This window comes from Buteo buteo, chromosome 4 (assembly GCF_964188355.1).
Source record: "Buteo buteo chromosome 4, bButBut1.hap1.1, whole genome shotgun sequence".
Lineage (NCBI taxonomy): Eukaryota > Metazoa > Chordata > Aves > Accipitriformes > Accipitridae > Buteo > Buteo buteo.
In genome coordinates, this window is record NC_134174.1 from 48,861,791 (window position 1) to 48,933,879 (window position 72,089).

Consider the following 72,089-nt stretch of genomic DNA (forward strand, 5'->3'; position numbering starts at 1 on the left):
TGCCTACAGTTTGCAGCGTCTGTGGCACCCGGGCACGCAGGTTGGCAATGTGCTGAGCTACAGCCAGGGCTTCACTGGCCTGGAGGGTGATGTGTGGCTCCACCCCAGACACACTCCATACTTTGCCAGTGACTGGGCTAAGCACCACTTGGCTGGGGATGGAGGCATATAAGGAACTGTTACCAACACGATAAATGCCCACTGAGAGGGAACCACCTACTGTGGGCTCACCAATAACTGTGGCCCGGTGTAGATCCTTCATGGAGCGAGTAAAAGCTTCAGCTGCTGAGCCACTCATATGGCTTGTTAGGATGTAGATGTCCTTGAGGGGGCCGTATCTCTTGCCGGTGACTTGGGGGAGAGTCCACACCTCTGTGCTGCGGGAGGTACTACGATCAAATACAGTGTAGAGGTGTTGCCGAGGCTCAGGGTCAAAGAAGTAGGAACAAAGTATTGGGATGGCAGTGGAGTAGCCACCTGTGTTATACCTCATGTCAATAATCATGGCATCCGTGTCCACCAGCTTGTTCCATACCATCTGCAACAGCTGGGGCCCAATGGCCTTCACTGTTTCTGCCTCAGCCATCATATCAAAGCGAAGGTAGCCCAGGTTGCCTGGCAATATCTCAATTTTGAACAGTGCCTCAATGATGTAGCTCAGCTCCTCAGGACTGGGAATCATGTTGGGAAGCTGTTCTTCTGGTATTGGTTCCACATGGCTGTGGAAGACATGAAGCCGATGGTCCCCCGAGGCCTCCTGCAAGTCACTGGTAAGCTGGGAAGCCAATGTCTCAAAGTCTACAGCTGATCGATAGCCTCCTTGGGCCCGTTTGGTGCTGAGCATAGCACTGGCCTTAACAGCCACTTCCGGGATGGCATAGTGAGCCTCTAGGAGTTGCCCAGTACCCTCCAAAAGTACTCCCATGTTCTTGTGGAAAGCTAGCACCTCTTCAGCCTTCTCCAGTGCATCCTCAGCTAACACTATGGCATCAGGCACAACTCCTCCGCCCATCCAGCTTTCCCCATGGTTGTCAATGAAGTTGATAACAGGAACTGTGATAGTTAGGCCACGGGTTATTCCCTGCTCAGGCTGCAGCAGAGGAAAGGTACGGGTGTGTGAGAGGCTTCCCGCTGTGATCTCACCAATCAGTGTGGCACGGCCCAGGGACTGCATGAGGTAAGCAAACTCCTCAGCAGCTGTAGCAGTGTGGTGGCTGGTGAGCAGGTAGATGCCACGCTGAGCCCCATAGGGCTGGCCCAGCAGTTCTGCCTGGCTGTTGTGCTCCTGTGTATGGTTGGTGCGCCTGTCATAGGTTGTGAAGAGATGGACAGGGCCGGCAGCAGGATCTTGGAAATAGGAGAGTAGCACAGGCACGGCAGAGGAGGAAGGGCCTCCAGGGTTGTAACGTAGGTCCATGATCAAATTCTCTGTATTTTGGAGGGGCTCCCACACTTTGTGGACAATGTAAGGTCCCAGCTTAGCAAGCACAGAGGCATCTGCAAACTCATCAAAGCGCATGTAGCCAACATTGCCTGGCAACACTAACACCTTGAAGACAGTATCCACCAAGGCATGCAGCAGTTGTTCATTGTCAGGTAAGTTGGCTGCCACTGCAATTGGCTTCTCGGCAGGGGGGGCAGCAGCTTCACCTGGCATCATGACTCGGACCAACAGGCGGGGGTCTTCAGATAAGGTCTGCATCTCAGTGTTGAGCTTGGTGGCTAGGTCCTCTGCTGACTGCACAGAAGAGAAGTCAGAGGCAACGAGGTGCCGCAGCAGCACTGGCACCCGCTCCACTAAGCTGTAATAGTCCTTTAATATGTTTGTGAGGTGGCTTAGGGTGTCAGGCACTGCTCTGCGCACTGCCAGGATGTCCAGGGATTTCTGCAAGGCTTGCTCTGCCTCAGTAGCCACACATGGCATCACCCCACTCACCTCCCAGCTCTGTCCACCCCCACTCAAGGGGCTCACAGATCGTGACACGGGAACCATCATATAGAAATTGGTGGGGCCAATACGCAGCTTCTGGATGTCCAGTGAGCCCCCGGCTGTCTTCTCCCCGACAGTGATAGCCCTGTTCATGTGCTTGAGGATGTAAGCCACATCTTCAGCCACTCCTGTGGTGTGGCGGCTGATCAAAACAATGACATCCTTGTTCTTGCTGTACCTCTCTCCCAACACCTTTGGCAGTGTCCATATCTCTGTAGTGGTGTTGGAGGGCCGATTGTATACAGTCTCAACATGCAGCATCTTGTCTGCTTCATGCAAGTATGAGATGATGAAGGGGAGGCCAGAAATCTGTCCCCCAGTGCTGTGACGAAGATCTATCACCAGGGCAGATGTCTCTATCAGTGTCTTCCACACCTTGTCCACTAGAAAAGCTCCAACTTTCTGCACAACTTCCTGTCCTATGATATAATCAATCCTCAGGTAGCCAACATTGCCCTCCAGCTTGTCATAGGTGACTGCATGCTCAACAAGACTCAGGAGTTGTTCACGAGTAGGGGAAGCCTCAGCTTCTTTTTTGGGAGCTGCATGTGGTGATGGCTCATAGGAGATCACCAGTCTTGGGTCATTCAGAGCACCCTGCACTCCAGCTGTCAAGACACTGGCCAGCATTTTTGGATCTGAGATGTCCAGGATCTCCCCGCTCTTGATTGCTTGTTCAATGGCTTCTTGCATTCCCACTAGGTTTTCAGGATAGCAGTAGTTATCCAGAAGGACTTTAGCCATGTCCAGCACCAGCGTTGGCTGAAAGATTTCCTCAGCAGATATGCTGCACATGATCAGTGCTGAAAACAGGAAGAAATGTGTCCTGGTCATTTTGTCTCTGTATGGAATAGAAAAGAAGGAAAGAAGTCACAACCTCTTCTTTATCAGGTTGAATGTACGTCTCTGATGAGTCTCTGTTTGTGAATCACACTGAAATCCCTGTGTTGAATCCAGGTGCACTGAACAGATAAAAATCTTTTATCTGCATTAAACCTTTAATCTCATTAAAATGGAGTGCATCATCTGAAATGCACCAATAGATGAAGTTCAGCTCCTTACTACTTCATAGCCCTCTTATGAAACAGTAATAAACTTCAATCATCAAGGAATATCTTTATGGCAGTTAATTGTTTCCAAAAGGTAATGCATTGCCTATTATAAACTGGTTCTGGCTTATCCTGACAGTGGATTGCTTAAATGCAAAACTTCGATTTTATCTACAATCAGAACAGCAGTCATCCAGTCTTTTACCCTTATTTATGAAAAGCTCATACCAAGAGATTCTTCAGTGACTCAGTTGTATCAATATTTAATATTTTTTCAAAAGTTGTTGACGATACATTGTCTTTGGTGTTTTTCAGTCTGAGCTGCAAAGGACTGTTCTTACATTCTATGACTAAGGGCTCCAAAAAAGGAACTGCAGACATTTAGAACAGCTCATAAAATCCAAGGTAATGACAGCCTGTTAATTTCTGTGCTGAGAATTGCCAGCATTTTAAACAGGACTTTGAAATACATTTGCCTCAACATAATACAGCTAAATCTGAGGTGACTTTAATCTTCATAATTTGCACTCAATTAGGATTTACTTGTAATACCATTGAGTAACATATGGTCATGTCTGATGACAGCTCCCAGCCAATAGACTTTAGGCTCAACATACCAAAATAGAACATGGGGGGTTGTTTTCTTCTGCTCACAATGTATTTGAGACCCTATTGTATTAAGAGTTTGAAAGAGGATCAGAATATGTGGGATGCAGCTGCAGGCTGTACCCATGTGAGTTGTCAACATTCAGAGCTCCAGTATGACATGCCAAAGACATACAAGAACAGATTCTTGGCTTTAAGTCTGAAATGAGTTGCTACCCCAGCCATTCTGCTTGCTGGAGGTAGCTGCAAGAATAGACTAGGGAATCTGGGAATAGTGTGGTTTTGTATTGCTTTCAAAATGTCACTTGTTGCTACATATGAATATATGTGGAGGGAAGAGTCTAGAGATGGTCTACCCTGGCTGGGTGTACTCTGTTGGTGTCATGTTTAAATGTCATGAGTGAAGCCTGCCACTCACATGAGCAAAGTTTAGTGCAGTCCTCTTTCTGGGTCATTTAGTTGTAGTAATAAAGAAGTTTTGTAAAGTTCCTTCCTTTAACATGTCCATATAGGAATAGCCTCATCTATATATGCAAGTACTATTTCACCCCATGGTTGATTTCTATCTGTGTGTTTGTAAATGTACAAATGTAAAATCGTCAAAGGGAACAGTTAAATTGTTCTAAGAGTTCATTAGAGAAAGGACTGGTCTATGGCAAAAGCTGAAAAACTTGATGTTATAATCACAGGTATTTCTGGCAACCAGGCCCTGCTATCATCGGTAAAAACCCCTAGTTTAAAAAATGTTGCCACTTGCCTTGTCAAAGGAGAAGCCTAGAATATAGTTGAAATTGTTGATGACACTGTATAAATAAGTAACTAAGCTCCAAGTGTGCCACAGCAAAATTCTGTGTGCCTCATTGGTAGAGAAGCAGTAGGATTCAGATCTGTTGTGTCTTCTTAATTTCAGGGGGCTGTTCTATATTGTGACAATGTCACATTGGGCAATATCACCAGTTTGAATTGCTTGTCTTGCTTTCTTCCTGCAAAGAACAATCCAGCACTCTAGGGCAAAGGTAGCTGGAACAAAAACTCTCCAGCATAACCACACTTTGTCCAGAAATTGACTTTTGAGCTACAGGATTTATTGCCAGAGCTGTATTAATTCCTTGTGTGGACAATACAGTGGACAGGACTCTGGGCAAATCGATTTCTATTGCTTTTCTAACCCACGGCTCTTCTGTCTGTCTAGCTTGGAAAGTTTTTGGGGCAAGGGATCTCTTTTGCTACATTAATGTCTACCACATACCTGACCTTTACTTCCAACCTCTGATAGCGTCTCTAAATGCCGTTAGCACAGGAATAATTGCACAGCCTGTAGTATACGTTAAGATGATAAATTCAATAGACAAGATATTGTATTTCATAAATCCCCAACTTAATTCTTAAGCACCATGTGCTCTGTGCACTGACTAAGGCAGGGGACATCTGAAATAAAAATATTATGAGCTGTGATTGTGTAATTAATGCATACAACCAAAAGGGGGATGATGCACAGATAATCTTAATTCTGACATTTCCCACTTTGGAGTGTTTAACATTTTAATGTTACTTGCAATTTTTGTGTGTTCTAACACCTTTCAATTAACTTGAAAGCAAATATACAGACTAACTAATTTTGTTATGATGGAAACAAAGCATAATGATAAAGAAAACACATGTATGATCTAAACCAATGAAGTAAAAATGTGTAAACATGGAAGGGTTAAATATTTTGCCTGCTGGGCTAGGGGGTTGGGTTGCTTGATGGGTCTCCTTTTTTGTTTCTTATTTATTTCTTCCTTTTACTCTTGCTGGGTGCTGGAGGAGAGCATGCCCAGGAGCCAAGGAGCAGGATTACAAAATGGATCCATTGTGACAGGAATTGGGAAAAAAATTACAATAATCCATGTCCCTAAGAATATGTCAGGATGGATCTCTATTTCTGTCTGTCTGTACAGTAGCTTTAAGCATGCAGCTTTCTATCCCAGAAAAAAAGAATGACATTGCATGTTTATGGAGTACATGGAGAACTTTCTTTTTTAATCCTTCAGTACATAGTACATAATGGACACTTATATTTATATGAAACTATTTACCAAGTATGGAATAATGGCGGAAATAAGGTTAAATTATTCACCACAAAAATTAGAGAAATTCCTATTTTCTGGATTTCTTGAAAGTAGTTTTATTCTGCTGTTTAAATCAGCAAAAATCTTAAAAAAACCTTATTTTTTTAGAAAGGCCTTCTTTTTCACTGTACTCTACCACTTTCTGCTTTTAGAATAGAAATTAATATAACTTGAAATGACAAAGCATTACGCAAATTACCTCTGTTTCAACTTGCTGTGCAAAGGATGCTATAGGGTGTTACAGATGTTATATATGAGGTGTTAGTCACCTCATTTTACTCTGAATGTAACAGACAGATGAATTGCCATGAAGATCATACTCAGAAAGGAGACAGTAACTGACCATTTTTAATCAGGGTATATGCCAGATAATTATCTTCCAAATCTAAATGAATTCTATATATCCACTGCTAAACTCATTATGTGATAATTTTTTTCCTAGCATTTAAGGAAGTGTTTCCATAGATTCACAATATGCTTCTCCGGTGAGGCCTTATCTAGGGTTAAAAATCATGAAAGGGCCCTTTCCTGCCTGTGACTGTTATAAAATTGTAAGATTAGAAAAAGACTTTTTCTCCGCTTTTCTAACATTTATTGTGCATTGTATCATGTTCTAAATATTTTCATATCAGAAGGCCTAGAAATTGTAGCTGAGGTTTTTATGAAACTAGGGTTTTGAGAAATATATACAGGGTTGTGATTAGTTTTACCCAGTAAAAGCCAAGATATGGCAACAATCCACAGCTCAATTTATTCCTCAAGTTTAGATACATATTCTTCCTCATGCACTCTACCACTAGCACACAGAAACAAAACTAGCTTCACAATGTAAATGTAAAATCAATTCTTTTCCCAACACACATGACTTAAAAGGCTAGGACAGTGGAAAAAATTATTTTTCCACACTGAATCTGTTCAGTGATCTATTTCTCTTGCCCTGAATTCAATATGATATGTATCACTGCTACCTTGGTAATTCTTTATAGATGGTGTTAGAAGGTAAGAATCCTTTCTTGTGTGGTGTGGATTCTTCAAGCTCTGGAAAATGACTATGTACTTACACATTTCTTGATACATATAGCTTAAATTTTTATCAAATGTTGTTTAATATAAGTCTGTTCACTGAGCTCTGAATACCTAGATCCAAAATGTAACTCTAATATCAATTCTAATTTCTAATATAACCCAAGCCAAATTCCTATTGTGATTTTAGTTTTGAGCTGAACTCAATAGCTCAGGCCTAGGTCTAGTTTTTATAACTCATAAAACTTTATGATCCTTTAAAATCTGTCCACAAGTATTTCATTTTCTGACTTCCTGTGGGTATGAACTTCCCACATACATTGAGAAGAGGTATTTTCTTTTATCTGTCCCAGACTAGTCTGCATGCACGGTGCGCATCACTCAGATCACATGCTAAAAAGCTTCCACAGAGTGAGATTAAATGGTTTGCTATATATTTTTTGCTTTATATATTTTGCTCCAATACTCCCTGGTTCTCATCTGTGGCTGATCTCACCATTCCCTCATCAGGCCTATATAGACCATTTGGTCACTGATAAACCACAGTGTCATGAGACTCACCTGAAAGTGTCAGCAAGAGCAGTTTTTTCACTGGCAGAAATGCCCACAGGATAAAGGTTAAATTTGGAAATAAACTACTTTTGGTTTTAGTAGAGCCTTCTAACGCAGCCATATTTTAAATTATATGTATGAATTAGAATTAATGTAAAGGTGATATTGTGCTCCTAAATACTGAGAGGCAGCGTTTATTAGCTCGAGCACAGGACTATGCTAATGAAATATTTAATGCTTCCAGGACTTTGGTTAAGTATTTCTAGACAAACCTTCACTGGCTTTTATAGATGTACAAGTCTGGGTCAGTGCTACTTCATGTCTGTCTGTGACGGGCATGACTGGATTGCACAGGTATGTTCCAAGACTGTCTTTTCTGTTCTGTTCTTGTACTGTTTGGTACAAAGGAAACTTTGTCCCTGAGCAGGCTTGCTAGGCCCCTTAGTAATACAAATAATGAATAATATCACTCTTAGATTCCTTTATAATTCCCATGCCAAAAGAAGTAATGTTAGGGCTTTGTCCCTAAGTTTTTCAGTTCTCATGCTATGCAAAACTGTATAGATTAAAATTAAAGCTGTTGGAAGTTTCCATTCACCTTTTTTTAAATATTGAAAGCTTTCCATCTTATGAAAATGGAAATAGCACTTGAAGTGAGTTCTTTAATGATTACATTTGTAATAAGAAAAACTTAAATCCAAACTGTGCTGGATTTTGATTTTCTTCTGTTAATATTCCTTTTCCCTTTCCTTCCCTTCCCTCCCCTTCCCTTCCCTCCCCTTCCCTTCCTCTCTTTTTACAGTGACCAAGAATGAGAAAAGGGGGAAAAAAAAAAAAGAATGAGAAGACAGTTTATATTTTTATTGAAAGATTGCGGGAGGGTAGAAAATGTATATTCCCATTTTGAAACCTCTCTAATTTCAGCCAGGAGCAGGTGGAGAGTCATCACAGCTCACAGAGCACAGCTGTGATAAACTCACATTGACCAACTCCACTGAACAGATGAACTGCCATATTCTAGGTAAGCAGAAGATTCAGAAGAGTTTCAGGAAAATGCGCTGCAGCTATCTAACCTGAACTAATTCAGGAACATAATTTTGAATTCTGGCAAGTAATTTTTCAACAAAAAGGGGAAATTGATGTGCAGTCCTTGGAGAATTGGTATATTATGTGTTTGCATTATATTGTCTGTATCCTCTAGAGCCTACATTTCTGATAGATTTACATGTTTGTTCAGCATGGTGCACCAAACAGAGTTAGCTGATAATAAATAATGAATATTAAATACTGCATCAAGAGCCCTCCTATCCTGAGGTCATTATTTGAAACAGTGAGAACTCCAGTCATCCACAGTAGCCTTTGTTTAGTGGCCAGGCACGGTGAACAGCTGCCCCCAAACTGATCTGGTTCCTACAGACTGTGCTGCTGAGGGCCTGACACCTCTGATAACTGGTCTAACACATCCTGGCACTGTTGTCTGCCATGCTGATGTAGGATGGAAGTGCTCAGCCTGTCTTGGCAGACCAGCTGTTGGCATTTAAGCTACCTAGTTTGTTGTAAAGAAGTAGGTTTCTACCCCGCCACTGGATCAGAAGTTTTGGTTGCTGGCCGGTGCCAAGGTAGAGGCTGCTGGGATGTTCCTCACTCAGCTCTTTGGGTGTGCTGGGCCAGTGTCAAGGCTTTTGAGAGGGCTAATGGAGGGCCGGTCTGCCGGGCTCCAGCCAAACCATACGCCTCAGTGAGGGGACTGACTCAGGGCGTCCCATTTTCCAGGGCTACACTGAAGCCGTTGTCCTGTGAGGCTTTTAGCCGAATTATGACTGATGGTCCAGCAGAAGCTTTAAGGGAGGGGACAAAAAAGAAACAGGAGCAGCTCTGAGGCAGCTCAGAGGGATGGCATTTTCCTGAGGCAGCCTGGAGGCAGCAGCCAATGCAGACATGACAGTGGGGCAGCTTGGAGACACGGAGAGGGCAAAAAAGGCTGTGGGCAGCCCAGAGGCGGGAGGCATCTTCAAACTGAGAGATTTTAAGGTACCATGTGAGGGAGAGTAAGAAAATGTGTGAGACGGCTGGGGAGTAACGAACAGAGCTGACGCAGAAACACCATGCAGCCTGAAGATGGCGCCGAGGCAGCGTGGACGTCCCTCACAGCCCAGAGACGGTGCAGCGAGGGCAGCCTGGAGGCCCCTCAACAGCCCGGCAATGGCACCGAAGGACATGGAGGCAGGGCTTAGAGAAAGCACTGAAGCCTGAAGAGAGGCCGGAGATGGCTCTGAGGCGGTTTGTACGCCTCAGTCAGACCCGGGGCGGCACGAAGGAGATTTGCACCTCAGGCACTTGGAGTTAGAGCCTCCAGCCTTGCAGATGGACAGGCAGAGAGCTCTTTAGGCCCCTCACTCTCTACCTAGAGACTGTGGAGGGACCTGCCCTGGTTTTGTCTCTGCTAAACACACAGCAAATGGTATGTTGGGGAGTTAATGCGGGGAGGAAGGAGGTGGTTAGTAGTCAGGTGCAATGTCCCCTGTTCAGAGCAGCCAGAGGGGATGTGGAGCTGTTGTTACACTGCTCAAGGAAAGGGTCTTGCCTCACAGACGTTGTTCATTTACTACTTGTTGGCTTTGCCAGCTTGTTCTGTGTTCCCATCTGTACCCTTCAGCTCTTCTTTGCAGTAACAAACTTTGATTCAGTGCTGCCTATGGGGAGCTACAGCAAGGTACTGATACTTCCTGGAGCTCACAGTGTATGCCTATGTGGACCTAGGTGGTGCATGGCCATGCACCTGTGTGCATTAGCTGCATGGTAATGGCCAGGCTCTGAGGAGGCTGGAGAGAAGAATAAGCTGTGGTCCGGGAGCAGCATTAATTGTGTCTGAAATTATAAGCCTCCTTAAGTGGCAGTCTAAAACCTATTGTTCTGAGTATCAGAAATTGGTAATTCTAGCTTAATCAGGATCTTTCCAGTATAAAGGTGTCTGAACAGATACCAGCCCAACACCTCCAGATTCCCATGAGGCCATTGCCTCTTGACCTGTGGAAAAGAATAGTGAAAACTGAGACCTTTTTGACTTTTAGTGATTGCTGTTGCTGTGTTGTTAAGTGATAAATTGCATCAGCTGTTCTTCTGTATTGGGACATGGCACAGAGGAGAGGATGAGATCAGAGGATGTTGTGTCTTCCGTGTACACAGACAAGGTGGGAAGTTATGTAAAAATAGCAACAGCTGTATCTTCTGACCAGCTTCCACCAGCTTACCATGTTTATCTATTAAGACTGAAGTGCTGTAGGGTAGCCTTAAAATTGGCTGTGGAGTCAGCTGGTGATTCTGATGTTACAGGGCTGTTACACAGATAGATGATGAGCCTGAGAAGGAGGGCAGGCTCCAGCCATGTGTTTGTGTTAAACAAGTTTTAATGTTAACTGTGCATCTGCTGGACGGTGCACAATCCCCAACCTGCTCCTCAGTAGCAGCAAGCTGCTGGTCGACATCCAGAATCCAGTGATGAGAGGGGGTTTTCTCAGTGCCCAGTGGGGGCCAGCTTGAAGCAGGGAGCAAGGTGCTTTGCCTGCTCTTTGCAGCCTGTATCCTTTCTAGCACATTTTGGCCACCTGACTGATTTGTTGCATCCCAAAGCAGTTGAAATGTGAGGGAACTTGAGCAATTGTTAAAATCAAATGTTCAACATTACATAAATAAAGCTGCTAAATTTACAGTGTAAAACCTATCAATTTGACGCACACTTCAGCCATGCTGTAGGTAGTATCTGTAGTCACTATGGGGTTCTCATTTCTTCTTGACCCTGATCATCACCCTGTGGAAAGATTCATGTTTCATTTTGCTACCATACCAACCAAAATGTTAAGTCTATGGGAATGTGATCATTAAAGCTGGCTGGAAGAGCAACTGATTTTTTTGGTTGAAATACAAAAGCGACTTTTAGTCCAGTCTTGGGACGGGATCTGGAGAGCTTCTCTGGAATCCTGATTGCATAGCTAGGATGTGAGTTTTTGAGTCAAAAACCGCTTTGGGTCTTTTTTTTTTTTTTTTCTCCACGTAAGCTTGGGAAACAAAGATCAATGTTTGACTTCAGAATGTGAAAAAAAATATTCTTGAGAATTTCTCTCTGTGAGCATGTGGGCACTGGTCTTTCCTCTTCCCCACTTTTTCATTTAATTATAGACAAAGTCCTATATTCAGTGAAGTCAAAATATAACTAAGACCTTGTGTTTGGATGACTTAAGGGCACATAGCTACAATTACCTTGACACATGGGTGAGTAACTTGTCTAAGGTGATCACACCAAGTGCTTGTTTGGTGGTTTCTTTTACTTGATTAAGAGAAGTTGTGCAGAATGTCATGAGCTTGGGAGACATGAACAAAACAGTGCAGGGGGTTCTGAAAGGAAGAAGACATAATGATGACTGTAAGATAACAGAAGCCAGTGGGGAGTGGTAAAATGAGAGGACTTATGAGGGAAGCTTATGAGGTTAATGACATGCAGCTATGGATGAATGGATTTTGCATGGACCCGGATCTTGGATCTGATCCAACTGCAGCCCAGTTCCTAAAGGAAAAGCCTATAAATCAGTCCAAGGATTCTGGTGAATCGTGCTTTGTGCTCATGGTTTGTGATGTAACCAGCAGTTCTTGATGGAATTACAACTGCCCTGCTCACACTCACCTGCCACTTGCTCTGTATTAAGTTAACAACAGTAAATAAACTGTGTATTAGATTTCAAGCTGACCTATTCATGCCAAATGAATTCGTCTTGCCCACAGGCTGCCCTAATTTAAGACATATGTATCGATTTAAATCCTGTTGCTTCCATGCATTAAGCTACTGTTTAGATTTTTGCCCCATCAATATTCTTCACCATTTTGAACAAATGTGTAGTTTGTTGTGGGTTTGGATCAAAAGTGTTCTCTGATAGAATTTTTTTTTTTTGGTGTGGAAGGTGGTAGAGGAGTAGAGGTGAGGTGGACTATGGTATTGTACAGCACTTACACCTATCACTTGAAATCAAAAGAAGACACTACTTTGTTCTTGTACAGGCAAAACCTTCATTAGAATCAAAGGAAGTTTGCTTTATTTGCAGGAAAGATGAGGTCCTTGTTTAGTGAAAATGCAACTGAAGTCAGGAGAACTATTGTGTGATAGTATATTTCCCATACAGCAGTATAAGTCTTGTAGAACACAGATAGAAGTTTTCAGTTTTTCCCAGACTTCTAAGGGGTGAAAGAATTTTGTATGTAAAATAGAGTTTCTCCTAAGAAGAATTTTTAAAAAATTAGAGCCTAATGTCAGACTCCAAAGAACATATTTAGGCCTCTGAATAAGTAGCCTGGGCTTTTCACAAGTGCTGAGTTCTGCCAACCCTCACTGCTCTTAGGATACAGATTCTAAGGCTGAATGTCATTTGGCTGTATGTTCTTGCAAAGGAATACTAAGAATATGCAGTAGGTCAAAGTGGCTCCTTATCTTTGTGCAGAGATAAGGGCTGCTGTTCCTCCTAGGAAACAGTGTCTTAGAAGCGGAAGGCTGCACTTCTTATCATTCAAGTATGTGCCATAAAGGGGTAAAAATAGGGGCATTGAGGATAAGAAAGCTGAAACCAAGGCACCTGCTACCCACAGAAGGAAACTTGGGAATGAAATAAGACTGAGAGCCTCTTCTGTTTTTAATACTGCAAATCTTCACTTACAGGAGTAAATAATTTGCGTGTAAAAACCTCTGAGATTACTGATATGAGAAAAGGCTTGCAGGATTTAGACTCCTGACTTTACCATGCAGACTAAATTCCATTTACTGAGTTTTGCAGAAGTTGAAAATGTCAGAGTTGGCTGAGAGAATTAGATTTCAATACCTATTAAACATTTACAGGACATACTAAATCCCCATTGAAAATCCTTTAGCTTGTGACCTAAACAGAATCGATTAAACAGAAAAGTTGAGATAAGGTATTCAAATTTTATCACTGTTGCCAAATAATAGATAGTTCATTCAATCTCACAATATTTTAATCCAGAATTCACTTTGCTGTGATATGTAATACAGGCTATTTACAATGATTGCCATTCTTTAAATGCCAGTTTCCCTTTAAAACAAGCAGCAGCAACAACAACAACCAGCCCCACACAGTGCTCCAAACCTTGTTTGCAAGGATTTTCATTTGCATCACTAATGTACAGATTTACACAGAGCAGAAGAAGGGGATTCCTAGAGATTCTGCCTTGTATACTACCTGCAGCCACACTCTGCCACTTTCATCCCTTCATAGTTATATATCAGAGTGGGCACACCAGCATCATCCTTATAAAGAATGGAGATTGAATCCAATTTTGTTGGAACACAACAGGCCTTGGAAGCTTTCTTTGGGTTTTGGAGATGCACCAGAGTTTGGACAATAGCATGTTTTGTTGGGGTAACGTTATCTGTCAGAGGGAAGAAGCAACCTCCTTTACACTCAAAAGCCTCATAATCTTTTGGTGCAATGATCCAGGAATCCCAGCCAATCTCTTCAAAGTTCACATGGAGGGAAGTTCTCCGGCAGTGGTTGGCTCCGATGCTTCTCTTGCTTCTGGAGGAATGCTGGTGGGGCCCAGTGATGGCCTTTTCCTCTCCCTGTTCTTCCTCTTCAGACGAAGTGTTGTTCTTTCCTAATTTCTTTATCACACTTTCTTGTTCATGAACAATCATCTCTCGGAGCTCCACTTTGGTCTCTTTTGTCCCATTGCTGCGGTCATTGGAGAACACTATTAACAGGGGCAGATTTTTAGTGTCAGAGGTAACACTGATATCCAGCTTCCCACAAGTGAAACCACCCAGAGCCTTACTCTCTATAACAACCTCTAGCTTGTTTTTAGTCTTCAGTTTGTCTGCCCTGACCCATCTTTTCACAGCGCTGGACACTTCAAACATCTCCCAACCACATTCCTGGATATTATGGGAGACAAGGAAAGATTTGGTACTTTCTGGGTTTTCCCTGTGATCACCATCTAGAACATCATAAATGGCCATGTTGCCTTCCAGCCTAGAGAGAGACCCAACTTCCCTGTGACAGGAGATATAAATTCTCAGTTCAGCTCTGGTGATTTCCTCATATCGTGGAATAGAGATGTTGAAGAGCAAGATGTGTTTCTGAAATGGATTTTCTTCTGGTGAAGCTAAAGAAACAACATCTGCAATAGGAAATTAAAACACGTGGTTACAGTGCTTCTGACTGTCCAAGTAACTTGTTTTTTAAAGACTCAGGATGTATTTTGGGGGTAAAATAAGAACATGGCTACCCAGCATTAAAAAAAAAAGAAATACCATCTTCTGGCTGAGTTTCAAGGGCAGGGAGTGAAAAGAGGAAATGGAGGCCCTGGTGTTGGTAGTATTTTCACCAACATTGCATGACCAGGTGAGCGTGTGGAAGGGAGCATAAAGAGTCTACCTAGAATAAGCTGTGGATGATGTTAGTCAGTATTAAGTACATAAATAAGGCATTTGGGGAGTGTTCAGATTTAGCAATTTCCTAAAGAGATTTTTACACAAAGAATTCCTAAAACCCCCTATGAATTTCCTACTCTTATCATCATGCAATGGGGTGAACTGCCCTCCTAATACAGAGAAGTATACTACATATTTAAGCATGTCTAAGAACTAGCTGTGCTGAGGCTTTTGTTGTTGTCTTCAGATAACTTTGAAAGCAGCTTGGATTACCCGGAGTTCGGGGAAATAAAAAAGTTTTTTAAAATCTGGAATGAAGCTTCAGAGTCTGTCTAAGTTGGGACTTGGTGATAAACAGTCTTTTATGCCCAGGTCCCAGTCCATCCCAGGCTGGACTCACTGAGCTTGTGTGGGTTTTGGTTGGTTGGTATTTTTTTTTTTCTGCAAAGCTACCAGCAACTCTGCCTTGGGAGGGGCAGATAATTGTCTGGAAGATCAGATTGGTAGTGTTTAAAAGTCATCACTGGCTGATGTCTATTTGCTGGTCAATGTAGGATAATTACTCAATCATGATTGGGTTTTGGGGCAATTTTAAATGGCTAATGTTGACACTTCTTCACAGTGTTTACTCACTAAAGAAGCCAGAGAGGAGAGTGAGATACGGCAAGTATAATCTAGCTCATACTGTTAAGGCTTCTTTCCATTTCAGGACTAGGGGCACTAATTTGGGAATTTGGAGTTCTCGACAGTGCTGTTACCTGTGTATGTCTATTTTTCATATAAACAGAAGCTTCGATTCTCCCTGTCTCATTATTATCACAAGGATTGCATTTACTTCTAACTTCTTTACTGCTTCTTTTGATGGAGCTTTTAAAAGTCTATGTAATGTTACACAGACAGGGATCTTGAATTTTTTTAGTTGAGACAAGCTTGACTATCCATTTCCATATAGATCTTTCCATCTAACCCAGAATTCTGGGGGAGCACTACTGGTCCTTGCTTGGATCCAGAGACACATTTCTCAGTTGGTTGCTGTGATTTTTAAATATGCAAAGAGCCAACCTGAAAGAAGAGCTCTCTAGCATGGATGTCTCAATTATAGCCAATCAAAAGTTTGCATTCTAACATTAAAACTCAGTTCCAAATCTCTAGCTTTGAGAAACATGATTCATGTAAACGCTGTTATTCAGTGCATCATCTCAGTTGATGCATTTGAGAAGAGAATATTGTAGTGAAAATATCAAAGAAGAAAACTAAAGCTAATTGTATTTTTTTTTAAGATTGAAAGAAACTACAGAGCAAGACTACAATCCAAAGTTTTAATCTGGTTTTTTTTTTTAATAAAGAATCTGTGGAAGTTAGGCACTCAGTTCCCTCTGAATTTAAAAAGAATCTGCGTACCTACAGTCCATGTACTTCTTTAAAAATTCTAGTCCACGTATTTAGGACTTCTCCTACCTTCAGTACTGAAGCTCCTTACAATATTGGATGCAGGGATGGAGGACTTGTCTGCAGCATATCTGTTGTATAAATCAATCATGAACTGTGGTGGTTCTTCTTTGGTCTTCACTTGTGAGGGGACTCTTGACAAATTCAAACTCCTTAGTAAATCTGTCTTCATATTCTCCAGGAAAGATTTAAAGTTGAAATGGTTCTCATCTTCCACTTCCCCAGGATCATGAAAATGTGCATCAGATTTTCCCATAGCTGATAACTTGTCCCAGTCTTCCAAAGGCTTGCCTCTTGTCAAACAGGCAATGATGTTGAAAACAGACAGTGCAGCTAATACTCCAAAATAATGCATTTCTTCTCTATTTACTTTCTGGTGGAGAGACAAGAGGACAAGGGTATTTTAGCTGACTAAAAGTCTTGTTTCATTACAGACAGAGGAAAGGAGATGGAAGGCAAAAACTAGAATGCTCTTTGCAAATCACTTTCTTGTGTTCTTTTTGCAGTCTGCTTCAAACCCCAGCCTCTTGTCAGTTGTCAAGCAGATTGGTTGTACGCTTGTCCTTATCAGAGTCATTGATGCCATGCTTCAGCTTCTGTTATCTAGCAAAGCTCTTAGTTAATGAAGATTCTGTAAACATTTGACAAACACATGTGGCTGGTGGGAAGGACATTGTATATTGTAAAGAATCCACATTTCACTTTAGGGTCATCATTGCTTAATTACACTCTTCTATCATTTCCTTGCCAACACAGAGAGAGGCTTTCTTAGGGACGTAGAAGATTATACTGTTTTCATCAAGAATAGAAAATAGAGATCTAGAACAAAATTACTCTATTAGCTGTTAGTAAATAACATCTCACAAATTTTTATTTCAGTCCCTTCATCAGAAAGTCCCTGATCATTTGATGGAGACCTGTGATTCTGCAAGACATGATTTCATGACAATACAAACAACCTTAAAACTTCTTTCTGTTTATCAGGCAAGAGCTATTGTTTGTACACAGTGAAATATCTGTTTTGTCTCAAGTTTGCTTCATGTTGTTTGCAGGCTTGTCCATTTTCAGTTTGATTCCTTTGGTGTATGGGAATTTAGTCTTGTTTTTATAGTATCTTATGTAATAGATTTCTTAGATTCTTGATGGTCAATCCATTCCAAGAACAACCAGTCATTATTTCAGTGACCTCAAAATGAAGACAGAACTGGGCCTTCTAACGCCACATGGAAAGTAAAAGGTCTCTGTGAAGATGCAGAAGATTATCTATGAAGATACTGTTATCCATGAGAATAATAGGCCAAGGCAAAAATACAAGACTGATGACAGATTTTCTCATGATACAGAAGAAAAAAACCCAGTTTATTTATAGACAAAAAAATTACTTGCTGTTTATCTTAATGAATGTATTATGATTTAATCTAATGATACATAAGTGTTTTATCTGTACTATTAATGTATCATTTTTTCTAAGCACGACTCAATCCATACTGTACACGTGTCATAAAGTCCGCATAGTATTATGAGCTTTTACATTAAAAAAAGTCTCATTGCAAAGTTGTGGACAAGATTTTGTCCTTTCTGGCCATTCTTCTCCAGTTTTCTAGCAGTGCATATACAGCAGTTAAAGCGGTCCCAGACTTCTCAAATACTCATTTATGTGTCTGTTCAAGTGACAGCTGGGATCAAAGATCCTGGTTAATTACGTTCCTATGGTGTAAAGTCAGAAAGGATTATTTGGCCAAGGATCTTGGTCTCCTGCATAGCAAGACTTATGTTTTACTCAAGGCCTTTGTGTTTCCTACCTGTGTGCAGAGCCCTATTACTTGTGTTTGGCTAAAATGTAACTTTTTAAGGCCCTCCAGAATTTATCTGAAGATGTCAAAGAATCAAAGATTTCTTCAATTTTTGTAGCACTTATTCTAAAAGATTATCACTTACACATAAAAACCCATGGTGCTTCATTTATTATTTCATTGTGCCTGGCTTCACCTTCTAGACAGGAGTTCTTTTAACTTTCTGGCTGGCTTAAGGAGCCCCATGGTGCTGGCATTTTCTCTCTGTCAAAGTGCTTGTACAGTGTAATCAAGTTACTTCTCAGTTTGCTTTCTGATAAAATAAACAGATTGTGCTTTTTAGTCACTTGGTATAAGACATTTTCTCTGTTTTTGTTCCTTTTTTGTGTCTCTTTCTGAATTTGAATGTCTTTTTGAAAAGGTGAGCACTGGGGCTATATGTAGTTTTCTAGTGGCAGTCCACCAGTGCCACATGCAGAAATAAAATCTTTCCTTACGTGGTTCACTACTCCAGTGTCTATCCATTCAAAGCTTTCATTAGCTCTCTTTACATAGCATCACCCTGGATCCTCATACTGTGCCATAAATCCATCATATCCACAAAAATTATTTTAAGAGTTATGGCTTTCAAGGGTCAGTCTTTTACTCAGTAGGAACAGCCTCCATTCCTTGTGCCTACGTACCAAGTTCTGCATCTGTCTACCTTAAAATGAATTTTGATAACATAAAGTGCAGCTAGATCACGTGATCTATATGAATACCTCTCTCCTAAATACTGTCTTCTGCAAAGGCGGTTGTTATATACAGACTTCCAGTTCATATATAAAGATGTCAAATAGTGTCAGGCCAAGCGTCAGCTTTGCAGAAACTTTACAATGAACAGTTTCATTCAGTGGCAATTCTTTTTGAAAGCAGCTCTTTGAGGTTTGGCAGTGAAACAGTTGTTAATTCATGTGATACACAAATAAATTAATATTGTCCAGCGGTTTCTTTTGGTTATGCAGCCTTGTGCAAGTGAATTGAAATACTCCACAAAACCTAGGTACATTCTAGCTGTTGCTGTTACCTCTGGCAATTAAACTGTGGCCTCAAAGAATGTAATTGGATTTGGTTTAGAAAAAAATGTCCTTAACACTTTGCTGGCTAGTATCAGCTGTTTTCCTGTTTTATCTGTCTTTAATCATCCCATATTAATATATCTGCAATTCTTTTAGGATTAGTTAGTGGAATTATCTTGACCTGCTATTTTAAATGTTTGTCAGTAGTAACTTTCTCTAGAAACTTAAACATTGAGTGGAATAGTTTATAGGATGTTCATAGAAATCAAAAGATCTGTTGGAACCAAGAGAGTAAGGGTATCAGTGTCTTCCAGCAGCAGCTGACTGCATTTGTGCCATTTCAAATGCAAAGTTTCCTTTTCTAGAGGAAGATTAGACATCCAAATACCAAAGACACAGAAAGTAGTAGCTTAAACCACTAAACAGATAGTTAAATAGACTTTATTCACATTAGAGAATGGACTGGTACAGCTAAACTCCAAATGAAATAAACTTTACTAATAAAATAATTGTATTGCTTGTATAGTAAGGGTAGGTCTTGAGAGCTGTGCCACTTACAGGTATAATTTTGTTTTGCCCATCCTAAATAACATAGTTTTGCCAACAAACCTTTAAATGCAGACTAAACCTTTTGGGGTTTTATAGGTATCCTAATGAGTATAAGAGTAGCATTTTCCTTTATGTCCTATCAAGCTTATAACAGATCATAGGATGGTATCTCTTTCCTAATTGCTTGCATCAGCACATCTTGGAAAGAAAGTTTGTACCCAAAGACTAATTCAAGGTATAGAAAAGATTCCTTAAGGAAAACAAAATGCAATAGATGAGGACATAAGCACACTAGGTTAATATATCATGCTGTTCAGAGCTGGTGCTAAATGGGAGCAAGACTAGACCTACAGAAAAGGGTAGATTTTCACAGAGAACAGGAATGCCAGTGACTTAAAATACTTTGAAAAGTTTTATGCTTATGGCTATTACTTTTTAATGTTTCTTTATGCATTAGCATTACTTTGTCAACTGTAGCTGAGTTTCTCATGGTTTATAAAACACAAGACCCTACATTTTTAAGGGAGATCTCTGACAGCAACAGTGTACAAAGGTTTGTCCCAGTAGTTCCAGTGTAAATCACTGTAGTACTTTGGGAGAAGAAGAAATGACTAGCTGGATCCATGATCTTTTGGCAGTCATAACTGGCAGTCACTACAAGATGCCTTAGAACTATCTACTTCTTACTGAGAGCTGTTCAGGAGGAACTGGCAAGAACTGCTGTGAGAGTAACCTTGCAGAGGCTCCCATACACACTGAATCTTGCTTTTATGTAGGTTAGCAGGAAGCACCACCTTTACACACCTCTGTTTCTGGGAATCTGCACCACATGAGTATGGAATATTGGGGGCAGAAGTTACCTAGCACCTTAGCAGGATAAGAGCCTTCCAGTTAGTCATTCATCAGAAGGTAGTGTGTGTAGTATCCTTCCCCTAAACAACACAACTCTTAATAGGATAAGATAGCGCAGAAGGTTAGACTGTTTCTTCAGGAGGAAACACTCCATATCTTGCACTCTGTGCTACCTCACAGACTTCATTAGTTTGTTCCACTTGCAGTCTGCCTATGCTATTGTACAGCAGGTGAGTGAAAATGGAATATGTGGCAGGTCTGTCCTGGCACACAGGGACACCGAGAAAGAGGATTGACAGGCACAATGATGGAACATGAGCTCTTAAAGGAGTGCTGCAGTTACAAGGGCTACCATAAATGTATCAACAGAGGATTGTACAGGAGTTAGAGGGGTGCAGAGACTTTATTTCTATAAAGACTTCTAACGGAACCACTGCCAAATATTGTGTCCCATTTTGATGTTGATTGTTGGAAAAGAAAGTTAATGAAAGTTCTGGAAAGAGTTCAGAAAAGAGCTGTGAGAAATTGTTTTGAGGCTTAGAATAAGAAATCAAAGTATCTATTTAAGTCTTAGCCAAAATGTAATTTGACCCTGCTCTATATACTAAAAATACACAGTGAAAGTATTTTGGATAATAGATAAAAGGGATCTAATAAAATAGGTTACAGTAAGATCCAGTGAATTGAAGCTAAAGCTCAGCAAATTCAGACTAGGATTAAGCCACTGCATATGAACAAAGAGTACTACCTTTTGGAACAACTACTTGTAGTCCAGTAGAGATATTCTGTCACATGAAGTCTTTAAAGCCAAATTTATGCATGTTTTTCAAAGGTATTCCCAAGCTCAAAACAGAAGTTCCATAATACATGGTGCAGAAACTACTGAGCAAGTTTCTTTCATCTGTGCTATGCAGGAGGTCGGTCTAGATGATCATAGTATTCCTTTCTGTCTTTAATCTATTGAGGTGCATTATGACAAGCTTAACATGTATTTACATGTTTCCATCTAATTAACAGAATGTAGCAGAGTGCATTTATAGAAAGACAATTCAACTATTTTTAGATACTACTGTACCTTTAATTTATTAGCTTTTGTTAAAAGCATGTAACAATCTAGATGATATAAAGTATAATTTACAAAAATATAAATCTTGGTTATTTTATTTTTAGTATTTCAGCATATTATATAGTATGTGTTACTCAGAGAATATGTTTAACAACCTGAAATTATCCAGCAAACCAAAATTGTGGGATATTACGTATGTCTTTTGTAGAACAAATTATATATTAGGGAACGGTAACCAAGAATGGCTATATTAATATACTGTTTATATGAAAGCTTATGCAGTGCACTATACTTGCATCTTGGAAAAAATATACATTTTAAGCCCTTTATTACAGCATTTTCCAGTATAAATATGCAGATTAAGAGTATGAGTGTTTTAGGCAAAAAGTTTTGATTTGTGTACAAAAGTGATATTCTAAAATAAGCCTGCCTTTGCAAGTTCACTTCCCACCTTCTTGATTAACTGAAGAAATAAAATAGTCAGAAAAATAGCATATAAAAACATATTTTAGTCCTTTGATTATGGAAAACTTTACACTTAAATTTCTCACTAAACACCAGGTGTCTTGGCTAGGTGGGTTAGGAAGATATTTGTAAAAGTATTGAATTCCTGGAAGATGAATATGAAAGACAAATGATGACAGTAAGACAGATCCTTCCAGGTGAGCATGTGTATCATTTTAGTCTCTCCGCATGCTTTCTGTAGAGGAATTGTAGGCTTGCATTCATTCATCAACACAAGTGGATTAATTTCCCATTTACAACTTTCCCAGCGTAGTCGGGCAGGATGCATGGGTCTCGTTAAAGATGTGTTTGTAACAACTTATCGGCAGGCACAAGTTTCAACCGACATACTGGGATATACCTTTAAAACAACGTTTTTGTTCTCATCTAAGAACAGGACACTGAGTGAGCTCATTTTGTCAGGAACACAGCAGGGTTCTGGGATGCCAGGAATAATTCCTACTGCTTTTACGATGCTCTGGATTGTAGCATGGTTTGATGGCCGGACGATCTGGAACAGAGAAGGAAATAGTTATTGCTTCATTTATAAGCAGTCACTTTCCCAGATGGACTTGGAAAATGACAACAATTTTTTGTTTGTTTGTTTCTCAAAAAAGTGAATATATGCGATGGAGTCACAGGGCCATGCAGCATAGTCAGTCACTCACACTTCCAGCTTTCCTGCGCAGGGTGTATCCAACAGGTATTTTGTGTTCCTTATGCTGCCTTCATAAATACCAGAGGAGGGCACTGGTGGCACAGCCAGCAGTCAGCAGCCTGAAGAAAGAATGTCCCTGACTGCACCTACTAGATGCTGGAGGCAGGCATGCCGGAGGAAAGGACTAAGGTGGGGCACACTTCTCAGTCGTAAGATGTTATCTTTTGTTTTCTTAACCTCTTGTCTGACTTGGAAAATTGGCTACTGTAAGTATTTCCAAAATAACTATCCCTATGTTCTGGTAGTATTTCTCCTCAGGTATGCTACCCTGGAATTAGTTACTTTTTCCTGGAGTAACTACTCTCTTTTGAAAGAAGAAGTCGCTCCAGAAGTAGTGTCCACAGGGGGGAGTTAGTCTAGAATAGTCAAACAACCTGACAGAACCTTTCTGATCATAACCCCATGACAAACAAGTACTTCATACCTGTAGTCTTTGCTTCCCTCTGCCTTCCTCACCAGGCTTCCTCCTGCCCCACCCCAAACTAGCCTTAAAGTGGGAGAAGAAAACAAAAGGCTGAGAGGGCAGGAAAAGTATAAAGTAAGATTTCACAGCAGCTTTACATCTATATACTGCCCAGGGTACTGAGCCACAATTTTATTTCTACTATTGATTTTTGGATGCAGTGAACAACACAGGGAAAAATATTTCAGAAGAGGAGGCAGCCATTTGGCATAATAGCAGTGAGAATAAGAAAAAGTTAAGAAATGTAAATAGTACACTGTTTAGTAGTTAAATGTAACTCTTCTCTTTTTTTAGCCTTTATTCACAAGCTACACTTGACCCTTGTAGTCTAAGCAACTGAATAGTACTAACAGTTTTCACCATTTCTGTTGCTCTAGGTACATACAGTCAAGCACAGGTTTACTGGTGACAGAGTGACAGCCTTTATCATTCCATCCTTAGCATAGCATGGAATGCATGTGCTCATTACATGAGGGAATAGTGTGGCATGCAACCCACCACTGAGGCTGAAGCTTCAGTGACTCCTGTTCAGTTGCCTTGTTTGAATATTGTCCCAGCAAATGAGTACAGTAACACTAGGAAAATGCTGTTAGTCATATCAGGCCTTTTGCTACATTTTCAGAGAGTTTTCTGCACAGATCTGGTATATGTGGCACATGAAATCTTTCATCACTATTGGTACATAGCTGTATATAGGCTAGAAAATGACATATATGGGACAACAAATAGGGACTTTGCACACCTCCACATGGAAGCAGATACTTCAAGTGAGACGAATTAATGTCTCCTATATCTTCTGTATTTTTTCAAATAATAATTGAATATATGCAAAACATGATCTTCCATTTCAACATGAAAAGTTATGTAGTCCATGGGTTTAAGAAAGGAGCTATTTTTTAGGATAATTCAGTTTTGAGACATTTGATTTAAGTGTAACATATCAGCAAATCAGATCCAAACCTTAATTGCTATTAAGGCTTTCAGGTGTTCCTTAACTAAAGTGACCTCATTTGAGCCATTACAAAGAGGAACTGTGAAATCCATCCTTGATCCTTCAGGGCTTCAAGATAGCATCCCTATAGCCAAGTCCCAACAAATGACCAATCCTGGTAATTGTCTTTCTGTAATTAGCATATGTTGGCATAATTAACAATAGCTTGGTCTTTCATGCCACCCTTCATCTTTAGATTTCAAAGCTGTCTACAGACAAGCAGCAGTGAATTAGTCTCACAGCTGCTATGTGAAGTAGAAATAAGCTTCTACCTGCCTTGGCCATGTCAGCAAATCTGGACAGCAAGAGAGAGACAGAAGTAGCTTTCATGTGTTTAAGCAACTGTAGAGTTTAGAAATTCAAAGAACTAGAGCTTCTAGAATCAAGTTCTTACTTTAACCTTTATGAAAAATGTCCTGAAGTGTTCCTAGCACCTGTATTATTTCATATTGTTCTTTGAAACAGTCACAGATCCTAATGTGCTACCGAAACAGAATTTGTTGACCCCATGCAGTAGATAGCCATCATTACCCTCAGTACCAGTTACTGACTTAGAGGATTCCTGTGTATGCTGCAGAAGATCCTACTAGGATCTTCTCCAGCTATGCAGTGTCTAATATCTGCAAGGAATAAATAGATGTGAGCAAAGTCTAGTGTGAGCACCTGTCTACCAAGACAACAGCCCTAATTAGGTTTCTAATGCCTGCAAGTGTATACACTATGCACAAAAATGCTTATAGAGAAAAATGCTTATTATGGACTATTACTCTGTACAAAATCTGGCTGCCTGAGCCCTACATCCACAGCAGAGCCAGACAGCACATCCATCCCACATCCAGCCAGGCTCTGAATTTTCCAGCCCTTCTGGAAACCTGGCATGAGTGTTCAGTGATCATGGGCTAGGCTTCACATTAGCCTTTGTACTGATGTGCTAAAGTGGAAAGCTTGAAATAATGAGTTGAATGCCCAGTAGTGATGGCACTGAGGAAGTGCTAATGTTTTAAATGCTGGCTACCAAGTTATACACAGCAGGCCAGTTTCTGCTCTTAAGCTCTAGGACAATCCTAGCTTAGGAACATTTTGGGCCTCAGAAAATAGAAGGATGGTCATATAGCCAAAAAGCAATTGAACAGCAGGTTTGAAATACTTTAGGCACTCCCCTTCTGCCTGGTTTACACCCCCTTTAAAATCTGTTTTATCATGAATTTGCCCCTCAAAAACCACCTCCCACCCCCCATCTTAATAAGCAATACTTCTTAGCTTCAGGAAGGTTTTGTTTTCAGGTTTGAATTCAACTCTCAAAATGAAACTCATGAACTGATACACTTACAAGGATGAAATAAAGGGAATTTTAATTACTGTAGACCAGGGAAAGGGTATGTTCCCACTTACTTCTACCACACATAGGACTAGCATTTGTTTGGCAAATGGAGCAGTACAGCCAGCCATTATTAACCATATAAGCTAGTCTTCCCTTCACAGTTCAGGGAATAAGAACTTCAGCAGTAAGATAGGTGAACTTGCTATGACAAGGTTTGTACCAGAGCTGTTTTGTATCTAGATCAAGAATTGCAGTTATTAAAGTAGATGTGCAGAGTGATGTACCGGTACTTTAAGAAAAAAAAATAATCATACAATTTGATGATTCTCAACATGCCAGGTATATAATTCTATCTCCACAATTCTAAAAGAGTACCTTGGAAATAAGTTATCTGTTGTCCATCAAAGGTTGACTGTGTAGACCAAGTCTTCATGAATAGCCTTAATCTGGCCTTTGATTTAGGAGTGCCAAGATCATATGCATGCTTTCCTGACTTAGGGTATATACGCAAGAACAAAAGCTGTTTCTCCGTCCATAATATTTAGAAATTCTTATGCTCTGACCTGAAGCTTCATTCATGCTGATGTTCTAGTTATCTCTGTTCATTTGGAAACCATCATTTTAAAAAGTTAGAACTGTGAATCTGCCTCTATCCCCCCCCCCCCCTTAAAAATACAAAGCTAACAAAAAGCAGACCTCTTCCAAATCAAACCCAATCAAAGAGTGTGTCCAACCAAACATCCCCAAATCTATGTATCTGTGATTTAGTTTTAAATTTCTCTGATATTTTTGTTTGTTTCAGTTTTTTTGGCACCAAGATGCTAGTGCAGCCACATTAATTTATCTAGAAAACAGGTATCAAAATGAGAAGTAAAGTAAGTGAGTTTGATTTACAGGGGAATATATATTATATAGCAAGTCTAGATATGACATTAAATAAGTTAGCAATATAAGTTTATTTAACTATCCCAGCTAGAAACAGATCCACTGTCTTTCAGTTCTGTCAGGTTTTGTGTCATGCTGTTTTGCTCACAGAAGCCAGATAAGTTAAATGTATCTTCTTTTTTTTTTTTTTTGCTTTGGTATGTACGAATGGTGAATTAGACTGTGGGTCTATGGCAGAGGACTCATATTCCCAGGCTGTGTTTTGTTTTGGTTAAGTTAAATAGTGATTCTGTTGCATGATCTCTTTATACTACAACAAAAAAGTGAAGTTGTACATGAGCCTGTGCAAGCTTTAATTTTTACCAGACCATGTATCAATCTTAGTATATACATGGTTCAGCATTGGCCAGCTACACAAGAACATGTGCTCGGATTTGTACACTGTACAGTAATGTCTGGATTTCCACTGTTCCTGGACTTAAACTAGCCTGCCTATCTACTCTTCCTGAAATCATACTACTTATTTCAACACAAACACACATCAATCTCCCTGTTTGTAAACTATGGCAGATTCCTGTCTCAGAGCTTTGAACTTCTCTGCTGTAAAACCCTATACATTATTTATGTGCCAAGGGACCACATGCAAAAATGTCAGTAGAATAAATAATCAGGCCATTTGTAGGTAGAATTGCAAAATAATTACAGTTTCTAAACATGCAGGTTATGCAGTGCTTCAAATCCTCCTCTCCGCCATTACTTGAAAGTCCTATAAAATGCTGATAATTCTTGTGCTATATAGGATTGCCAAAATTTCTACTTCTTGCCATAGAGCAAGTGAGTGGGAATGGGCCAAATCGAATTGGAGCAGGAGTTCATGCTTGCCTCTCTATTAGCAAATTTTACGCTGCTTCTATAGGAGCAATCCAGTACACTAGCTTTAGAGTGTTACAGGCAGCTATGTAGCTTTTCCAGCCACATAAGGTAAATCAACTTTTTTGTTCCAGCAGGATTATCTTAATTTTAAGAATTTAGTAAATTAAAAAAGCACCAGAGGATTCTGAGACACAAATATCAGCTTAATCAGCATTCGTATTTTCAGAGTGACAAGCAGTTCTTTAAAGTTAAAAAAATCTCAGCATCACTACTTTGCATTTTTCTCCTAAGGTATTACCAGTGGAATTCAGAAATACTCTGAAACAGTAGCTTGTTTTATTATTAACATATAATACTTTATACTTTTACTACCACAACAGAGTATTTTGATGATTTAGTGTGTGTAACCATATTTTAATAAGCTGCATAAGTCTTTAAGTTATGGTTTCAAGATATAAGATGAGAAATTGCAAGATAAACCTGAGACATTTTTCTTATTTTCTTATTCTTCAGATTACATTTAAAGATAACTTGGAATCTTTCTGCACTCTGATGAATAAGTTGATGGAAACGATATTGCTTAAATTATTTAGGCTGAAAATTATTTAGGCTGAACAAGGCAACAGAACACAGTGAAAAAGGTAAAAACCTAAAGGAAAATCTAACTAAAGAAGTAATTGGATAGGCAGAACAGTAGATCTACTGTTTGCAAGCTAAGAACAAAAAAAAACCTACCTTGGGCATTGGAAATTCACATGCCCCTGCACAGTAGTAGGCATCAAATGATTTGGGAGATATGATCCATTCATTCCAGCCAATATCAGCAAAGTCAACTTTCATGTATCTTCTTGAACAAATCCTTGGCTCATTCCATTGTTTTCGCCTTGCTTTCTTCATTGTTTTCTCATCGAAATTTAGCACCTGAGACTTTGTAGGTGTTTCTGTATTGTCTTGCCCTTTCCTCCTTCGGTCTTTGCGTGAGGCTTTTGGTTTCAAGGACTTGTAGGCATTCTCCCATATGTCATGTTTGTTGTATTTATTGTTGTTATAAACGACTTCTGGCAACTCATTGTTCTGAATAGAGCTAGAGAGGTATGTATCCCTCCTCACTCGGGTATCAGTAGAAGCATTAGGGGATAGATTTGGGTCACCATCATTGGAAGGGAATGGATCATAACGCTGTAGGGTGACTGCCACACTGTTAGGTTCAGAGATTGCAAGATCATTGGCATAAACTAGTATATAAGGTAAATGACTGGCAACCTGTTCAGGGAAGCCCTGGTGTTTCTCCCCAGAATCAAGCTCAGTGCAGAGAATGAGTTCTCCAGCCCGTTTTGATTCTTTTATGATGTGTGAAATGTCCTTTGCATGCCAAGCCCCTCGCCTTTGAAGAAACACAGTGATGTTCCCTTTCACTAGTCCATAGGCAGAATTCTGGTGAATGCTTTGGAAAATGAGGTTAAGCCGCAGGATTGGAGGCAGGTGAAGGAGGCGGCAGGATGAGTTCTTGGACCGCTTACAGAACACTTCCCGGTACCGAGGTCGTTTGTCAGCATAGAAGTGAAAAGTGGCAGCAAGGATCATCTCTGAATCCTGCATGGATGTCAGATTGAAGCAGTACCAGGGCTTCTGGGCCAAGAATTCTGCAAGAGAGCAAGGAAAACATGGATAAATATCTGAGACAAAAATGGTAGTGAAATCCTTATTCCTCTATAAGTGGATTAGCAAATTTTGCTTTTCATTTACCCACTTCAAATCAGTTAGTATAGTAAGCTTGTCACTTCAGCTTAAAACTATTGTAAATAAGAGGAGGAAAAAAACCCTAACAATATTTAATAGCAATATTATGATGACATTGCGACTGTCCAACACACCGGGCACCTTTTGTATACATGAGGGATAAAACTCTTCCCAGAGATTTTCAGTTTCAGACCGCCTTTCATTCCAGGCAGGCAAAAAAAGCAATCCTTGCTTCTATTTCATTTATAACAAAGTCAAGTTCAGAGAAGCTATCAAATTTGCCCATGGCAGAGCTCAGAACGGTACCTTACTCAGTATATTGGATGAAAACAAGATTTACAGTTAGTATTAAGGTGGTCTAATCTGAAGCTGACTGCAAAGATTCCTGAATGATCTCTGGGTGCTAACTCTGTGGGCAACAGCATATAAAGTTCATCATCTATAAATAGTGCAAAATAGTGCACAAGAGACTTTTCACAAGGGGGCTGGAAGTAAGCAGTATGACACGTTTTGGGGGCTGTTACTTTTATGAGCAATCCTCTTTGCCAGTATACATCATGTAGGAGATTTGTTTAAAGCACTGTGAAACCTACTTGGTTTCCAAGACTTGTGTTTTGATCTGCTTGAAGTTGGTGACAACTACGGTTGAATAGGAGCTGACTCTTAAAATTCAAACTCCATTTGATATGGCTTCTTTTTAGCTAGTTAAACAATCTGTGCTCGGGTTACATCTCTACCCTCTTCTCAAGGAAGATGAGCAATTTTACACTAATAACTGTTTACACCATGTTTATTTAAACAGTAGAAGCTTCTTTTAGTGTGTTAAAATGTAATCCCAGAATCAAAATACCATGCCTTCACAGTCTATCATTGTGAAAAGTTACCTTTTTTTTTTTACTAGCTCAAGAGAATATGGGAAGGTGGTGACAGAACCAAGTGATTCCTGTTCTCCCAGGCTCAGACTGGTACTTAGAATGCATCAAAGGGCTACAGTGGGTAAGTTTGCACCTTTAGTTAACCCAAGTGGACAACCCTTCTGGTAGCCCTTTTTGACGTACCTGGAAATTCTCTGGCAGCAGGGAGAAAAAAAAAACAAACCCAAACAAAACCCAACAAACCCAACAATCACTCTTTCCAGAAACACTTAGGTTTGTCTTTCAATGCACCATGGATGATAAGCCACAGAAATTTTGGCAACAACAGAAAGACAGTACTGTTAACTGCCACCTGTCAGAATGTTCTTCCTTTTAAGCACTGTTTCATTTTAAAGATGGAAATTAATAGTGCTACATCTCACTAAATTGGTGCTTACTGTCTTCCAGTTCATGCTGGATAGAACCATAATTTGCACTAAACCACAGCAGGTTAGGATGTTCATTAATCCCAGGCCCACACAGACAGTCTGAAAGTACAAATGTTAAAGTACGCAATTTCCATCTACACCATCTGTATTTTTTTCATGATGCAGTGAAGTGGAACAGCATGTACTGATGCCCATATAGTGGTTTCACAGGTGGTAGAGAGGCTGACAGGAACAGTATTCTGTGATGAGAACCTATTTGTTTCTGTCAGTTCAGGATGGGGTTCCTATCAGTAAACTTTTAATCAACACTACTCTTATGCACAGGTGCCTCATACTTAAAAGTTTAGATTCTATTCAAGTCTTTGAATCACAGAAATTTCACAAGGCTGCTAGCCTGTTTTTCAGACCAAGGAAGAGAATAATTGTAGTACTTCCTTTAGAATACCAGGCTGTTATTAATGTTTGTTGATTTAAGGAGGAATGTTTTTTTAAAAAAAGAAGTCTATCCACTGCCTATCCCCACCTGAGCTGTGTACAGTTGAAATTTTTAATATTTTTTTTTTAGTAGTAGAATGCTCCTAGCACCATCAATTCTATAGATATGACTATGAAGCATATGCGTCGCTAGGATAAAGGTGTTTCAAACACCAGAGTCCCAGGGTTTCAGATAGGAAGGGAGTTTTAATTAATCTAAATTCTGCATTCTAGAGTGAAACAAACCCTTCAAAAGTCAAAATTCTTTGTAGAACAGAATAAGAATCTGTGGATCTGCAGCTACTGAAAAGCCAGAAGCCTGGAAGTGCAGGCTTTTTAGCAACTGAGGAGACCTGAGTTTTGGATGGAGCATAGTCATATTTATCATATTGCATCAGATCGCTCAGTCTTTTACCAGCCTGTCAACTAAGCATTGTTACATTTTCCAGGTCTACTCTCAGTTGAACTGTACTAGCTGTATACATTAAAGCTGTTAATATTTTATTGATTGTATCTACCTCTGATACCTGTAGACAGCTTCAAGTTAGGAATACTAGCAAGATGTGTGGAAGAAACATGCAAGAGATTGGTAAAGAAAAAATAAAGGCAAGTGGCCAAGGAAAGAAAATATTAGCCTTTAGTACGTAAGCCACATGGGAGAATGTTACCTTGCAGTAAGTGAAGATGAGCAGAACAGGTTTACATGGTATTTCTGCTAACACATTTGTGACAAAGAAATATGCAAAGAACTTAATTTAAAATATTTTAAGCTATGAATTATGTTAAAGCAAGGATCTAGAGGCCAGAATTACAGTTCCCTGGGTAATCTTGATTTGGTTTTCTTGCACATATGCATTATGATATAGCCTTAATTAAATGGCTGCTACTTTCTACTATTCACTAAGGCTTTTGCTTCGTTTAGCACAGAAGATGAATGGTGTTCAGGGAATGAGCCTGAGCTGCAAGAGTCAATTTATGGGGAAGTTTCATGGCTCAGGTAGCAGGTTGCTGCTGTGAAGACCAATTCCCCCCAATCTCAGCAACCTAGATGAAGTTGGACAATAACTTAGTATGCACATTTGGTCACAAACTACTTATGACTTGACTGTGTAACTAACTTCAGTCAATTGGTGTTGTTTTCTAAAGCTACAAAGTTCCCTGGAAACTGGAAAGCACCTAAAGAAAAAACAGAACTTGACAAATTAGTTCATAGACTGTCTCCCAGGTCCTTATCAGAGAAATAATGAACTCTTGTGAACACATGTAGAAGTGAGCTGAGAGGAGGTGGTCAGATGTTTGTGAAGCACTCTTCCTGAAGTGATAAGTACTGCTAGAGGAACATGAAGAAGCATCTGGAACATGTGCAAATAGCCCATGCATATATATAGCAAGTGCCTCACATTGAAAATGGAGAAATACTATATATTCATTAACCCAGTTAACACCATCTATACCCTGTAAGGAATATGTAGGATAGCAATACAGCTGTGTAGTTGAGGCCTCAATAATGTGTATGACAAAGGAGCAAACTAAGTCTGGACCGACATTTTGCACCTCTGGAGTCCTCATCTTGACAGCTATAACTAACACTGATGCTCAAGTGTTCCCTAATAGCTTTAAACTGCAGCATAGGAATAAAAGGTTACAGATTTTCTAAAATGTACGTGTTTTTAAAAAAAAAAGTAGTAAGTCCATTGCTTGGGATAATGAAAAGGAAATTATTGTAGGTGTAGTCTGTTTCACTTATCTCAATAGGATCAGAATTATCATCTGTATTTTATAAAGAACAGACATTCCACGTCTTGTTAGAAAAACATGCCAATTTCTTCTTTCAGAAGAAAACACTAGAATTCTTTGGAGAAGATAAAGAAAAATATACTGCCAGATAAGGTTCTTCTCCCCTCCTTCACCTTGTGTCATTCTATGGTCCAATTCAGACTGTTTATTGCTAGGTTGATGAGTTACAAAGAAATACAATTTATTGTCATATCAAAGGAACATTGCAGAGGAGCTTCTGCTTTCATGCCATGTTACTGGGGAAAGATGTGATCCAGTAGAGAAGGTACACAGATGGGACACAGGAAACAGGAGTTTTGGACATAGGTGTGCTTTACTTCCATTGCATGGAAAGACAAGTTACTTCTAGGCATCTCTGCCTTGGTTTCACAATCTGACAGATAAACAAAATAATATTGATTTGTAATTGGTCAGTACAGTCTATCTGTGGGTAGAAAATGCTGCTGTTTTAGTGTTTTAAACTAGAATTTAAACCACTTAGATTCAAGTAACTTGTTCAGCAGATTAACTGAAAAATGAAGAAGAATATAGTGCAATTTTTACATTCTTCCCAAATCACTCTTGTGGTCCAGGGCCTTACTTGGGTAGCAGCCAGTATCAGCTGCTCAGTCCACAGAAAAATAAGAGTGATAGCAGGAGATCATGGAATAACCACCCACAGTGGAAGTTCCTTCTTAACCCCTATTATAGTTAGCAGCTGCTAGCTAATGATTTAGAGCATGACAATTTATTCCTCTCCCAAATGTCTGCAGTTGCTTTACATCCTAACTCCTAGATTTCTAGACATTTTCATTAGCCACTTAGCCTTCCATGGCATCTCCTCCTCCTTGAATACGATTACTTTTAAATACCATATTTGACATAGGATAGAAATTAAGTTGGGGTGCACTAGGGAATACAAATTATTGTGCCATATTATAGTAACTGTTCCCCAAAACATGCTATGCTGCATTGTATTCTCTACATGAGACTTAAGTGTAGGAGAAATAGATTGAAACTCACAAAAGCAAATTTTGAATTCATCTATCAGATGTGCCTGTAAAAAAATAGTATTTCTGGCAATGTAACAAATTATATTCTAGAAACTGATATAGTTCTTATTTTGAGAGCTAAGATCTTAGTTATAGTCTGTAAGAGTTAACCAAAGAAGGAAGACATTTTCCAGAGAAGGTAGTTTGGGTTTCCTTGGCAAAGGATGACAAATTTAAAGAGTATTAACTATGCAAACCTCCTCTTTATTAATTTGAGGTAAGACTGGGATACTGAAGGTGTAGTTTTGACACAGTATATATGCGCTTCCACCCTCATAATGAAGCCAAGTAAAGCTGGGGAGAGGGAGGTCAGACATCTGTCTTCTCAGGTTTAGGAAGTGCAACGAATTTAAGATCCCGAGCATTTTTAGACGGTCCCGTAGGCGGCACTCTTCCTAACAGCAACTTGTGAGCCTGCAAGACTGGCCGGAGGAGAGGACCTTTCGGCTGGAGCACTCGCTACTAGTTTCATGCTCCAAGTATCTCCGAAAAGATCTCTCGACCTGGTGCGATGTGCACCGGGAACAGCGCTTCTTTTGCCCATGGTTTGCATCCGCAGCAACGGAGCCTTTCTGAAGGGAGATACCTTGTCGCGATACTCTCAGGGGAGGGAGGGGAGCCGGGGGAGGTGGGAAGCCGCCCGCAGAGCGGAGACACCGTGTCCGTGTAGTTAGCAAGGGCCCCCCCAGTATTCTCCCATGGCGACACCCCCCGCAGTCACTAACAACCTCGGCGCAAACCCGTCGCTTTAAAGCGAAAGAGAAGCGAGGGGGCTCCGGCGGTGCCCCCCGCGCCCGGCCCGTCTTACCCGGCCTGGCTTTGAAGCTGCGGACCGTGTTGCCGTCGCCGGGCCGGCTCCCTTCCCGGTTGTACTTCTCGTAGAGCTTTAGCATGTGGACAGCTACCATGTCCTGAGCGATGCTGCCCAGCGCAGGGGGCGGCGAAGAGCCCCCGCGGGGGTCGCGGCCGGGGGAGGACGAGTCGCGGGCGGCCGGCGGCTGGACGGGACAGGCGGGCTGGCTGCCGGCGCCCTCCCCCGCAGGCGAGCGGCAGCCCCCATGGCCCAGGGCCCACAGCAGGAGGCAGCAGGTCAGGCGGCCGGCCATCGGGGGGGATGCTGCGGGGCGGCCGGGCGCAGAGCGGCGGCGGCTCGGTTGCTGCCTGCGTGTCTGGGTCTCCTGGTCGGCCCTGCCGCACCGGGGCGAGGGGGCGGCGGGGCCGGGAAGGGAGGAGGGAGGGGGCGGCCCCCCCCCCCGCCGCCGCCGCTGCTGATGCCGCCTCCGCCGGGCCAATCCCCGGGCCCGGGGGTGAGGAGCTGCGGTCCGGGGGCGGCGGAGCGGGGCTGCGGCGGGGAGCGGGGGCAGCGCTAGGGGTCCGGGTGCGGGGAGAACTCGCGGGAGGGGACACCGCATTCTTCCAACGTGGGGCTTCCCCGCTCTTTTAAGCGTAGCGGGGAAAGGATCTAAATTAATTAGCGCACAGCCGCTGATTGGAGACACATGTCACCGCCGCCGCTGTGGCAGCGAGTGCGGCGGCAGGACGGCACCTTGGCTGCCTTGCGCCAGCGAGGGGCGGTGGGGCTTGAAAACAATTTCTAAAAGATAGAAGGAAATAGATAACAAGCGGGCAGGCAGGCGGTGGGGAAGGACGGGAGGGTGGGTGGATGGCAGGGACGGCATGAGGAGGAAAGGGTGCGCACGTACGTGCAGAAAAAAGTGGAAGGGTCTTTTCTGTTTCGATCGGCAGAGCTTACAGTGCTGTTTTGGAAAGGCAACGCTGTAAATAGTGCTTGTTTCAAGGATCCGGAGAAAAGAGAAGTCCCCGGTGGGTCCACACTCTGGAAGACCCAGTGTGAAATAGCCGAGAGTGCAACAAGGGTCACTGATAATTCTAAGCAGATACTTAAGTAGTAGGGGTTAAAGGGGCTGTGCACGGGTAAACTTTCGTCATTGGGCTATTTCTATGTGTGATCTGAAGGAGGAGAATACTGGCCTGAATTTCTGAAGGATTTACATGGCTTAGGTCAGAGGGGGTTGATTTAAAAGTGAATGGTGCATGTTGCACTTATTCATCATGTGACACAGGTAGTTCTGAATCATAGTTTATAGTCACCCAGAGGGTATAAATGCTGCTGTAATGAATAGCAGTTTTAAAGACAACCTGTAAGGAAAGTGGTATATTTTAAAGGAATTTGTTCATTCTGCCTCCTTTTTTAAAGCTTGTCCTCCAGTAGCCAAGACAGTTACTTTTCTTGGAAAGTATACAATGCAATAATTGAAAAATTGTTGGAAAAAGCTACTGTTGCTGTGTATAACACAACTCTTTTGTGATTTTTTGACCTTGGAGTGTCAAATCTGAGCAGATACTATTGAAAGCCTCTGAACCACAAGTTTGTAGTTTTTGGATCATGGCAAAGAAAGGTTTGATTCTTTTTTAAAATTAGCACCAGGCCACGTTGCCCTGTGCCCCTTGAATGTATGAAACAAACAATTTGCAAATACAAATTTGCCCGAATGTACATTGCTAAAGTATCAAACCTCCTATTAATTAATCTTTGCTTATAAATAAGCCAAGCCATCCTTTGATGCCTTTTTTTTTTTTTTTTCTCCATGGTAGCATGCTCATGACCTCCACTGGGGGTGTGAGCAAACCTTTTGTTGTTTGCGGTTTTTGTCTGTACTGTTTCTATACAATCAAGGTCCTGTGAAAAGGAGGAAGAGGCAGCAGGAGGTAGGAACAAGCTGGGCTATTTTGGACCAATGTCCCATTAAAATGTTCTCTCTCTCCTTAACTCACTCCAAACTCCTATTCAGGCATACACTTTGTATCAGTCTTTAACCTGCACTAAAACCTGTAGGACACTGATACTTTGACATTGTTGGGAAAGAATTAAAGAATTGACCAGGGATGGCTAATATTTCTTGCCTTATTTTATTGCAGAACAGCAGGAATTCAAAGTCTTTAAAGCTCTGGTACTTTGACTCTTTTATGCAGCTGAGATGATGAAATAAAAATGTGTTTGGTAAAGGAATTCAAATTAGCACTGGGTCACATAATTCCCCTGTTCTGAATATGGCCAATCAATGGCATCTCTAAGGCATCTAGAGGCAAGAGCTATGCAATTTCTGCTCATGCAGAATAATATTCCTAGCGTGGAAATTTCTGCTAATTAAAGCTCTTGCCAAGTAGAGCTTTTTTTTGCTTCTTCTTCTTAAATAGCTCAAGTCAAAGCTTTGCAAGCCAGGACTTGGAGAAAGTGTCCCTATAGTTAGAGCAATGCATTCAAGATTTTAAACTGCAGATCTAATTTTCCTTCTAAAATCGTTGTGATATAAATTGTGTTACACACCCTTAATAACAGCTTATATATGAATTAAAAAACCAAATAAGGTTTTCTTCTGGAGTTAGAGACATCTATACAAAGGAACTATTGTGACCTGTGCTTGTGTTTTGTTGTAGAACATAATGTAGGAAATACATAGGAAATATATGAGGGGATATAGGGCACCAGGAGTAGTATCTATTCTTTTTGTTCTATGATAAAATAACTTATTAACTCCCTTTAGGATTAGATCTATCTATATTAAAATAATTTTGCCTGACTTTATTTTTAATAATAAAGTCAGTAGCAGGGATAATGAAGGTTAAAACTCCAAGGGAAGTTAATGAAACACAAATTATTACTGAATTTGGGCTTCAGTCCAAATTTCTGCTTCCTACTTATTGTGGGACAGCTCATTCATTTTTCACTCACAGAGATACCTTGCTATGTATAATGCTATTCAATTAGCTATGGCCATACAAGACTATTCCTTAAGTATATAACTTATTAATTAGAAAATAACTGAATGAAATGCAGTGGGCTGCAGGTTCTTGTAGAAACTGATGGCAGAACTCTAAAAACCCTTTTCACATTCCATCCAAAATCACATGGTGTGACAAGAATGATACATGGTCAGTAAAAAAAGGCTTTTGTGTTTTGTTCAGTTTTCCTGAACAAAAGTGAAATTATCTTAATGCCCAAAAAAGAACAAAGAGTCATAGTGGTGTTTAGGTGTTAGAGCAAGCAGAATGCTCAGAGCTGATACAGAGCCATGGAAGGCTCTTTGTATTGAGAGAAGAGTTTGGGCATATCAGTCAGTGCCTATTGTTGGCAGGGAAAGTTTTGGTGCCTGAGAAGAAGCATGTGCTGTCTCAATCCATCCCATCAGCTCAAGAATTCTTGTTCTGGATCCATACTCTCTCATATTCCTGTCTGTGGCAAGAATAGCCTTTCCCCCTACCAGGCTCCCCTTCATCATCTTTAGTGACAAAAGTTTGTCTGTCTTGCTAAGAAGCAAGCATTGCCTCTGTTTGCATTCTACCACACTGTCAATGGTGCATAATTACAGAAAGTAAGGAACTAGGAACCAAGATGCACAGACTCAGTTCAATTTAGCATAATTTGTCCCACCCTACCGTAGATGTCTGAAACTGTTCATATGGTCTGTGCTGTAGGGATGTCTGTTGCTTTTCATTGGCTGTAAAAGAAGTCTATATCAGCTAGATGAGATGTGCAAGGTGAATTTCACTCTAAGGGGGTGGTTCCTCTTCCATTAGTTTCACTGGCATATGATAGCACATGCACTATTCAGACTCAGGATTAGTGTTTTGCAAGACTGGATTTAACTTTAGTTTCTCTTTACACAATTGGCATGTAACAAGGTGTATTGGGTTTGTGTGGCAAGGTTTTGGTAGTGGGAGGGTTACAGGGGTGGCTTCTGTGATAAGCTGCTGGAAGCTTCCCCTATGTCTGACAGAGCCAATACCAGCCGGCCTTAAGACAGACCTGCCACCGGCCAAGGCCGAGCCAACCAGTGATAGTGGGTAGTGCCTCTGTGATAACATGTTTAAGAAGGAAAAATAGTTGCAGGGCACACAGAAATGGCAGCTGGAGAGAGGAGTGAGAACGTGTAAGAGAAACAACCCTGCAGACACCAAGGTCAGTAAAGAAGGAGGGGGAGGAGGTGCTCCAGGTGCCAGAGCAGAGATTCCCCTGCAGCCCATGGTGAAGACCATGGTGAGGCAGGTAGTACCCCTGCAACCCAGGGAGGACCACGGTGGAGCAGATATCCACCTGCAGCCCATGGAGGACCCCACGCTGGAGCAGGTGGGTGCCTGAAGGAGGCTGTGACCCTGTGGGAAGCCCATGCTGGAGCAGGCTCCTGGCAGGACCTGCAGATGTGTGGAGAGAGGAGCCCATGGAGCAGGTTTTCTGGCAGGACTTGTGACTCTGTGGGGGACCCATGCTGGAGCAGTGTGCTCCTGAAGGACTGCATGCCGTGGAAGGGACCCATGCTGGAGAAGTTCATGGAGGACTGTCTCCTGTGGGAAGGACCCCACTCTGGAGCAGGGGAAGAGTGTGATGAGTCCTGCCCTTGAAGAGGATGAAGCGGCAGAGATAACGTGTGATGAACTGACAGTAAACCCCATTCCCTGTCCCCCTGCACCGCTGGAGGGGGTAGGTAGAGAATTCCGGGAGTGAAGTTGTGCCCGGGAAGAAGGGAGGGATGGAGGGAAGGTGTTTTGAGATTTGGTTTTATTTCTTCTTACCCTACTCTGGTTGATTGGTAATAAATTGAATTAATTTTCCCCAAGTTGAGTCTGTTTTGCCCATGACGGTAATTGGTGAGTGATGTCTCCTGTCCTTATCTCGACCCACTATCCCTTTGTTATATTTTCTCTCCCCTGTCCAGTTGTGGGGGAGGGAGTGATAGAATGGCTTTGGTGGGCACCTGGCATCCAGCCAGGGTCAACCTACCACACAGGTATTGGCATATTAGTCCCTTATCCCCATCAGTAATGGAAATGTCATGAGTATCTATCGCTTTTCCAGTTTTATCTCACTGAGAGTTCCGGATTTATTCTTCCATGTTTGAAGACTTTCAGAACATGTGTTTATGACAGGTCTGTCTATTTGGAGCCAGACACTTGTGTTTCTACCTTGAGGTCCACCATTTATGCTTGTAATGAGGATGGCATAGACAATTATCAGACAAACATCTCCCATTCTGTTGCTACCCAGAAGCTGCCAGCCTTTACTGGAGGATTTTCTCCATCCATAGGTTACTAAGTGCAAAGATGTCAGCTGGTATTAGAAGTAGTAGTAACTCTGTGATGTTACTAGGTGCTGCCCTGGAATGAAGACCATGTTTTATTTTATTTTTTTTTACAGCAGGCACTTTCAACTTTTCAATGACCTATGCACCACCACATAGAGCCATTTAGGAAGAAAAAAGGCTAAATATTTTTTCCCGTTAAGAAAGGGAAGCAAATTTTTCCAGTGGAAATTCCAGTAGTAATTCATATTTGTTGAAAACCTGGTTCATCCAGGTTGGTAATGTTGCCTTGGAACTCGCCTGAACTTCAGTAGCTCCTGTCATTGTTTGAGAGCTGCCTCCTTACTGTGAGAGGATGCATCACAAGTGCCTGGCCATTGCGCTTCCTGGAGTACATACCCTTTTCTTCCATGGGAGGGGGAAGCTACAGACCATGTAGGAGAATGAGAGCACAAGGCAATCAAATCACTCAGATTGTGGCTGAAGCAACAGTAGAAAAGTAGCTTTAGGAAGGAAAGGTGGTGGTGGTGGGGGGTTTAAATCCAATTTCCTGTTCAAAAGCAATTTTAAGGAACTATTTCAAGCAGCCCTAGGCACCAGTGTTTAAGTTGCAGTTAGCAACCTATAGGGCTTTGAATTCCCTGTCCTTTTACTCAGTTTGTTTCCTAGGCAACAAAGACTTTTACTGAGGTCAATGTTCAATACAAGTTCAGGGCTCAGCCTGATGCACTTAACAGGCAAGATCGATACCTGCTGAGCAACAGTTGCCAGTGTAAACACTAGTGCTTTTCAAGATAACAAGTGGGAATGGGAGATGGGTTAGATAGGCTTGGTGAGACTGCAGCGTACCATTATATACCCAGTGCTAAGATGGCCAGCTGTAATACATATCTTCAGACTCCTGTTTACAAGTGGAATTTGAAGACTGGGGAAAGAGGGTGGGAAAAAGGCAGCAGCAGCTGGGAACCATCCATGACCACAGCTGGTCTGCAAAGATCTTCTTCCAAATTCGGGTGGGATCTCTCCAGGATTTTCTTGGTCTGACCAATGCTGCAGACGAGAGGAGGATGTATTGTGGGTAATAGTACAGAAAGGTTTCTGCACATGGTGGACTAGAAATATTGGGGCAGTATTTTAGAAGCGTGATGAGCACCTGCTGACCGGTAGGTGGCAAGCGTGCCCCTAAGTCAAGGCTAACCCATTGCTCTCCTGCTGTGTATGGGACACTGTCGTGTCCTTAGGGTGACAGTTGGGATTGCTTATGATCCTGTAGCATTTTCCCAGCGAGCAGCTCTGTCAGGTAGCCTCAGTATTTCCAGCTTGCATATTCATAGCCTTCTAAGCCTTCTGATAGCTTCGGCTGACCTCCTGCATAGTGCTTGTGGGAGAACCTGGCCCAGTGAGGTACATTTGGTGCTCACAGCTTTCCACTCAACAATAACAGCTGTATGAAGGTTCCATGCTTTCTTAATTGCAAGTGATAGGAACTCACAACAGGAATTATATTTTCATTAATATTTAAGATTTACACATGTTATTTTTATTGCAAATTTGTTAGGTTTTGGTTCCCCTGCAGATCCGGATACAGTTCTTTTTTCCTTTGAAGTGCACTATGGTTTCTATGCAAGAATAAGTGGTTCTTCTGCTCTTCCCAGAAGGGGCAGCATTTCAGTAATGAGTAAAGGCAACTATGAATGTACTAAAGCCTGACTCAGATCACTAGTGTCTCTTCCATAGATGTAATTGGATGTTGGTTTAGGTTCAGAGTGTATTAAGTACTGTGGGACAGAAGATGCTGCAGATATTTAAGCAGAGCTGATCCTGCCCTGAGGTAGGGTGAAGAATGAAATGATCTCCTGGAGAGCTTTAGTTCTTAAAAATTTTGTAGTTCTATTAATGGAAAGGATGATAATTTATACTAGTAAAAAGAAATCTAATACTAAATATGGCAAACATGGTAGGGCATTTCCTCCCTGTAAAAACTTATCAAGAAATACACTAAATCTATATTGCATCTTAAGGTTCTCTTAGTCCATATGAGATGCAGGAGCATTTTCTTGCCTAGGTCTATATGTCACCTTTCTGGAGCACGTGCTCTTTGTTCCACTGTCAGAGACATGAGAGTGTGTGGTCTTACTATTGTAATTGTCTGGATCCATGCTGACAGCCGTCCTTCAACCCTGCAAATACTGCAAAATACATACTTTTAGATGCATTCTTTCCCTGAGCAGGTGTTCTGAATGTGAATGTGACTTCTTCAGGATAGATGAAAGTAAAGAGATTGAGAGATTTTGACAGATTTCCAAGCATACTTGTTGGGGTTTTTTTTTGTTGTTTGTTTGTTTTAAATTAAACTTCTACAGGAAACGTGTAGTTCCAGGCGAAAGAGTGAATGCATGTACATGTTATTTTGACCATGTTGCCATTCGCCCTTGGATTTTTTTTTGTAGTAGATCAGAATGCTTTTAGGAGTACAGGATCCTTTTGTGGCTTTGCTCTGAATCAGTGGGAATCATATAGTGGCTGTGATGGTCAGAGTCAAGGCAAGATTTGAGGGTTAAGGTAATATTTTCTATTAGATAACTAGCATAGGGAAGCTGGAAGTTCTTCTGAATTTTCCAGCCATATTTGTTCGTCTAATGAGAGCTATTGCCTCTATCTGCCTTGCTTCTGAATCCATGAAGCCTCTTCTCTTGTTTCCTATTCTGTGTAAGTGCTTACATTCTTCAGGCATTTCAATAATTCAGCAGAATTTATTTCTGCAGATATAAGCCTTTTCCCATATTTCTTCAATCCATATGTCTCTTTCTCATTTTCTCAGATTCAACATTTTTGAAGGGAGATACCAACATCTCTCACCGCTTTCTGAGGAAATCCTATTCTGTCCTCCAGCCTTCAGCAGAAATGTGCATGAGTGGGTGAGTGCAGAACACTAGTTTTCCTGAGGATTTCACCATTCAGTTGTCTCATTTGAAAGAGTCATTCAGGTTATCATTCCATATTATATTCAGTATGCTTAAAAAAACCAACAACCAACACGGAAGGTCACCAGAGCTTAAAGTGGAGTTTCTATTCTGATTTCCATAGACAGAATCCCTGGTAGTAAACAGAATTCACATGTTGTGTATTAAACTGACTCCACAAATCACTGCTGTGAGTTTGGGTCCACGTGGGTATTTTTCTTGTTGTAAAAGAGTACTAAGGGGATGTTTTCTGTTTTTCTGTTATACTAAGTTGTGGGCCAAAATGTAACGTCACTACATTAACTTTGGAGTTGCACCCAAGATGAATTTGGCCTTGTCAGTTGTTAAATTCTTGCTATGATTGATCTCAGCTTGCTCAGGAAGGGAACATGCCATACTAGCAACCACAGAAATCATCAGCTGAAACTCCACCAAAATTCTCATTCCCAGTAAATTGAAAAATTAAGCTTTGAAATAAAATGCTTTGTTCTCCAATCTCACACTAACTTTTCATTAACATTATATAACTCTCAAGCTATTAGGAAGATGCCAATTAAAACAGAACGGATAGAAGTATTTGAGTGGAGAAAAATAGGAACATGATTCTAAATGAGGTATCGTACTAGTTCTTGGCGTCTTGTGGCATCTTATCTCTGATATTTTCAGTTGTAAATTTCATTGCCCTCCACCCCCATTCATCATAGATGTACATAGATGTAAGTAAACTAAGGCTTATTCTTGGCATATTTATTTAATGAATTCAAAACCACCCATCATCTGCATGAATGACACAATATGAACATTTTCCCATCTCCTTCTCCCAAACTCTGTGCAGAGTGATTTTTTCCACAGAAAGGAGAAATACCAGAAATTCCATAAGGCTCACTTGGAATTGCTTTTTACCAAATTAATGAAAGAAACTTGTAGATAAATACTGAAGCAGAAGAATCATGAAGCTAACACTAGATTTTTTTTTCAGTACTAAGAGGTATAATTGCATGTGACTTCAATAAATTTCTACTTTGTAAAGTTGTTCTTCTAGTACAACTTTTTTGATTATCAGCACCTCAGTGGAACAAAAGGAACAGATACTAAACATCTGCCGTCAGTAATTGATGGGTTAGTCAGTACTGGATTAAAAGGACCACTGATCTACTGGCATGGCAATCCCTTTATGCACCCATAATGGCATTGTACATTCATGGTTTTTCACATGCTAGTGATTTCCACATCAATTAGCTATTTCCACTTTATGCACCAGTGCTGGTAAGTTGCTGCAAGCTAACATGAATTCCCTGGGCCAGCTGTACTGCATTGCTGGTGGGGATGGATAGGACAGGAAAATTCAGAAATATGGGTAATCAACTTGTGATTAGAATACAGTAAACTATCATACTGACTCTCAGGTAGGCATAAACTCTACATTCCTAATGCACATAGGCATAAAACCAGTAAATGTTTATTTTTTATGCCTAATGTCAGAAAATAAGAGATGCAGGGAGCAAGTTATTTTACTTGAAATTACTACTTTTTAGAAGGGAAAGCTAGGTTGAAACTACTTGTATGCATTAATAATGTTCAGCACTTGTTTGGTTTTTTTTTTGGTCCCATATTCCAAGTTTTATTACATTCAAAAGAATGCCTGTGCAATTTCATTAGTACAACATTTGCAGAAGCAGCATGGAATAGCTGTGTCAAATCTGCTAGATTTCCTGTCATTGAGAAGGCTAACAGAACCTTTTTACTGAAAGACCCTGAAGCACTAGAAGACATGTATACTCTTAGTGGCTGGAGCTTTTTATGGACATGAATGGTTAGGTGGAATTGAACCTACTGTGGGACAGGAGAATGGAATAGATGACCTTCTGATGTTCTTCCCAGGCCTATTTCCTATGTATCATTTGCAAATGGAAAAAATGAGTCTTATCCAGTCTTGTATTTTATAAAGCCATGGGGTGATACATACCAGTCTGGGTAGTGAACTTGGCAAAGCTGCGCGCAAAGAAGTGAATCTGCAAAGTAAATTTCTATTTCAGCACTTATTAATATAATAAGATGGTAGCAGTAGTAAATGTAGACACTAAATGTGTAGTGCGATTGTGCCCAACAGAGCCACATTAAATGCTTTGTAAACTCTAGATCTTCAGTGAGAACTGTATCTTCTGTTGCAGCTATCAACATCTTAGTTTAAGAAAGATCTCAGCAGCTGTGCAGAACAAATGAAATGTTAAATCTGATTTCACTTCTTCATCTGGCTTGATCTGTCATGACCTTCTTTAGAAGGATTCTGAAGTGCAGAACAAGTTGCCCATGGCTTGCATAAAAAGAAGGGATCTCAGAACTGCTAAATGAATTAGAAGTTCCTAAGTAAATTATGTACCTTGTTTTAAATATTAGATAAGTAACTGCTGATTGTTAGTGATAGTCTTACGGACACTTTCCTCACGTGTCCCATCAGATGGATATCTGACTTGCCTGGTTAGTTAAAAATCAGTTCGATGAAGCATTCAGCTGCAGTTCTTTGCCAGCACACCGTCTTCTGGGGATTTCAGGAGATGTAGGTTCCTTCAGGGCTATTTGAAACAGTAGAAAGAGCTCTCTGCATAACTAAGGGCTACTGAAACTGTCACTAGCTTTTGCTATAAATGCAAGATGCATTTCCAAGGCATAGTGGACTATCTTTTACATAAATAAAAGACCACATGTATTGGCTAGGGGTTTTTTTTATATATAAACTCCAAACAAATAAGAAACTTATGTACCCAGAGAAATAATTTTTCTTCATTCATGCTTCTTCTCTTGAGGAAATATTGTAAAAACAAACAGAAGACATATCTGAACTCTGTTGCTCAGTATACCATTGGATGGCATTCTGATGCTGAGGTGATGTAGCACAACCTGCAGAGGCTAGAACAGATATTCTAGACGTTTCCTGCCAGCATCTTAGTATCCCCCAGAGCCCCAGTAGAGAAATAGGCATGCTCTAATAAAGTAGTCCAAGTGAGATGGGCAAAGATTGCATAGTAGTCTTCTGGCTCCACCAAGGTCTAACCTCCATGGTTCTGCTCAGTGAGACAGCTGTGAAGCAATGAAGCAATGTGTTCTGAAATTGGAAAGGGCTGCAGCAGGCAGTAAAAGTTTGTAGTCAAACAAAGCTCTAAGCCTCTACTTTGTGTTTTTGGTGGGTCAGACTCCTTCCATAGGAGCTGAAAGCAGCCGCGGTGCCGCCATGTCCCAGAGCTGGGAGTCAGAGAGCTAGTAAAGTGGCTCAGCAGGGTTGTGCTGGAGCAGAGGCAGCTTCCAGCGGCCCTGTCTTTAGTGAGGAGTGTCAGGTTTTTATGAGCATCGTTACGTTTTTATAGTTTAATGGGTTTGACTATTAAAGCATAACAAAGCACGTTAAAAACTTACCACGGCTCATTTCCGCACTCAGTAGCAAGTCCTTGCTATGTGTAGCGTGGGTCCCTAGGAAATACTAAGTAACAAAGGCCAGCTTAATACAGTGCTATTCACATCTTTCTTATCCATTTTAATAATCTCAGTCCCTTTATATTTAAAAACAGTCTTGATTTGAGGTGTGTTTTATTCAGCTCCAAAGTTCTCAGCACAGTGGCTGGTCTGGAATTCATACCTATGGGTTGACTTCTCCAGCAAAAAAGATGGTAGTTTGTATAAAGACTGCAGATGACAAGAAAGATCATTAGAAAATGTGTTTTGAAAGACAGTCATAGAAATTAAGGAGCACTGGATTAAAGACTGGGGTGAGGAGTTTCGGTAAAGAAGCAGTAAAGAAAAGAATACAGTGAAGAAAGCAACAGTGAATAGTTGCCAGCACTGAAGGAAGGTTGACAGATTGGAGAATGGTGTATTAATTTTAAACAGTGGTGCTGGCATCTTCAGTTACAAGAACATGGAGGTGGATCCAGGCTGTAGTCCAAGGGAAGTTTAGTGTAGCAGCAATTCAGAATTCAGTCTAGCTACAGCACATGAGAGCTATAAATCACTAACCAGTGTTAAATTGAGATAGACACTACTCCCAAGAGTGGCAGTATTGCAGAGAACGTGGTAGGACACAGGTATTCAAAGCTGGCAGGGACTCCAATACTGGATCTAGACAGAGGAACAAGTACATCAAGGACAATGGACAATATGGTACAGAATATGAAGAGCGGTTTCTTGGGGTAGGTGAGGGGCAGCACTGACTTTTTGGTGCTTGTGGATGTAAGATAGAGTGCACTGTGGGGATGTGTCTTTGTATCTTTTTCTGTATTTATAGAGAAAATTTAGAAAGTATGATAATTCAGTTAAAATCTCATGGGGGAACTTTTAATGTCTTTTATTTCTAGCAGGCAGCTTCAGGGAATAAATGAACAGAATACTTAAAGCTTACATTTAATTTTGATTTGCTGTTTCAATATGGTCTTTGCAAAATAGAGTTTTAAGGTTTCTATTAAACTGAAACCCATAAGGCAACTTAAATGTAGTGGAGCACCTATGCACTTGTATTGTTTTTTTAAAAAGATATTTAGGTGTCTTAAGATGCAGATGTATATGTACCTAATGGCATTTTCAGAAGGAAGCTGATATCTATATTAGGAATTTTGGAAAATCTTACTAGGTGCTAATTGACATTGTTTCATGCCTAAATATGATTATAATTGGGTCTCTTGTGTAAAGTATTTTATTATTATTATTTACTGCCTTCACTTAATTTGCTCATATGTTTTATAAGCTCTTGAAAGGCATTGCAGACTTATGGCAACGTGATCCGGCCCTGGAATAAACCTACTGATGATGATACATTCAGAAGGGATGTATTTACCACCAGGCATTCCAGTGTTTGTCAGTGGTGCCCAGTCCCCAAACATGGTTTGTTACTGTGTTCATCTTGCTGCTAACAGTCTGCCTTTAGTACCACTTGCACTCATGACTCAGGGAACACAAGTTCATCATGGGGTTACTTATCATTGCCAGAGAAACTTCACTCATTCTTTTCTCCTTATTCCCAGAAAAGAAATGAGGATTCTAGCAAACTATTCCAAAGGGGACTGGTAAATTCAGGGATTCTGCTTCATGACCCACATGTTACAGGATCTTTTACAGCGGAAGGGAGTTACAATAAATGTCACTGAAAACATAATGCAGATCACTTAAATAATCCCTGCTTTATTGCAGTGAAGAGTGAACATGGAAGAAAATCCTCCTAGTGACAGGACATATGATCTTTTTAAGGTTCTAGAATGGCAGCTGACCTTCCATGGGAAGACAAGTAAGCACAGGTGACAAGGATCCCAGCTGGCATATTTTAAAAGCTTCCAGCTTGGAAGGAAAGAGGAGGATCAATTAGGCAGAGAGTTTCTCAAAGGAGGGTGTCCCTGCTTGATGGAAAGGAGGAGAAAGTAGCTTATTCTTTTGTTTGACAGTAAAAATATTGATTCTGAGATTTCATACTAGAGTAACAATACTACTTTGTCATGCCTAATAAGACTTAAGATCTGCTTAAGTATGCATGTTGGTCAAGTGGCAAAACTGAACAGACATCACAAGGAGGTAAAGAAAAGTCTAACAGAAACATTATCATGTTGTCTGTTCACTTGGTTTATTCAGTGCTCCTGAACAGTTTTGTCTTCTCTCTTCCCCCTTCCAGGTAGTGAGTACTGTTAGTTGATGTAAATATGCACTGTGGTTTTACCAAGAAATGTAGAAAGTAATGCCAACTTTACTATATATCTTTATATGGGGAGTCTTCATGTGGCAGTGGATGAGGTGTGAATAGGACAAATGTGAAGTTGCCCTTTCTGATGTCACCAAAAGTCGATTTGTCAGTGCAAGCATGTTCCAGAAACAGGAGGTGAGATAAGGAGAGGTAGGAAGAAGTGAGGCAGAGAATGCCATGGGATTGAATGATGAAAGGGATGATGCAATATGAGATTAGTGTGATGCAGGGAGAGAAGCTGCTTAGAATGAATATGATAATTACATCTAACTGACAATAAGGGATGTCACAAGTGAAGCAAAAGAAATGTTATGGTACTGATGTTATAGTCTTGTTGAAACTGTGGTCATATAAGTAGAGAGTGAATAGTTTGGAAGGGTCATCTGCTAACAGTGGTATTTTTGTCGAGCTCTCAGCCTCAAATGCTTCTCCAAAAGGTTTCAAAGTCCAATGGAAAATATTTGAGTTGTCACAGTGAAAAGAATTTTGACGTTCCATTGAGATCTAGTTCCCAAAATATTCTTTCCAACTTTTCCACCAGAATTTGTGGGGAAAAGATTTGGTTGTTTCTGTTAGATTTGGGTAAAGTTTTTGCTTGAGGTGAATTATCTAATGCTTCTGCTTATTTTTAGCATGAAAAGTTTTAATCTTTTCCTTTAATTCCTACAACCAAGAATTGTCCATGCAATATAATCTACTTTTATCCCAGTCAAATTTGTAGAATTTACTTCATATGTCTAACAGCAAAGAGTAATGTGAGTAAGGGTTCATTCCTCTTATTGTTATATTGTGCATGCCAAGGAATTATTTTAGTAAGATTGATTTCTGCAGAATCTGGATGTGGCTGGTGGTGACCCCCACAGATTAAAGCTACAGTTCTCCTGAAAGATGAGGCATCTGGCTTTTGTACATTCAGCATTATGTGGGATGGATTCCACCACACAGATAGCTAAGTAAGGTGACTGAAACTGTATCCTGTGAATATCCCTAAGGATGGGGAACTATAGCTGCCTAAACTTAATGTGTTAGCGACCATTCGACTTCTATATTCACTGGCTAAATGGCAGCACTGAAAGTGAAATTGAAGGTAAACGTGATGCAACTCATATGCTAAAAATACAAGTACCATCAATGTATCAGGTATTGTAATCTTCCCATGACATGTAATGCATGATTTGGTGTGCATTACATCCATCAGCTGCCTACAGTCTACTATCACTTGCCAGGCAGCTAGCCCATCGATACCTCTTACCGGTTGTGCCCTCTATTAACACACTAACACAGAATTACTGTATAACACAAAATTACCGAGGAGGTTTCATTCACTTGTAAAACAAACCAGTGAATTATTTTCATTGACCATTTCCACCCCTCAGACAGGAAGTAGTGTTCGTGCTATCTGCATATATGAAAAGTGATTTCCCATCTTTCTTGTATCAAAAACAGTTTCAGTACAGAAAGTACCCTTGTACACATATACAAACATACTTTCATACCTGTATCATACATTTTACATAGCAATGTTTGTTAAAAAAAAGTCTCCATATGTGTTTCTTTTCATATTCACTTTAAAATGAAATGGAAAAAGCTGCCTTTGCAAGGAATTTTTATTGGCGAAGCATATAATTTACTTTGGCTCCATAAATCAAAGTGCAGTCATGTTGCAAAATATGGGTAGCCCATTTAGAAATATTCCATCAGGAGGTATAGAGGTACAGTATATTATACCTGCTGTTTCAAATAAATAGCATTCTCAGTTCCTGTTCATCTGTATATAATATCTTTTATTGCAATGTGGTGCTTTGCATCAAGTTAGTTAATTTTGTTCCTGCAATTCAAGATGTAATTGATCACTACAGTACTTGCCCTTGGGACAAAGTATCTTTTTATCCAGTGTGTTGTTTCAACTTTTCACCACTCTTTTAAAAATATTCTATATGAAATATTGTAGCCTGTGCAATAAGTTTTATAGTTCTTTTACTAATTAATTATTCTATCTTCAGCATATGTATGTAGTCTGTAATGTGTACTACGTACATCCTTCTGCTCTCTACCTGCATTTTGTTTTGCAAAAAGATGTATTTCAACATCATTTGCATGAAGATTGTGGATGATTTCAGTTAGCTTTAGATCACAAGGCTTCAGTTCAGCAAATTACTTAATTTTGTGCTTAATCTCTTGTTGTTTTTATAGAGCTAATCAAATAGAGAGCAATGCAGAGCTGGGGTTTCAATTTCAAGATATTATAATTAATTTTGTTTATAAAGTATTACTTTGAAATAATTGCAGTGTTTTTCTATTGGACTTTTAAAATCTTATAAACTTTTTATGCATTAAAATTATTTTTGTTTTGAAAGTAATTCAGAATGAAAAATTCATGAAAAGGCTGTGTCAGACTTTGTAACTAAGATGAGTCTATAGCCCCAAGTAAGCTAAGAAATAGCTCAGGAGGGATAGAGGTGTATATCTTTTGGTAAGCTGCTAAAAGAAGTATTGACTCACTGAAGGTAAATAAGTCAGAATGCCTGAAGAGTGATGATATATTTCAGACCAAACTGTAATGGATCAGAAGTGTAGTTATCTTACACTTCAACTGTGAACTCTGGGGCAGGGACTGTGATATAGTGGGTCCTCCAAGGTACTATTTCAGTACAAATAAGTAAATAATAATAATGATAGTAATAGTAATAATGATAATAATAAATAATTAACCCTGTGGTGTTAGAGAGGCCAGCAGGTGCTCAAAGGAGACTGAGTGCTCAGCACTTGGCATTAGGGGGTATGCCTGTGAAACAGCAGGTGATATGCTGGGAAGATCTGAGTGAGAGCAGTTTATGTGTTTTTGTGTGTTCTGTGGATTGAAAATTCTAGCTCTAGCCATGTAATCTAGATTGGCTAGAAATTTAAAAAAATTAGGTATACTAAGAAATTCCAATTTTAAACAGGCATGGAAAAAATAGAACAATGATGTTTGTTGCCACTTTAGAATTCATTTGTGGCCAACTGGTTGAAGTAACATAATTGGAGGGAGTTATATGTTAAAATTTTCTTGCACAATGAATTTTAATTTGGAGATAATCCAAATTTTTATTGCTGTTCCAAACTGAAGAGAAGGGATTTCTCTTTAAAAAGAAAAGTAAATTAAAATATTTCAGTACTAAGATCATAAATTACTTCAGAAATATGAGTTAACTAACCTTTCTAGTGCACATATGCATCACTATTACAGCCAACACATAATGGTGGAAATTCCAGAAATAGTTTTTAGGTATTAGAATCGAGACTTAATTAAGGCATAGTTTATGTATTTTTGTGTTTGCCTTTTGTTAGGATTTCTAGCAATTGAGCTATTGGAAAGAATATTCATAAATCAAGAAGTTAGTTGAAAAAAATCTATTTCATATGCATCCAGCTTCTAATTTGAATGGATAGCATTTCTGATTGGGGTGGTCAGTCACATTTCCCATTCTTGAAATCTGTGTTCTTAAGCAACTGGAATGTAATTAGTGCAGCATGAATTGCAATAACAGATCATCAGTAGAAAGTGAAATCTATTGTTACTAGTAATGAAAACAAAATTATATTACATCTGAACAATTCAATTTCCAGTATGCTTTCAAGGGTAAAGAAAAATGGCTATGCAGTAGTAGGAAAAGTTCTATGATTTAATAGTAGTATATGGGCAGGAAAAGTTTCTAAAAAATGTTCCAGAGTAAATATAAGTAATTTCCCTTTTGAAAAAGCCTAGTAGAATAGCCTGAATGTTTCTTTAAATGTCATTGGTGCAGCTTAGCCAGTAACACTTTCTCCATTGAACCACATACTTAGCACTGGAAGTTTCTTGCCAGTGTAACTGTTCTGGCTGTCTATAATTGTCTTGTGAGCTATAATGCATTGCATACGTCCCCATTCCTTCAGTTAGACTGATGAATGGAAGATTTCTGGAAAAGACTTGCTATCAGGTGACTACAAGTGTGTACTCAGAGCACTAAACTCTAGGGCTGGCATACTCAAAACTGACATTGATTTTGAAAAGTTCCTAGTTATTCAAATAGTAGTGAAGTCTCAAACTAGCCCATGGAAGTGTATTCATTAAAGAAATGTTATGGCACTTATCCAATACCTTTAAGACTCTCAAAGAGTATTTTAGTTTATTTTCAACAAATACTGGGCTGGGCTATGTGCTTACAGTCCCTGACAGCACTTGGAGGTCATCACCCAGCTACATGTATATGATAAGCTATGGACTGTATTTATGTGTTCTTACTTTGGCATTTGATTTGGCTTCTGTAGGTAAGATTCATGGGCTACTCTGCTCTTACCTGTCGTGGTTTCCTGTCTTTTCACTATGTTTGCAAGGTGAAGCTCTAGTGGTCTTTTCAGGATGTTTTCCTGGCTATTCTGGCTGTGGTTACAGAACTGAAGATTCCTTTTCTCTTTTTCTTCTTCTTGACAGGTAGTACACAGTGTGCATCCATAAACATTGCTTGTTGACTGATGTCACCATTTTACCAGCACCACATATATGTATCATTTTCATCATTCAATGAAAATATGTTGCCAGCAAGAATTACAGAATTTAAGGCTTGGAAAATAATACTTCATTTTGTAACAAAATGTTTCAGGAACATACCTTGCAGTTATGTGTGCTATACCACTTCATAAACATTCATTACTGTTTGAATATACTATCATATAGTTACGCCATTGCTTTTCACATACTCTCTTGAGTTATTTTTACTTCTTCAGAGCTTCTAGAACAGAGAAGCTCTGTCTGTCCTTCAGGTGTTAGAGGAATCTTGAACTGTTTATAGTAAGAATAGTAGAAATCTACTTTTATTCTTATGTTCTTGACAATTGCATGTTGTTATGGTTGTCAAACATTGCATATTGTAAGCATGTTTTGCACATTAACAATGAAAGCAGAAGTGACATAAATTGAAAATTGTTTAGATATTTTGGGAAAAAGAAGGGAATAGATAGTGTGGGCATGTAACTGAAGGATGCCAAAGGCAGAAGGAACTTGCATTAACAGTTCTGGTGCTGACACTGTGCCTAGTTTGGAAAAAGAAGAGATGGAAAGCTAGTGAAAGCTGGAAATGAGTGGAGAATGAGTTTGAGATCAGAATAAAGAACTAGGCAAGACAATCCTGAGTGTAGGATATAGAGAGGCTGCAAAGGGAAGTCTGGAGGGATGAGACATGCTGGATCAAGGATCCAGAGGACTTTCATTTTGTAATCATCTGCCTCATTCTCTAAAATGCAGCTTTTGCAATAAATAAGGAACGAGACTCCCTTGCCATGCAGCCTTCCTAGAGCAGGTCTGCCTTGAGCATCAAATGAATTAGAAATCTATACACATGTGATTTTAGATTATCTCAGCAGATACAGATATACAGAGTCAGAATTCAGGATTAGGAGGCAAACTGAATTACAGTATTTTCACATACCTGCTCTTTGACTTTGCAACTTTAATAATACTTTTGAAACAATTTTTTCTGTATATAATAAGGATGCATATCCATTCACATTGAGAAATATGCATATTCAGATATACACAGACTATACAAATGGACACATCATTGGAAGCGTATGCACACAGACACAGACACATTCACCAAATCATGCATGCACATGTGCACGTACAGAAGCAAATTCACATACAAGAAGTGGGAGGCACATAACCATGAACAGCTTTGCATGAATACACACATAGATACCTACACACTACAGTTCCCTTCACAGCTGTATAAAGTGGCAGAAAGGCCTGGAGCTGTACAGACATCATTAAAAGACACCCACACAGCCATGACTGTCTCAGGCTGGAAAAAAGGGAATACTGAAAAATACTGTCTGGGAGAACAAAACAGGAGAGTCAACCCATCAACCGTCTGGAACTAAAATAATGCCAAAGAGTATAACCCGGCCAAAAGCACTGCCAGCAACTAAGTCAGTCACACAGCAAGAGCAGTCATCCACATATACATATGCTGCAAGAAAAATATCCACCACCTGCCAACTGGCTACTAGCAACCATGACGTGTGTGTGTGTGGCCAGTGTGTTGGCACCAGTGTTGGAAGAGGAAGAGGAGTGGAAAGAAAGGAAACAGCAATAGGAAATCAGAAACAACAGAGGTGAAATGGAATCAGTGGTCCCAGTCAAAACATTTGTTTAATAGAAACACAAGTCTGGAGTGTGTACAGTTTATGTTTTACACAGTGAAAGGTCCTGGTCATGTGTGAAACTTCAGCCTTCTTGAGTAGCAGGAGGTCCTGTATGTGTGAAGCACATTGCTCCACTTAGCACACATCAGATGTCTTGAAAGTGCCAAACAATGAAACAGGTGGCTAATTGGCTTCTATGCTTTCAGTTCCTACAACAAGAAGAAATTTCGTCAAGTGGTGAGAATAGGATGCTCTGTCAGGTCTCCTGGCTGGTGTTCTAGGCTTTGTCTGTGATGTGCTATGTGACCTTGGGTGACTCATTCATGCTCTTTGTGTCTAAGTCTGCTATGCATAAAATAAGGATAATGCTTTTTTACTTCTTAGGGGTGCAGGAAGATCAAAAGAATGGATGTAAAACTCCTTAAGATTCATGAAATATATCAAGTAGAGGAAAGCTGAATTGCAAATAAAATTGTGAAATCTGTCTCATGAGTCAGAGCAGGGTAGATTTGAGTGACACAAACATTTCGTGGCAGTCAGATTCCATTTTCACGCTGGTTCCATATCTGTATCTGCTGTATTTTTTTAGGAAAGTATTCGGTATGATATAATATTTTTTTTTCCCCAGTATCATACTATTACTGTATGGCAAATCCACACCTAAACTTTACTCCGAAAAACCCCAAGTAATTGAAAAAAACAAATTTGACCTTCTTAATTTCAGTATTTTCATACTTGCTTTGAATAACTAATAGCCATTTTTACTCTATTGTTCTTACATACTGGGTTCTAAAAGCTTTTCTTTACAAGCCTAAATCCTGAAGAAAAATCATCCACTAAGTTAATTGCTTGTGTATTATCCCTAGGGGATAAGCTATAAATGGGGAGCTCATCTAATCATCTATTCTTATTTAAGGTAGTATGAAGTTTTGCATTAAGTTGATTTAATGCTGTGTTGCCTTCACTCTCAGCTCATAAGGAACTGTTAGAAACCACCATAGTGGGAATCCTTTCAGCCATGCCAGGCTGCATGCCTTGGCTTCTCCTCTGTCATGAGACCTAGCTTTAAGTTGGTCAAGTCATTCATCCAGACACCCACCCAGATGAGTGTGGTTTTGGCCAGTAATTCAATCCAAGATCTAAGAACACAGATAAATTTCTGTTGCACAGTAAGTTTTGTTTCCAAGACATTCATGTATTTTTAACAAAAAAAACATTTAATCAAAAAGTTCCAGACCAGCAATATACCAATTTTTTACCATGGGAATTCACCTCATGGACTTAATGTAGAACTACTCAGAATTTCTCCATGAGACATTTTCTCATCAATGACTGTCATTCCAGAAAACTAAATATATGCAGGTGGTTGATTTTGACAATACACATTTAAGAAAATAAAGAGGATGAGGCACTTCAGTGAGGTGGAATGTTTTTTTTGGCATAACTGGATTTTGTGTTGAAATGTATTTTGTCTTGAATTTTTTGTCTTCAAATGATATTTCACTGTAGTGTGTCATAGCCCATTTGGAAACTGCATGGGAATGATTCTTCTGAGGAGGTGCTTTACTGGGTGAGTGAAGGCAGTTGTGTATCTGCTTTGCCCATGTTTTGAGCCTGCCAGATAGGAGAAGTCCAATTCAGAAGCTGTGTGCTGAAAAGCAAGATATATTAGCTCAGGCTTGATGGCATGTTCATATGGTTACATGGCTATTGGATAGAGCTGGCTGCCATCTGGCTTGTGTGAAGTATGGTAGAGTAAAATCCCAACTGTCTGCACCTATTCATCTGGACATACCCAACATCTGGTTAGAGAAACAAGTTGTAATTCACTGCTTAGTAAACTTGCTTCATCATTTTTCAGTTTCACTTCTGACTTGTGTATTGGCAGGTTACATCCTGCGTTTACACAGTATCTTCATCACTACAGTGTTCATCTCATGCCTGTCATTAATGTACATAAAACACTGTGCAAATAAACAAAACCTGTACAGCTGCTCAAGATTCTTTCATTAAATTCTCAGAATAAAACCTGGCTTTACATCCAGTTGAGAATATTAATGAAAAAATGCTGGTTTGATTAGAAAAGAATTTAAGTGAAGAGTCATAAACCAAAAACTGTAACACCCCCCAAAATAGTTGTTCAGGAGAAATTTATCTTTTCTGGAAAACCTTGGATGTCCAATTTAGTTTTATATATATTTATATATATAAAAATATACGTATTTTTCTACTTGGATTTTCAGCGAAGTAAACAAAATGACCAAAGGAGAAAAAAAATCCTCTAAATTGTTGCTGGTCAAAACCTGATCACTCAAATAACTATAGTAGACAGAAAATGCTTGGGGAAGTTGCGGATTAATATGAACTTAGTTTTTGTCTCTTAATCAGGTTATAATATTTGGGTCAATTTAGGGAGAATGTGTAAAGCTGGACTGAAGTTAAACATTGTAAATTGCTTTAAGTCCAAGAGCATCTGCATGACTTTTAAGGCATTTGAGCCTGGAAGAAAGTATACTGGTTAAGGCTTAGATCTTGTCATGCTTTATCAATGATTTGCTTTTGTCCTTAGGTTAGAAACTTCTCCGTACATTCATCAGTTTTTCAAGCAAGCCAGGTAGGATGATCTGGGATCTTTGTCACCCTGTTTAACACAAAGATTTTTACTTCTTTGTACTGAGGCCTGGGTCATGGTTTGTCACTCTGAAGTCAAAGCATTTTCTCCTGGATAAAGAGGCCTGCCACGAAGAACTTTTTGCAAGGGGAGATTTCAGACTCCCTTTGAACATAATCTTCTATTTCTGAAGTTAAAGAACTTAGTATTTGTGCAAGTGAAAGGCAAATGGTCCTAGAAATGCAGTATATAGGACTGAGGCTGTATCACTTGTGACTAGTGGATGCTGTAATACATTACCATACAAAACTGTGCTGCTTTGTGAGGATTGTGCAAAAGACAGAATACTTATCTGGTACCACATGGTGACAGAAGGCTGAAAGACTTTGTTCTCTAACAAAAGTCAGATCAGTTTCAGTCCATTCAATTCCAGATATCACTTCCAGGCTGTTGTAACTATGATGGTGGTGAATTTGAAAGGCAGAAAGGGCTGAGCATTCTGCTCAGAGCTTCTAAGAGGTTTAGAAAGGAATCAGCTTGAATCATAAATTCTAGGATTTTCCAGAGTTATGGCTTCTCCTGTTCATAGCACAGACTCGAATAACTACTTGGCGATGGTTTTGGTGGAGAGCCAGTTTAGGATGAAATAAAGAGCCATTCCCTGGTATCGAAAGTGGTTTCATATGCTCTGAACTGAATCCTAACTCCAAGAGTATTCGTGTTGAAAAAACATTGAGATAAGTGTATTTCTTACTATTGTTCCTTTTTTTGTGGGAGAGGTATCATTGGTCCCTGCAAAAGCTGTATTTCAGCTGAGAGTGTTTATTCCATGCTGTTGTTAAAATGCAGACAACTGCTTCACATTGCTGTGGATAGTGTCTCTAAACCTTGAGCAATTGAAGCTTGGAGGAAGAAGTCTGATGAGACAATGCATAAAACAGCCCAGCCCAGGAAGAAAGCTTTCCCTGAGGTCCATATTTCAGTCCATTTTACCAACAAATCTAATCTCTGAGAAGCAGGTGAATATTTGAAGTGTAAAATTCCATATTCCTGTGTCCTTTCCTGCAAGTGTCTACAGTGAACCATTGTGATTGCCTCCATCTGTGAAGTTCAGAATTTGTTTAAATAGTCTGAGGCATTGGGTCTATGCATGCTGGAGGACAAACTAAAGCTGAAGTGATTATTCATTGAACAAATTGGAAAAATCAAAAGAATGTGATTTAATTCAGAGCAGATGCCTCTTACTCACACCTAAGGAAAATACATCATGCAAACAAGATATGAATGAATGCAGTTTCAGGGGGGAGGCTGGTCAGTCCCTTCCTTGTTCATGGTATGCTGATGAGGACGTTTTAGACAAGACTGTATTGTTTCACGTTCTGCCATATACTCAATGTGTAACCTGAGGGGAGTCATTTTATCTCTTCATCCTTCTGTTCTCCAGGCATTGAATCTTTTCTTTGCTCACTGAGAATAGAAACTCTTGAGAGTAGCAATGGTTTCTGTTTAGCACCAAATACACCATGAGTTTCTGGGTGCCAGAGTAATAAAATTGTAATCTGTTCTGAACAGCTTGTAGATGGAGGATATTGTTTCATATGGTGCTCTAACTTACGTGATCACTTTCCCTCTGTAAGGAGCTTTATTCTTCATTTGGCTAAAGAGATCCTGAGAATATGAGTTGACTAATCTAGTCTGAAGTTTGGCTTTGTTCATACCTCCAGTAGTTCTTATGAGTTCTGAAAAGCCAGTTGTACTCAATGTATTCTACTCAGTGTTGCAAAGACTTGCCTCTCCACCTATGCTCGTTTTTGCTCATATGCTCATTTTACTTGATCAGTGACCACCTGCCTCTGTTTGAATTTTCAAGGTGAATGATTGAATTGAATCTTGCTATATAGTCTTTCCAACACTGGAACACCCACTTACGCTGGGTCCTTCAAACCAAACAGACAAAACATCTAAGTCCTTTGTTCACCCTCAACTTTGCTGGTATTATTTTACAAGCATAATCATGTGTAATACCTGATAATTAGTGGTAATAGCTTTTTTAACTTCTGCAGCTGTCAAAACCACATATCTCTACCAAAAGCCTAAAGAATATTACGTATCCAGGCAGTAGGCTACATTATCCCTCCAGTTTGTCTCAGCTAAGAAAAATATCTCTATGATGTAACTCATATAACTTTGGTTCTTGTTACTGATCAAATTCATGTTGTTTTTTTTTTTTAAATGATCTTAGTCCTAGAAGCATCTAACAAAGGCATCAAGGCAGACAGCTTCATAAAGGAAAAGGAGACTTCTCCATATTGTGCCTTTTCTTTTGAAGAAGATTGAAGTAGGGCAGAGGAAACTATACAGCAGTCCCCGCTAGAAACATGACATAGCCTTTATTTTACTGTCCTGTTTGTCACATGCCAATACTCAGAATGTGGGATGTTATAAAGATCTTGGAAACAGGCTGCAAACCCTACAGCTATTGTACCATTTTAAATCTCTGCCCCCACAGCTGGACCCCAGATGATAATAGAACAAAAGCCCTTCCCACATATTCACTATGTGTCTGCAACACAGCTATGTTCTCATTAGCAAGTTTGGAAGTGGTATTATCCATGCTTTGTGCATTGGTACAGGGATTCAGGGGGTTGGCATGGATGCTAGTCTCAGTTCTGCAGCTAATGTATGGTACAACTTTAACTATGTCATTTATCCTCCAGGTGTCGGACCTCAGCAGAGGATAGCGTAACAAGAAAGTGTGAATAAAGACAGCATCTCTAACATTTTAGGGTGTCTGTCAAACATAATTCTGTGATGCTGGATAACACAGGAATCGCTAAAGAAACCTATCTTGACAGGAAAGCAGTAATGACTCACCTATCATGAGACAAATTTGTGCAAGCCCAGGAAAACACAGGTTGCATGAAGATAGATCTGTTTTTGTCCATGTTGACAGATAGATCCATTTTAGACACATTGTGTATGGACATGGAACATGCTTAGAACAAAACTAGTTGGAAACTGGGCTATTATTGTTTGTGAAGCCAGAAACAAAGGAAAATCAAAGTGGGTCAACAAGTGATTTTAAAGATGTTTCCATATCCAGTGTTTTCTCATTAGCATGTCTGACTACTATGTATGGATTTGTTTCATTCACATGATTAAAGTTTATTACCAATAGATTTTTTTGTGAACAATTTTAAAGAGAGTATAGAGAGACCACATGATGGCAAACCAAGTAGGCACCAAAAAGACCGGCCAACAGTGTGTTTTCTTATTCAATATTCTAAGCTATGTACAAAAAAATAAATTTTCTGTGACCAAAAATTGTAGAACATGTCTCAGTAGATAACGTCATGCAAGAAGTATATTTGCTTTACAAAGGGTGGAGGTAACAGATGGGATTGTGTTGTGTAGTCCCTTGCTATTAGATCACGATTGGATGTTACTGGCAAAGGAATATTGAGTTGGGCACGCAGTGACAGTATGTTTAGCTGCATGGCTTTTAACTTACCTTTGACTTAACCTGAAGGTCCTGTCTCCATTTTGCTTGGACATTTCTTGTACAGCTTGCTGTGTCCAGTTCAATAGACTATGGACTGTGAAAGGAGTTGCATTGCAAGGCTTCCCTTAGAGAAGTAAATGTGTGTTTGCCAGTAGTCCAGTTTGTGGATGAAACTTGGTAGACTAGACTCCAGATAATTTTCCCACCATTTCTAGTGAACATACTGCAATTACAGCTGGGGTTTCTGATAGTGTCAATTGTATCCATAGTATAGATTTGATACTTCCTAGACAACTTCTAATTGCTTAAAACTGGAATGCCTAAATTTTTTGGCATTCACATGAAGTAGTCATAGGAACACCATAGGAACTTTTGATTGTTCCTGTGTCAAAGCATTTACTCTGATTCATTGGTCTAGAAATGAATCCATCCAAGTTAAGGCTATTTCATGGGAAGACACCATTCTGAATTTAAGAGTAACTTGAGAAACAAATAAGTTTGTGATGTCCTAATTTCCATGTCTACATAAGAGTGGTTGACATTTTCAGACTCAGACAAAGAGTAACATCCCTATACAGAGCAGACATGGGTTAGATTCTTTTTGGTGTTGGTATGTGACATAAACTGTAATGTTTTTAGGTAAATATTACCAAAATTTATGAATGTATTGTTACCTAAGGATCTCAAAGCTACTCACAAATATTTAGCTTATCCTACTCCAGGTTGTAATATCAGGTATGTAATGAGATGATTGGCACAAATAAGTAAAGTAAATAACTAAAGTAAATAAATAACTGAAGTAAATAAAGTGTTACTAAATGAGTAAATGAGGGCACAGGTGGTATAACTCATCTCTGAACTGTGACAAAATGTAGCTTATGAAAGATACAGTAGGAAGTGCCCTCTTTTGCCATATTGGTAAGTTTATGTCTAGCCACTCAGAGTCTTCAAAGGATTTAAGCTAATTGCACAGAAAATCACTACAACTTTCCCTGCTCCCCCTTACCTCTGCCACAGCATAGACTGTTCATCACGTGGGAGTTCCTACAGGCACAAAATGTGTGACGGCCACCCACAAAAGAGTGAAAGCCCAAAGACTGACTCTCCCTAATGAAATCTTGCATGTCAGTTGTAGAACTAGGATTGAACTTCACTGCTCAGTATTGTCAGCTCTTTCAGTGACAATCCATGCTTAGGTTGCCTCAGAGTTTGACAAAATTTTTCAGCTGAATATCAGCCAGATTTGTGTTCTGAAAAAAACTTGCTTCAGATTCATCTATCTACTCATTTGTGAAGCTGCATTCCTGCTTTAAAAAAAAAATTAAATGTTCTTTTTCATTTCCCTAAAATGAAGTTTCCATTTTTCAGAATACAATTCCTTTAAACTTTGGAATATCCCTTAATTTTATTTTTAAATGGAAAAAACAATTATTATTTGTCAAATCTAACTACAACATTTTGGTTTGGATCAAAGATGACACTGTTTGGCTTGAAGTGGTGCTTCCTTTCAACTTTACAATGACTGCAAGTGTTCATTTGTGATTGACCTGAGAATAATTTGTTCTCGATATTTTAGAAATACCAACAACAACAAAATATTACTGCATCCTTAGTTCTAATCTCCTGTCCTCTCCTGTACACACTAGGCCATACTTTTCCTCTTGTATTTCAAATGAAAAATTCACTGATCTTCATCAGATTTCACAATAGCCCTCAATTAGAAAAACGTGTTTTCTAGGAACATAAAGAGAGCATGTAACATGGAATGTGAAAGCTGCTTTGAAATGTCAGATTTCAAGGCCTGTGATTAAGAATTTGATTTTGAATCATTAATCTTTTGGGAAGTTTCATTTTTGCTCAGATCTTGGAAATTCTCGTTCTAGTGCCATGCTAGAGACTGTCTGTGCAGCAACAAATTGACAGCATAGTAGGAGGATTAAGCTTTTGAAAAATTATTTTCCTCTAATGAAAACCCTCTTAGGAAGTGATGTCCATCGCTGCCAATGTAAACATTCACCTAGTGTCCATGCCAGAAATAATTTTATTTTTTTTTCCAAAAAAACCAAGATGCTGAAGCACGTGTAAGGAGCATGGTGTGTGGTGAAAGCATGAAGGGCACATAAGCAAGCTCCAGTTACACAAGAAACTGGAAAAACCTAGAAAAACTTGTTATCAAGGAGTGATATATGGTCACTTCTATTTATATTGCAGCAGTGTTTTGAGAACTAGTCTAAATCAGTACCCCATATGACAATAACTGTTAAATTTGTTGCAAGAAACAGCCTTAGCCCTCTTTAGTTCACAGTACCAACAGGCTAGACAAGCAAAATAGGAGGGTGAGAGTCATAAAAAAAGGGGGAATTTACCCACTGTCATAAGGGAGGCAGTTGCAGAGCTGAAAATCATAATCCAGGGCAGTGTGTGGACCTCACTGAAATCAATACAGTTTTGCCATCTGATGATAAAGTGGTAAGAATTATCTCTGTCCTTTGCCTCCCTGTTCAGTGCCATACTCACACAGTCATATATTTTTCTGACAAATTCCTAACACTGGTTAATTCCTGTGAGTGACAATGAATAAATCTTCCTTTTACGAGAGTGGTCTTAGGGTATCAAGAATATATTACAAACCCTCTCATTGCTAGACTGCTCTTCCAGCCAGCTTGTCCCTGGCTGGTATTCATTGTTATAACTACTGAGAAAATGGTAATATGGTCTGCTGAAAAGAAACATTTTTTCACAAGTATTTTTAGGAAAAGTTAATTTATTTTTTCCATCAAACCATACAGTTGCAAATATTTTATTTGAAAAAGATGATATTTTATGAAATGTGTCATTAATCTCCTGCCACATTCTGAATATAGAATCATCAGCTTCCTAATGATTTAATATCAACAATACTGACTTCCTACATGGTTAATGCTAATAGGCCTTTCTAAAGGTAACGCAGCTGGCTGCTCCTTTGTCCCCATTCGTGTTTTTCTGAATGCATCTCTCAACAGTTAGTTCATGAGTTTATACCTTTCCCAGTTCAATCTTTTAGAGTTTTTTTCCCTTCTCGCACATAAACTGTTTCACTCTCAATACCAGCCAGCACATTGTATAGAGTTTGATCTATGTAGTTCAATACCTGTCATTCTTTCCTCAGGAACTGTATCAGTGAAGAAACTGGCAGAGTAGCCTGCGTAAAACAGCTCATTTAATAATAGGAACAATTCATTAGAGGGAAAGAATTTTAAACCACCAAGCAGTTGGCACCCAAATTGCTGTACTTGCCTTTGTGCTGACTCTTGTGCTTATGTGGCTGCACAGGGAGCTGAATCAGGGAACTGGATGAAAACTTCCTTTTGCAGAAGGAGGGGGTTGGTTTTTCAGTTGGATTAGTTCCCTGACCCAAATTACCGTGCAACCACACAAGCATCCCTCTCAGTGGCAGCCCACACTTAGATCAACTTAATTTGTTCATTTCACCTCAGCTTAAGTGGTTGGTGAACATTAGAAATGGCATTTTTCAAGTTAGTTTTTCTGTAGATCTGTATTTCTGGAAGATGTTATTTCTTGTTCTGTGTTAAGTTTGTGTTCGTTCACATGTGCCAGTGGACACTTTCTTGCCTTTGCTCAGCCTTCTGCTCTGGAGATCAAGCCTAGGTACTTGTATTGGACTTTATGCACTGGGCAGGTGATAACATGTTTTAAACAGTTTTCAAGTGTAAATTATTGAGATGAATTCAGAACCTGGGTAAGTAAACTATGAACAGCTGACAGCTGTGTTATCACATCTTGATGAACTTAATTAAGCATCACTGCCAATCCAGTACGTAAGGGAAGAAAACTGCTTTTTTATCAAAGGTAATTTGAACATATCTCTGCAGAGGCCTATCAGGAACACCTTCACTTAGGCTGAAATTTCTATATTTGAGTCATTAATAAGACTAAATTCCAGCAAGGATGTAGCTTCAGACAAAATACTGAACTCAGAATGTCTAGTTTAGTTTGCATTTAAATGCTTAAACAGCAGGACATGCAGTTTCTATTCAGAGTTGAACAAGGGTCTATTTCCACTTAGGTGGTGTTAGAGAAAACTTCAGCTCTAGATATGTCCTAATTATATAGTGCTTTGACTTGTGAATGAAAAGTGTTCTATAAGAGTTCACTCATATTCGTGATGGTTGAATTGTAAATTGTTTGCATTGCAGTGAAAAACTGCAATGGCCCATGTTGCTAACATGGTATCAACATTTTTTGCACTAGTGCTGGAGAAGAATATTAGCTATAAGAATGGTTGCTTCATCAAACCCAGTTCACTTGTACAAAGCTTGATTAGGCTGCATTAGATAGATCTACTATGCGGATATGAATGCAATGTACCTATTGCTTTGGTGTTGACATGCATTACAAACCATTCTTCCCAGGCAGCTGTCACACAGCAAATCCTGCTAATGTGAAGTTGGATTCCTTTTCCACAATATTCTTTAGATGTATCAGCCAGAAGGTGCCATGCTGTTACTTGGTGTCTTACAATCAAAATTTTGTTTTGGGCAAAAGGGAATACACCGTATACATGGAATTAATAATGTATTGTTAGACAGTTAATGTCTTAACAGTCTAATAGACCAGTTATGGTAACATACACTCAGGGTGCAAATTAATACAGAAAAATGATACAGCTGAAATTGTTATACAGAAGAAAACTTTTCCTAATACTGCTAGATTAATTTTCTAGTTTTCGAGGACTAGGCTGGTTTTTTTATGAATAGGTTGTGGTAAAGACTGGTAGAGGGTTGCTTCTAGGAAAGAGGACAACAGATTGCAAACTATGGGGAAAAATGGAGGCTAGTGATATCAGGAATGCAGGCACACATTTGGTTCTATGAAAGCTAAATGGTCTGGACATTTATCATGGATCCCATAAACGGATTACATTGTTTCTGTGAAATAGTTTGACAAGAATTTAAAAGAGTCACATATTAAAAAGAAATCGTAATATGTCAAGTTCAGTAAAATCTCCTATGTGGAAAGTTATGAAGGTCTCCTTCAAATTTCAGTAGCTAAGTGTAGAGCATGGGGTTGGGCAAGGACTGTTCTATAAATGCAGGCAGGGAAGACCACTCCCTGTTTTGCTAAGAAACCTGTAGAACTCATGTCACCTATGAGAAAGAAGAAAAAGAAGAATGAAGGAGAGAAGAAAACTTGAAATGAGTTGGATAAAACATCATCTTGACTTGTCTTAGAGGAATAGATCTCAGCCTTTTCCACACTGTGACCGCACATTGTGGTAGACAAGTGTTATACATAGCTATTATATGAAACTTTATATCCATGAATCCGAAGTGTTCAAAGGAGTGCAGGATTTTATCACTACATTACAGGAGGGGAAACTGAGGCAGAAACAGTTGGCAAGAATTATCCATGGTCATCCTACAGGCAGTTAGCTGACTGAAAATAGAAAGGAGCCTTAGCCCCAGTCCATTGTTTAAGCCATATGGCTACACTGACCAACACCCTCCCCCCACATCCACCAAACCAAAACACCAAAAATAATAATTTCAGGACTTTCTCTCCTTTGCCATAAAGAAAGAAGGAATTTTTTTTTTACTTCTGGGAGCCTGTTAATGGCCCTGCTGGAGTTCCATTATCTTGCAGAACTCAACTCAGCCCCAATAACCTTTTCTCTGTTACGACACAAATTTTCAGTGACACACACTGTCAGGACTGAAATTTCACTTCTGAATGTGCACCACTTTACTGTTGTCAGTCAGTAACTACTCAGCTGGCATAGCTTACATGATCTCTTTTCCTGCAGTCACTGATGACTGCTTGGAGAGATATCAGCCGGATATATCACAAACCAAAACTGGTGTCACTGGAGCTGTTAAAGGATACTTGTTTGGTCACTCTGGTTTGAGATTTTGCCAAATAAACAGGACGATGAAGACATGCTCAGTGAAAAAGGAAGAAATACTGGTAATGCCTGAGAAGCACTATTTGACAAATCACTATCTGCATGGTGTCTCCTACTGCTTCCAAATTCAGTTGGGGCCTCATTTTGTTAGATGCTGGAGCCAGACAAGGGGATCTGTCTTTGCGGCATAATAAAGTGCTATGCAGTTATACCCAAACTCGGTCTGAATAACATGAGGCTCTCTCCAAGATGGGTTAATTAGTCTGGCACTGTGCTGCATGTCATATCGGGGCTAGCTTGCATAAGTTCTGCCCTGAGGATGTGCCACAGGAGAAATGGTCCTCCAAAACACGTAATATTCTCAACCCATACATATGCTTACCTCCCATAATTAAGATTCTTCCCTCTGTATACTCTACATTTTAAAGAGAGGAACATAACAAGCATTTGACTCTAGGCTGCAGAGGTGAATGCAAAATGCAAGATTTAAATTTAAATCAATTTTTTTTCAGAATTTCATTGCCCAGGATCAATATAGATCAATAAAGTCATAGCTTCAGAGATTTTGAGGCCTGAAGGGGCCATCTAATTTCACTTGCATTCTAACAAAGGCCGATGAATTTAGTTCAGTTGGTTTGTACTGAATCAGTGGGATTCAACCTTAGGCTACTATAAAAATCCAGGCTTAAAGCAGAAAACTTTTCTTTTTTTCTTTTTCTGTTAAACAGAAAGCCATGAAGTTCAGACGTGGTCGAAGGATCAGAACTTCCCCAGAGTTTGAACATGTGTTCGGGCTATAAGAAGATCTGCTCTGATCTTGTTTCTACTAGAGTGTAAGAACACAGTCGAGTTCTCTACATGTTTTCCATTATCATTTCCATTTACATCCTTAACAGAAAATAAAAGCATGACCCCCTTCTGTCTTCAGTTCCAGCTTGTCCCATCTGTAACAACTGTAGAATCAAAAGATGTAAGCATTTGTGAAAACTAAAAGCCACTGGGAAAATATGTCTTTTCTATTGCCCATCACAATTTGTTTAAAAAACTTAATTTTTGGATGAAAACATTTCTGGCTAAAGCCATGCTATGACAGGCCAACAATATTTATTTAGAATTGGCATCAAAAAGACAAGGAAAATCAAATGTCATAGTGTATTTGTCACAGATAGCTTGAAACTGAAGTAAATTTATTATTTTTCTCTTTCTCTGAAAGGAATGCCTGTGAGGGCAAATAATAAAAGGCTTTTGTGAGCCAAGGAATCCAACCGCCACTACTCAAAGGAACAAAGTCTAACAAATGATTATTAGCTAGAGATTCCGATTTTCTCTTGTGAAATAGATTTTGTTGATTTTTTTTCCTTTTATTTCTTTTATATGCACTTGGATAAATTACTGGGCTGAATAGAGTTGTAGACACAAACTGATTAAAAATCACTTGATACATGGTGATGTGTAATGGTCAGAGACATATGGGTTCTCAGAATATTTTATTTCCTTACTATTAATAGCTTGTGAACATGAAAGCGCTTGAAAGAACCTGAGCCTTTACTTGATAGGTTCTGTGCAGGTGTAATCAATTATAGATCTTACCTAGAGGAGCAGCTCACAATTAAAGTGCTGAAATACTAGGGATGGGGACTGAGGAATTACGAGTTGAGACCAATGATACATTTGGACAATTGCCAGCCATGCTGTGGCCCATATTGTCATTTAGCAGTTTTAGGCATGCTTCATACCAGAAAATAGTTTTGGAAAGTGATTTGAAATAGTTATATTTACTGTTCTAGTTGTAAAGGAACACATTCCTAGCTTGCCTGCATGTCACCTTCTATGCTTTGGTTTCCTCCATCCTATATATCAAGGCCATACTTCTGTAAGTATAGTGATGGATATGGTTATCTAAGTCACAGGTGCTATGTGAGGTTTACTATATTAGTATGCCTGCTACATTAGTCATGCTTTATGAAACATGCTATGTGGATCTTAGGTCTAATTATGAAATGTATTAGCACAAATCAGTCTGCAGCTAGAATGACAATTTAAAATTTATAATATCTTTTAATGCATGTGATACAGAAATTGCCTTTTCATTTTCTGAGTATCCTGTTTCAATAGTAAGCCCTAAAAGCACATTGTGACTTATTTGAACAATATAAGGCATTGCTACAGATACCTGAGTATAAGTCAGGTTCTCATATCCTAGTTCAGCTTTAAAACACTCCTCCTTAGTAGAGCCCTTCTGCAAATGAGGAGCAATGTGATACAATGCCCAGGTCACCGAAGCAAGGCTCCAGGGATAATTTTCTTACCTGGCTCTGCTGAAGACGCACTAAGTAATCTTGAGTAAACTACTTTTCTTGTTTGAGCAATAAGCGCCTGAGACCTCTGTTGTTTTATTTCTGTGACATCTAATGCAAAGGTTGTTCTTATCTTAGCCTTTTTTATGGTTCTCTCAATTACTTAAGTCTTGTGTTTCTATGAATAGTCTGTATGGGGGTCCACATTCCCTGGACAGTACTTTGACAGGAGAACTTGCCTTTGTCCAGTCATATATTTAAAAGCAATAGATTTCATTTCAACTTGCTCAAGTAGGCAGATAACTGCCATTTTGATCTTTTCCTCCACCCTTAGGGGAGGAAATTGAGTTTACTACTTAACATCATATTTTAGGAAGAAACATTCTCTCCATTCTATGATTCTATGATTCTTTCACTCATTTCTTACAGTGAGAGGCTAAAATACAGAAAATAATTAACTAGCAAAGAGCAGATCCTCATGCTGTGCTCTTGAGCAGGATATTTATGATACTAATAGACTTCTTAAGTTAGCAGATAAAGGAAGCCAAACCAGAGCACACAGAGCTAAGGCATGCATTTTTAAAATGTGAAGGTAGTTCATAAGTATAAATACTTAACTGGGGTTCTGGAAGGTTTTCTATGTTCTAGGGTAAGGAATGTAAGTGAATACTAGATGCCATTCTGAAAAGTACAGTCTAGTTCATCCAGAAATGACAGTCATCAAGTAGCAATCAGTAGTATGCATCTATGGCCTGTGTTGTGCAGAGGGTCAGATGAGTTAAACAAGTGATCCTTTGTGCTTCTAAGAACCTATTGTACATTTTTAGTGTGATTGGTGCTGTACAGATGTACAGAACAGGTAGTTGCTTCTGAAAAATGTAGAGTTTAATCAAGATATTAAAAAGTAAATGAGTAGGGAGTGAATCAATGTTTATTTTTACATGATTATCAAATACTAACTACTTTTCTTTGGGTGTTACAGTAATGTGATTTATAGGGTGAGAGAACTGAAACTTTGTGGGCTAGAAAGGAACTTAGGAAACTTCCCAACTTAGTTATATTTGCATAAGAAATGTGTTTTATCATTAGCATATAATTAGCAGAGCCACTGCTGAGCAAATGGAGATGTCTCTTATGGAACATGCTTCCAAATAGTTCCCCTCAAAGCATACTCAAACTCACTGACTCTGAGGAAGATGTTTGTGGAAGGACTCCCCTGCACATTTCCAGCATTTTATTTGCTGTGTAGATTGCACAGTATTGCAGTATAAACACAGCAGTTTCAGCTAGCATGACTAAGTATTGCAATTAGTTCAAAACCTTTGTAAGCAGCAGGTTGCCTTGCATAATTTCTCAGAATTGTTAAGTCCACCAAATGCTCTGACTCCAAATCCTTCTCAGTCTTCATCTATCAGCGTATCTGGGAGGCCATGTGAGATATGCATACACTTTTCTGCCAAAAAGCTGAATAATGGCTCCCCTTCTACCATAGCCCTGTGGAGCACTTCTCAGAAGTTGTACTAGATCTTCCAGGGTGTACCAACATCCCTTCAGGATGTGAGAAAGTGGTTGTGATGAGGAATACTTAATTAGGGACTTGATCCAGAGAAGAAAATGGGCACCTGACCAAAATGAGGCAACTACACCAGAGTATCTGCATCGCTCCACATGTCCAAAACAAATAATGGGTAATTTGGCCCAATTATTTTAATTTGGAGATTTTTTTTCTACAAAAGTGCAGTATCTTTTTGCACAAAGGAGTTGCTTTGGGGATTACACTACACTGAGTAAAAAACTTAGGTTTCTAAAAAAAGTTATTTCTAGTAGGAGACTTTCCTTGCAAATAAAAGAATCAAATAAACAAGAAGGTGTAGACAAAGTAATCAGTACTTTCATGTTAGGTACGAAGTACAGCAGTACTATATCTGCCAAATTCTGAGATCAGCACTATCTGACATAAACACTATGATTTCCTCTTCATCAGCTGTTATAGTTAAGAGGTCAAAACAAGGAAACCTACAGTTGTCTTGATGTGAAACTGGGTACAGAATAATAATAGGAGAGGATTTATTATCCATGATGCAAACAAATGAGGTTGGCTCCCAAGCCTGCAGCCAACAGTCAACAATCTGATGGAAAAATTAGACCTTGATGGGCAAATTTTTACTTAGGAAATGAAAACCATCTTAAATGCGTAGCAGGGATGCTGCTTAAACAAAACAGATTTCCAAAAGGAGCATAGGTGATGCCAGTAACTACTTATTACCATCAAACAGATATAAGGCAATTACTTAACAGAACACACAGCTGAGGTGGCTGTTAAAAGCCCATGCCTTTCAGTCGGTAAGCTGTCAGCTGGTATAGAGACTTGGGGCCATAGGAACAAGGCATTCTTGCTGCTATGGAAAATATAGGCTGTGTCTTAGTATATGGAAGATAAGTTATATATGTATGTGCAGCTTAACACATGCACCTTAATAAACTAGATAGAAAACAGCATTACTCACAAGATTCTATACACTCAGCCACACTGGGGTACAGTGAAAATAGAAATGATCTGCATGTGGTAAGTACACAGGACAGAATATAAACTGTTTCCCTGCATCTGGCCAACAAGCACCACATCTGTGTCCAATAACTCTAATCACCCTGTATGTAACTTAAATAAATCTGCATTACCATGTAAATGAATTACCATTAAAATATGACCTGGCCATAAATCTTCCATAGAAAAGGAAGTTTCCCATGGTGAATTCTATTCATTCTTAATAATTCAATCTAATTGCTCTCTGAGATAATAATTAACATCTTCTGTTTTGTTTTCACCCAGTGGTTATCAAATGACTAGCAATCTTTCACTGCTTCCTATGAGCACAATTGTTCTAGGTAAGGAGAATATTGTGTTGGGAGCTTTTGTAACCTACTAGCCTGAGACTGCATACTTCGGTAAAGTGATAATGGTTTTGTGGCTTTTGCTAAAATGGTGTCTGTCAAAATGTGAGCAAGGAAAAAATAACTGCAAATTATATGGCTTAGTACAAGAAAGCATCAGGGGAAATTTAGTAAGCTATGCTACACAGGAGTTCAAGCTAGTTTAAAGTCCATCTGAAGCATCTCTGCATTGCACTGGGTTTTGCAGCCAGATGCTGAAAATCAAGCCAACTATATATTAAAGTGGATCTATACAGATATGCAGAATACCATCAGT

The 72,089-nt window shown here is 39.7% G+C and overlaps 3 protein-coding genes across 3 annotated transcripts in view; all 3 read right to left on the minus strand.

Moving 5' to 3' along the window:
* Positions 1 to 2,824, minus strand: part of RBP3 (retinol binding protein 3) — a 15,993-nt gene extending 13,169 nt beyond the window's left edge. Inside the window, exon 1 of the mRNA XM_075026923.1 lies at positions 1 to 2,824. This exon is cut by the window's left edge and continues 224 nt beyond it. Within this exon, the coding sequence (XP_074883024.1) occupies positions 1 to 2,824 (2,824 nt within the window).
* Positions 2,825 to 13,566: 10,742 nt separating this feature from the next.
* On the minus strand, positions 13,567 to 16,564 carry GDF2 (growth differentiation factor 2). Its single transcript, XM_075026924.1, has 2 exons — positions 16,219 to 16,564; positions 13,567 to 14,507 (listed from the first exon to the last, which is right to left on the minus strand). The coding sequence occupies exons 1-2, from the start codon at positions 16,562 to 16,564 to the stop codon at positions 13,567 to 13,569; spliced, it is 1,287 nt and encodes a 428-aa protein (XP_074883025.1).
* Positions 16,565 to 21,542: 4,978 nt separating this feature from the next.
* Positions 21,543 to 34,793, minus strand: GDF10 (growth differentiation factor 10). The gene is made up of 3 exons (XM_075025972.1): positions 34,436 to 34,793; positions 28,018 to 28,925; positions 21,543 to 22,542 (listed from the first exon to the last, which is right to left on the minus strand). The coding sequence occupies exons 1-3, from the start codon at positions 34,731 to 34,733 to the stop codon at positions 22,351 to 22,353; spliced, it is 1,398 nt and encodes a 465-aa protein (XP_074882073.1). The 5' UTR covers positions 34,734 to 34,793; the 3' UTR covers positions 21,543 to 22,350.
* Between the last annotated feature and the right edge of the window lie 37,296 nt (positions 34,794 to 72,089).

What these genes read in the sequence shown, in the direction of transcription:
- GDF2 (XM_075026924.1), bottom strand. Translation starts at nt 16,564, where the DNA reads ATGCATTATTTTGGAGTATTAGCTGCACTGTCTGTTTTCAACATCATT. An exon ending in AAGGAGCTTCAGTACTGAAG is followed by an intron (nt 14,508 to 16,218) that starts GTAGGAGAAGTC and finishes TTCCTATTGCAG; the next exon opens with ATGTTGTTTCTTTAGCTTCA.
- GDF10 (XM_075025972.1), bottom strand. Translation starts at nt 34,733, where the DNA reads ATGGCCGGCCGCCTGACCTGCTGCCTCCTGCTGTGGGCCCTGGGCCAT. An exon ending in CAGCTTCAAAGCCAGGCCGG is followed by an intron (nt 28,926 to 34,435) that starts GTAAGACGGGCC and finishes GCTCTCTTGCAG; the next exon opens with AATTCTTGGCCCAGAAGCCC. An exon ending in GTGAATTTCCAATGCCCAAG is followed by an intron (nt 22,543 to 28,017) that starts GTAGGTTTTTTT and finishes TCTCTGTTCCAG; the next exon opens with ATCGTCCGGCCATCAAACCA.